At 33.3% G+C, this 72089-nt stretch overlaps 2 protein-coding genes across 2 annotated transcripts; one reads left to right on the plus strand and one right to left on the minus strand.

The window, feature by feature from the left end:
- Positions 1–2561: 2561 nt before the first annotated feature.
- LOC129232127 (sulfotransferase 1C4-like) lies at positions 2562–11596 on the plus strand. The gene is made up of 2 exons (XM_054866365.1): positions 2562–2670; positions 9885–11596. The coding sequence occupies exon 2, from the start codon at positions 9893–9895 to the stop codon at positions 10850–10852; it is 960 nt and encodes a 319-aa protein (XP_054722340.1). The 5' UTR covers positions 2562–2670; positions 9885–9892; the 3' UTR covers positions 10853–11596.
- Positions 11597–19804: 8208 nt separating this feature from the next.
- LOC129232151 (UV-stimulated scaffold protein A-like) lies at positions 19805–59853 on the minus strand. Its single transcript, XM_054866392.1, has 15 exons — positions 59556–59853; positions 58974–59184; positions 54692–54811; positions 48609–48729; positions 47039–47299; positions 41300–41415; positions 36109–36232; positions 35920–36018; positions 33813–33975; positions 31028–31162; positions 28098–28170; positions 26314–26436; positions 24194–24269; positions 21298–21487; positions 19805–19889 (listed from the first exon to the last, which is right to left on the minus strand). The coding sequence occupies exons 1-15, from the start codon at positions 59666–59668 to the stop codon at positions 19805–19807; spliced, it is 2010 nt and encodes a 669-aa protein (XP_054722367.1). The 5' UTR covers positions 59669–59853.
- Positions 59854–72089: the final 12236 nt, after the last annotated feature.

The raw sequence follows: 72089 nt of genomic DNA on the forward strand, positions 1-72089 counted from the left end.
CGAAGATAGTTTAAAAATTTAAATGAAAAAGGAACATAATTTTAAATGTTGTTACTCGTAAGCATGTTCACGTGCTAGGCAGGGCCGCCGAGATGGGAGGTCACGGGAGGTCACTGTGACCTTCCAAAAAATTCCTCATTTGGCAAATTTTGTCTGACGATTCAGCAAACTTGGAGACATAGTTGCAATAATGCAATTTGTAAATGATCGAGTGTTCCTTTACAGTACATGTACTTATATGTGCATACCAGGATTTCATCATTCGGCAAATTGAGAATTTCCGCCTTCCCAAAAATTTAAGTTTGGGGATCACCTGATGCTCGACTGCAATATCTACGATAATGATCTTGGGCTGTTGCGTCACCGATTTTAGCTTTTTTTTAAATAAATATTTGGTACTAAATGTCAATTCAATACTTATGCTTTTTTCTTAATACATATTGGCGGGAGGGGGGGGGGATATTTTTCTCTTTTTCGTAGGAGGGCGTTGTGTTTTTGGAGAGTCTTCACGATATTTAGGGGGGTACGCCCTTACCCTTAGAGGGGATGGTCATCCCTGATTAATAAGGAGTAGTAGAAAGAAGCTGCCATCACGGGATTAAAATGACAGAAAAAATAAATACCTTAGTGCGAAGAAGTAAAAAAAAAAAGAAGAAGAAGAAAAAAAAAATTAATTTGAATTTTGACATCTTGAATTCAAATTATGTTTCTCGCAATCACGAGTGTGTGTGTGTAGGCGTGTGTGTTTGTGTGTGTTGGTATGTGTTTGTGTGTACGGGTTATGTGTATGTGTGTGTAGGCATGTGTGTATGTGTGGGTGTATGCGTGTGTGTATGTGTTTGTGTATGTGTGTGTAGGTGTATGTGTGTGTATGTGTTTGTGTGTGTGTGTGTGTGTAGTTGTGTATGTATGCGCGTGTGTGTAGGACATGGATGCAACCTGGAGACGGCTTTCGCTAGAGGTGCAGCATCGTGAGGAGCCCGTCGACGGTGATGGTGCGGAGGGTGGCGGTGGGAAAAATCAAAGGAACGTCAAAAACAGTCAAGTGAGAACAATAAGCAATCGTGATTGCTCAAAAAAGAAAAAAAAAAAACATTTTACGACACGACAACAAGTTTTGTGCAGTAAAACGTTGTTGTTTTAATTTTATTGTTCACAACTTTCGTCTTAAAACAAGATTTAAAAGGAAAATACATTTGAATTCAACTTTGGTACAATGTCCAACTACTTTTTTGTATTTATTTGTTATTTTAAGTAAAGGAAAGAATGCAGTTTCACACGTGGAAGTGTTTACAATTAACGACATTAAAAATTATGCGCCCTTTTCGTTTACATTTTTGTATTCCCTTCAACAATGTAACTAAACATTAACTGAATATATGGATTAAAATTTTTAGTAAGAACAATTATGAGTGACAGTTCAATTAGAAGTCATTTTTTCTTTCTTTTTCTCTCTTAGAACTATTTGATATGAATGGTAAAAATCACGCTGCTAATATTTTCCTTCAGGGGACTGCCTCTTTTCTCAGCAAACCAGCAAAGATTCACAGCCCACATTAAAAAAAAAAAAAAATGTTAAGATAATAAAGCTAAATTTATCACTTCTGAATATTAATTGTTTACTTATTTTTACTTTAGGTACATCGTACTAAATGCCACAATTTTTTCTTTATTTAGTCTACATTTTGCAGAGTCTCTGACATTTATTTTTGGAAATTTAGTTGACAGACGATATTTTCGATACATAAACTGTGTTATTTTATTTGAAAAATTTCTGCAGACGATTTTTTTTCTTCCCTCTTTTTTCGAGTAATAAATATTTTTGATGGAAGCTTTCATATTTCATTTTCTACTCCCCCTGTCATTCCATCCTATATTTTGCTGTGGAATTTCTGTCTTTCTTTGATAATTATTTTTGAAATTTAGTTGACAAACGATTTTTTTCGGTACATAAACTGTGTTATTTGATTTAAAAAAAAATTCTGCAGACGATTTTTTTTCTTCCCTTTTTTTCCGTATAATAAATATATTTGATGGAGCTTTCATATTTCATTTTCTACTCCCCTGTCATTCCATCAGGGGCGTAAACAATACTTAAGTTGTATATAAAAAAAAACCTGATAAGTACCTCTTCGTTTACGAGCTTTCCTACTTGACTCGGGCCTTCTCTCCCGCAGAGCCGAGAGGCCGGCATTATTGGCTGGACTGAAGTTCATCTTGGACTGAAGTTCAGCTCCTTCAAAGCGCTGGACTGAAGTTCACTAATCACCCTATTCATTCAAGCTGGACTGAAGTTCGCGCGATTTATCCGCGCTGGACTGAAGTTCAGGTAGAGGGGTAAAAAACAAATCTTTCACAATGGCCCCGTAAACAAGGCGGCTTATCACGGAGGGCTCCACAAATTGCGTTTCGTTTCTTTATTATTTTTATTTATTTTATTTTTTCTATCGGAATGGTCTAGAAAACGTAGTTATTTCAAAAGTATTTATCTGCCCTCCTTCAGAGAATTGACGCGAGCAATAAGTAATGAGTGCAATTGGTGCACGTGATATTCGCAGAATAAAAGGGGGTTCTATCGCCAGGGAAAGGCATAACCTGTTTCATAGTTCTAGAGAACTGCCATCCCTATTGCATCGAGAAATTTGTTCTTCAAGCCTTTGCTTAACTTGAGTAAGTATTTCCAGTTTTTATTACCAACTTCAAATCAACATTCTTAATTATTATGAGAAAAGGATAATTTGGGCAGGTATTAGTCTTTGATTCTGCAAGTGTGGTGGACTCATAAAAATTTGATTGACCCTTAATCTTATTAACCCTAATTCTTATTAACTAGAAAGTCGCCCGTCAAGGTATGACGGGCGAAAATCTTCTCTTCTTCTACATTTGAACGAAGCCATTGCCTGTTTGATGATATTTTGATAGTTGAAATTTTTACCCTAACTCCAGTGGATTAACCCAGTAGATAGCGTCCATAGTTGACTGCTTTTTCGTTTCTTCATTCCCCTGAAATGACACAGTCTCACCAGTAAAACAGTTAAAGTTACCGCATCGAGTTCAGCCATGTCACAATAAAGCCTTTCCCTGCGTGTTAAACATTACCAAACCATATTATCAAATGATCATGCTGTAGCGCGAGTTTCATTGTTGAAACTCGCGGGTTACTCGATCACTGGCTATTATATATATGAGGATTAACCAACTTCTTGTCTATTCTCGAAAGGCATAAGAATTCTGTAAATACGTGCTTTTCTGCATACATGACTACAATTGAATAAAATTTAATTGTAGTTCTTCTGTATCAAGGGATCGAATTGTAAAAAAAGAGAGAGAGAGAGAGATTTGATCGAGCACTGTTTTTAAGAATACGTAGCGATCCCACCACCTTTTTTCTTTTTAAACATTGCATCAATGTCAAAATACGGGATCCCCTTAGTGATAAGTAAGGTTTTCCATAGAGTAACGATAAAGCTAAAATTCGCTTCAAGGTTATTTTTTGGCATTCCACATAACTGTGGCTTTGACTTCTACGGCTTGGCGAGAGGAAGGATCTAACTTACTGCCAAGTACGCAAACAGTTAAACCCGTTAATTTCAACATGTGGTGCAAGCGAATATAGACACACTCTCTTCTTTACTCGCTACTTTTCTCCTCAAATTGACAGCTGGTTTCTGCCTTGCAGATAAAGCAGCACGCACTCTAATGTTTATATTTACTCTATGGGTTTACCCAAGGTGTCTAGAACTTGGAATCAAATTAGGGCATCGTTCCAACTACGTTGCGTGAAAGTTACGATGATATGTGTGTGTGTGTGTCAGGTATATGCAAGATACTTTTAGAAAATGATAGGAATTAAGTAGCAAAATTGTATCAAAATTAAAACAGTGTTAACAACTGAACCAATAGAACTTAATCAATGTGCTTACTACATGCGTAATTGCTGAATGTCACTTAAATACTATATAGTGAAAAAAAAAATCATTATAAGGGCCGACAAACTTTGAAATTCCCTAGTGGTACATGACACATGAAAAAAAAAAATGTGTAAATAAATAATTCAAATAATTACATTCAAAAAAGTGCGTTTGTTTCTGACAGGTTAAAGTTCTTATAATCATGGATCGCCGCGAGTTCAATTTTTTTTTCTTTTCTTGCATGAAGAAGTAATAAGAAACAACTTTTAAACATAGTTCAGTTTTACTTTGGCTAAAATTTGTAATTTTGGGTGAAGTTTAAGTCCGTCTTTTCAGATAATTTTATTCATACTAAATAACACACAACAAGATCTCCCATCGTAATGTATTTTAAAAGGTATACCAGAACATATAAAGCAATCTTGAAAAATAACTTATCTATACAGTAAGTATTAATGTGCAATTGTAAAATTATATAAGAGATACAGTTAAAAAAGATGTAACATCAAAAAAAAAAAAAAAATCTATTACTTTTGAAGCAGACAAAATTAAAATTAAAATCATACTCTAAAGGAATTTATACAAACATCTTTGACATAAGAAATTCCTGAGTTAGGTATGGTTTTAAGAAAAATTATTCCTAATTAGGGCACCAAAATTTTAAAATTTAATAGCATTCCAAAAATAAGCAGAAATAATAAGTACGGAGAGTACCCAATCAAAAATAAAAAAGGTAGAAAGAAATGAATAAAAGCAAACGATTTGTTTTTACTGGCGAAAAAAAGCTGATCATAATTAATATTTATAGCTAGAGACTCAATTTTTCCCATTCAATAATTTAACTAGGAAATGGATAATGTGACTCGCTACCTACCAACCATAAAGCGGCTAAAAAGAGCAAACACGAGCCAGTTATAGTAAAAGCATTGATCAATCTTGATTTCTTAATAAAATAAATAAATGCATAAAGAGATCCTTACCAGAGAGATCCGCCTCTAGCTCGTTTCGCTCACCAAACTTCGTGCTCGCTACTCTCACCCAGCGAACTACGGCTGCTTGACACAGCGATTTTTACTCAACAAAATAATTTGTGGGAGAGCCGGGTGAACCACAAACCAGCAGAAGGAAAGAGAGCACAAATGAAAAAAAAAAAAAAAAAAAAAAGAAGTTTATTGTGTGTGTGTTTTCTTTTTTTCTTTTATCTGTAGTAAAAGTTACTGTTTAAGCCTTAAAAATATTACCAAGGTTTTTTTTTTTTTTTTAATTTATTTATTTCTTACTCAATTAGGCTTCAAAGAAAAATTATTTCGTACGTTTTTGCGACTAAAACAGTAAGTTTTAATTTTTAGTTGAAAACAGTAAGATAAAACACCCATACAACCATTTTGTATCAATAGTTTTTCACAAAAAAAAAAAACGTTGCATTTGTGCATTTTCACGACAGCTATTTCTATTTATTTTTTAGAATTTGAGTTTTATTACCACCATTGTTTTTTAAAGTCTGGCACTAGTGCTTTTGGATAAATTTTTATGTCATTCAATCTTTCTAATGCAACCTTGATTGAATGATAATATTGGCAGGGCCCGATTAAGATAGCAGGGGGCCCTCGGCCAAATGGTTTTTCAGGTCCCCTCTTTAGTCAATCCTCACCAAGTAATAGGAACAGGGGGTCCTGGTGGGTTATGTTATGCAGTCAATCCTTACAATTTTAACCATTGGCTAAAACAGTTTAGGTCATTTGAGGGCCCCTAAAAATCGGGGGCCCTAGGCCATGGCCTAGTTGGCCTATTCAATAATAATGCCCTGAATTTCGGTGTTTCAGTAAAAAGTTTCTCTCTTTTCTTTTCTTTCTTTCTTTCAACTCATAACAAACGATTTTCCGTCAAAAAAAAGATAAGCAATTGGATTAAATGTGTTAAAATCGTTTCTTTCAGCTGTTATCACCACTGCGTCTGTAGTAGGAGTACTTTTTTTTATTATTTTGATTTACAACTTATCCTTCTTTCATGGTGTCTATCTTTGATTTTTCATTGATAGGGATGTCTCTTTAATTAAACTAACCTCAAAATCTGTCTTAGTTATGTTCTTGTTTTCTCTTGCATTTGTTTATTTTTCGTTACACCATTTTTTTTAATTAGAAATTCTTATGAAAAAGAGTTAGTAAAAATACTTTAGATACAAAATTTATTTTAAATTTTACCCTTTATATCCAAAATAGGAAAGGTTATATACAGCACTGTATTGAAGAAGTTACGGTGTATACACATTTTTTTCTTTAAAAAAATAGCGCATAGTCTCTTACTTTTAAATAAATTTGATGTTTTATATTTGATTTAAATGAATTAAAAAAAAATGTAACGTAAAAAAATATCGCACAGAAATATCTGGTGGACATAAATGTCTATTTTTCTAAATTAATTCGCATCATTTGTCTTTCATTACGTATGGTAAGTTGATCAGAGTTTATAGATAAATATGAATTTTGCCCTGCCCTATAGGATGTATTTTCAGAAGAATGATAATTTTAATTACCTATTACTTAAATTTTAGTCTAAGTCACCCATCCTCTTTCCTAAGTTTCAGCGCATACCCTCCTATTTTCCAGTTTATGTACAGTATACTTTCCAGAGCCTTATTACTGAATAGGCCAACTAGGCCATGGCCTAGGGCCCCCGCTCTTTAGGGGTCCCCAAATGGCCATTTTTTATGCAATGGCTAAAATTGTAAGGTTTAACTACTTAGGGGCCCTCAAAAAAATGTTTGGCCTAGGGCCCCGATACATTAATCGGGCCCTGATACTTTCTGTTACTTTTTGGACTGCACCCAGCGGTTATAAATAACTAGTTTCAACTTGTTACCCGGCTTTGCCATTGTATTTGTTAATGCCACATTTCTCTAAGACAATTGGAAGAATTTTAACACATTAAAAAAATCAATTATAATAAGCTTAATAATTTTAAAATCAATTAAAATATAAGTTGATGTACGACTATGATTACATCATAATTCATAGGTTTTATTAGTATTGTTGCAAGCTGGGCCTAAAAGCTGAATAGGCCAACTAGGCCGTGGCCTAGGGTCCCAGATTTTTAGGGGCTCCCAAAATGGCAAAAATTACAAGACATGAATACAGGGGACCCCGAAAATGGCCCAGGGCCTCCCGAGCCCTGGTTGCACGCGTAGTTTCGATTGTAAATGCTATGAGGTGATTTGAGCTGCGCCTTTCTAATTTGTTTTAGTTAGAAACACGTACTCTATATGTTCTAATTATCATGCAGATTTCGGAAAAAAGTCAACTGCTTTTCGTTTTTATGGAATTTAACGTGGTGTAAAATTCCAAACAATGCGTCAATTCTTCAGCGAAAAAGAGCAATTTTAAGTGACGGGGTTGAATTGCTCCTCCAGTTAAAAGCATTACTTTTAGTCACTGAATTTGATAGAATAAGCAAAAAAAAAAAAAAAAAACTTTCATTTTTCAAACGTTTAAATTTCAAATAATTTTTAAAATGTCCGATTTTGAAAATAAGACGTGGTCTTTATGACGTCACAAATGACGTACTTTGGCGCAACTGTCCACCGCTTTTCCACGTTATGATGATCAAGAAGCGAATTAAATATTGTGCTCTACGCTTGCTATCACCCATATCGTTGCCAACACATGCCATGTGAGTAAAGAAGCGAACTAAATATTGTGCTCTATGAATGGCATTTCATCATTTATGATGTCATCGGCAGAAGCGTAAACAATGAAAGCGCGCCGATCAAAGCAATTTTTTAAAAATATTGAACTTAGTCAAATTATTTAAAAAATGGTCAGATCCTATGTTTTTAAGCAAGCTCTTTTCAGAAAAAATACATTTAAAACTTCGGAAACGACCCCACATGCTAAATATAAATTTAAATAATTTTAACTTTTTTTTTAGTTCGAAAACTTTCTATAGGAATTCCTCAAAGTATCTAAAAGCCGTGTTTGTCTAAGATCCGTCGTGAATTATTTTTTAAAAGGAATACAAACACAAAACATCCATTTTAAGTCTGTAGAATTGAATAAAACATATTCAAATAAAGTGTTCAATTTACAAAGTAACAGTTGTGTTAGTTTTCTTTTATGTAAAATTGTAGGTTAAACCAGAGCCTGACTACCACACAAGCCAACTAGGTCTGGGACTGGGGCTCCATCTTCCCAAGGAGCCTCAAATTTCTAAAAGAAATACGCATAACATGACAACTGTATGGAAAATACATGCATTTAAAAAATAAAAATTAAAAAATATTGACTTGTTTATTCATTGACTTGTTAATCGGAAAACAACTTCCTTAAAGGAGAATTTTTTATTCAATTTGCTAGTAGGGAATTTACTATCTCACAATGGGGTCGTTTTCAAAATTTTAAAAGTATTTTTTTCTGAACGAGCATGCTTAAAAACATAGGATCTGACCATTTTTCGATAAATTTGTTTACGTTTAATATTTTTAAAAAATTACTTAAATCGGAGCGCTTTCATTGTTTACGGCTTCTGCCGATGACATCAAAAATGATGAAATGCCATTCAGTGTTGCCATTCACAGTGCAAAAAATTTAATTCGCATCTTTACTCACGTGTATTGGCAACGATACAGTTGGTAGCAAGCGTAGAGCGCAATTTTAATTCGCTGCTTGATTATCATAACGTGGAAACGTAGTAGAAAGATGCGGCAAAGTGCATCATTTGTGACGTCATCAAGACCACGCCTCGTTTGAAAAATCGGACATTTTAAAAAATTACTTAAAAACTAACTGTTGGGAAAATAAAAGTATTTTCTGGGTCCATGTTATTTTATTTTATTTTATTTTATTTTTTGCGCATTCTATCCATTTCAATGACTAAAAGTAGCACTTTTGACTGAAGGAAACCACCCCATTATAAGGGGCCCATAAATGCACGCACATGTTTTAATGATTTACATAGTTCTGTGATACACAAAGAGGCCCCCAAAAATGCATTCGGACAGGCTCCAAACCAGTAAATCAACCACTGCATTCCACTATAGTCTTCAAGGGGGCCTCCAAATTATTCTGGGCCTAGGACCTCACTTTTATATAGTCGGGCCCTGTGTTAAACCATTATTTTATGTATTTTATTTCGGTTTGTCCACTTGTCATCAAACGAAAAATGCCGAAGATAGATCGTGGTATATTTGTTAACGTCAAGCTAGTCATTTAAGGGGTTAGTGTGCAAGCCCCCTAGCTTTGATGAATTATTGCATTTACAGTACGTGGGCGTGGTTTGCACTAAAGTTTCACCTTTTGCACCCTCTGGAAAAATTCGAAATGACGATCCTGGTCCAAAACGTACTGAGTCGACTTTGATGACAGAAAAGTTAACTGTCCCTACTCTAAGTTAATGTCCTCAACTTTTCTTCACTCATGGAATCCTCTGAACCAAGAGCGTGGCGAGGATGGGGTTTGAGAGAGGGGTAGCTCGGGGGTTAACTCCCTAGATCCCTAAGGTTTTAAGTCACTGTCTATGGTGTTAATATAAATACAAGTAATGAACTTACTATTTAACCATCCCCCCCAATAGAAAATTCTGACCTGTCCAATTAAACATTCCCAACGGAAAACAAAAACTTGATTTCCGCTATGATTCACCCCCTAAAAAAAGTTTTTGTTGCGCTAGCTTTGAAATTTTGAAGTTTTTTTTTCCTAAATTCGTGGTTTTTAAACCAAAGATTGCGTACTTTTACGTGTAAAAATGAAGTCCTACGTCAAAAAGTCAATAATTAATGAAGTGTGAATCCAGAGAGAAGACTTACCCTCCTTTTAAGCGACCAAAGATAGCCTACATTTAGGTTTTGGAAGCTAATATTTCGAAATATTTACTTTGGGCCCTAATAAAACATTCGTAAAGCAAAAATGAAACATTAGATAATCTTCTACCCATTTTATAGAAACACTTGGATGCTTAGAAACACTTCTTTTTTCCTTTCAGGATAGAAAATGCCTCAATCCGAAGAAGAAATGCAAAAGGAATCCTGCGTCCTCTTGCTGTTCGTGAGAGGCGCTCCTTTCCCTGGGAGCAGATGGTTCTACAAAGAGATAATCGAAGAGGCCCTGGACTTTAAGCCTCGAGACACGGACATCTTGATCAGCACTTTTCCAAAGTGCGGAACAAACTGGATGAAATACATCGTCCACACGATCATCACCCGTGGTCAGAAACCTCTGGAGTCCTCCCACCAGCTGACTTACGAAGCGGTTCCTTTTGTAGACATCAGTGGAATATCGGCTGTGGAAGCCTTGCCTGACCCAAGACCGATCCATTACCACTTACCTTACAACCTCATACCGAAGAACCCAAATTCAAAGTACATTTACATTTTCCGAAACCCCAAGGACACCGTCGTCTCATTCTACCACTTTACCATGCAGACTGATGAGCTGAACGTTACATTTGACGAGTATTTTGAATCCTTTATGAAGGGACTAGTGGCGTATGGTGATTATTTCGATCACGTCCTCTCCTGGTATGAACACAGGAACGATCCCAACATCCTGTTCCTGTCTTACGAACAGCTGCATGCTAACAGAAAAGAGCAGTACCTGAGGATCGCCAAATTCTTGGGCGAACAGTACCATGAAGAGTTGGTGAAGGACAGTGATCTGTTAGAACATGAGCTGCACCTGATCAGTTTTGAGAACATGAAAAAGAGTCTGATGAAAGAGGCTTCTGGAAAACATGAATATGAACTGAAATCGGATGTTATCGACACGCCGCTTCAAGCCCCTGGCCCCAGATTCGAAGTCAAGTACTTGAAATATTTCCGGAAAGGTATCGTCGGCGATTGGAAAAACCATCTCTCCCCAGAACAAAACCGACGAATGGATAATCGCATTCAGGAAAAATTCGGTGGTACCGAAATAATTGACATGTTCAATGCAAAGAAAACCTGGCTTTGAACAACATAACAAATTTATCCAGATAGTAGCATTGTAATGAGAATATAAGGTGGTGAAAAGCTGCACCATTTCGTGCGTTCTTGATGTCTTAATAACGAACAAAAAGTAAGAAAAACCTGCGTCAGTTCCAAGTGACTCTAGTGTTTCACTTTCTCAAACATTTCTGCAAGTAAGCACTAAAAAAAAAAAAAAAAAAGACATACTTTCGCAAAGCGAGAGTGATTCATCAAGTCCAGGGTGACTTTCTCAAAATTGTGAAGTTTACTGTGAGAAGGAACTCCGCATTTTTTATTGTGACCGAAATTTATATACCTTGCTAAATACTTTCTGGTCCTAAAGTTTATTTCATTCTTAAGATATTTTCTATCACCTTCACATGCATAATCATTCCATAATGTCATAACGATGTTAAAATTTATGCCAAACCTGTGATTTGAACCTGTGAGCCCTAAATATGTTTAAGTGAAGCTTTAAAATAGAATAAAAATGGATATTGGGTGGTAGAAACGAAAGTACTTGCCAAGCATGCCATAAAGGCTCATCAATTAAGTCCATGGCCAAAAATGATCAAAAACTTGTAAATGGATATCGTAACAAATAAAAAACCTAACATTTCTAATTAACTTTTCCATGAAGGAAATATTTCTATTTGCGTAAATAACTGTATGATAAATATATGTAACTGAAAAGCCCAAAGTGGAGATAACAAGATGACTTTGCTCTGTTAAAGGTTTTGGTGTTGCATAAAACGAGTGGGGGGGGGGGGGGGGGGGAATACAAGAACAAGAGTTGCATTTTTTAAAGAACTTTTTGAAGTCTAATTGTTAAGATTATTGTGCTTTTGAAGCAATGAAACTTATTTATTGAAATGTGTAGTAGTACAAGCGATGTTCTAGAAATGTCAATCAATCCAAATTTGAATGAACAAGAAAAGATGTTTTGAAATTCCCAGAAAACTCAAAAACCGATTTTCAAAGCATTGGCTAAATGTGATGATATTATTCTCAAATTTGTGATAGTTGTCAGTTACTGATAAGTTTGTACAAAATGATGTTCTGTTTTAAAACCAAGTATTGTTCTATATAATAAAAATTGTATTTTATTTTTAAAAAAGTGAAATGTCATTTATTGTTTATTCTTTAGGATGTAGTATAAAAAGATAAGTATACTTGAGAATGAAAAAACAAAATGATTCCTCTTTTGAATTTTCCTGATTTAGACGTAATAATCCTATAAGCACTAAGTTACTGCCCTTAAACCAGGGCTAAGGCCAAACTACATGCAATATACATAGCTGTCAACATGTCAGCTTAAAAAATCTTATAATGTGCGAGGTGGCTATATTTCTACCCTTTTTTGATCATTATAAAGCAAAGTATTAAAACTTAAAGTATTATAATATTTTCAAATCCTTACCTTGACTTGATCCGTGCTTTGCGTGTGTAAGCACAAAAAAAAAAAATAAAAATAAAAAATAAAAAATAAAAAAAATAAAATAAAATAAAAAAATAAATAAATAAAACAAATAAAATAAAATAAATGTAAACATAAGTAAATAAATAAAATTTTATTTCTTTGAACTTAACTTTGAAAAGTTGCTGACTTCAAAGCTTTCAAAAATTATCTATCAAAAACTTGTTAAAAACAATAGTTTTTCTGCTCTCAAAAGTGCTGGAAGAAAAAGAAAACTTCAACCGTTCGCAATTTATCGTAAAATTAAAACCAAAAACTTAAAAATTGTACAAATCTGCCATAAGACCTACAATCGTACAAAACTTCCGAAAATCTTATAATGTACGGCTAAATCGTATAAGTTGGCAGCTATGAATATATCAACAGACAGATATGCATAATCAGACTGTCAGTATATTGCATGTAATAATCCTACATTATATTTACTAAAATTTAAAAATATCCATGGAATTGCTTTCTCCTAATGCAAGACAACTTTGGTCAGTATATATAACTTTCTTAAGAAAAGTATCCCACCTCCCTTTTCATTAAATCCAACATACTCATGGGTTAAGTCTTATCTACTAAAATAGACTTCTTCAGTTTAAAAAAAAAATCCTTTCAATATTTTTTTTTTAAATTGAACATAAACAGTTTTCATTATTCCACACAATAAATATTAACTATAATTAAATACAAAACATTTGTAGTGAGAAAACTTAAGGTTAATTAAACTTCAAAGACTGACTAGTTTTTTTCCTCCAAATTTAATTCCAAAAAAGAAGAAAAAGTGAGAGATATCAAGAAAATGAAGTCCATTTTTTCAAATAATACTAGAGGAACAAAAGTGTCTTTAAAATCTTTTCTAAAATAATAAGTTACAATTGTAAACAGATACAGGGTATCCTGAAAAAGACTGACTGTTTTCAAAAAATTATAACAATAAAATGGTTAAAGATAAAAAAATAATTTTTTGTAGAAAATTCATGTGGTGGGCTGTAAGTTTCGTACCCCAAAGTTCCAACATTTAATTCAAGAATTTTCCAATAGATGGCGCTGCAGATTGTAGGACCGAAAATCAAAGAAAGACAGAAAATTACATCATAGTTTTTTGAAAAATGTTTTTAATAAACATATTTACTCAACAATATTTTCAAAATGCCTGCCGCCGGCTGCAACCACATGTCGCAATCGGAGGAAGAATCGGTGAATTCCAATAATTATTTTTTGACTTAGAGTCTTACTATCTACAGCGCCATCTATTGAAAGAATTTTGACCTAAAATTTTGAACTCTGTGGGGACGTAACTTACGGCCCACCACATTAATTTTCTGAAAAAATTATTTTTTCATCATTAACCATTTTCCTGCTATAAATTTTTGAAAACAGTCAGTCTTTTTCAGGACACCCTGTAAAACATCCTGTAAACCCCATGACAAATTAAAAAAGAAATAAAGTTAAAAAAAAACAAAACAAGTTTTAAAATACCAAAACGAAAACTTTACAATGATAAAACATTATTTTGCACAAAAAGCACTTTTATTCATCTAATTTTATGTAAAAATGAAGAATTAACAAATAAGAAAATAATCTTTTAATAATGAATTTCAATGACATGAGGTATTTCAATATATCAATGAAATGATAGATAAAACTATTTTTTTTTTTTAACCAATAAATACAATCAAAACTTTTAGGTTTGCACAAAGCATAATGCTAGTATGCAAAAATCAAATTAAAGTCAGTAAAAAATTGTTGGACATAAGTATTAACATATCATTTTACAATAATTTCGATTTGAATGCAAAAATCAAATTAAAGTCAGTAAAAAATTGTTGGACATAAGTATTAACATATCATTTTACAATAATTTCGATTTGAACTACTTAACACAAAAGGCATTAGAAATTCATCAATAGCTAAACAAACAGTCTAAAAATTTCAAAGTAAAAACCATGAAAATCTTCCAGTTAATGTATGATGTTTCTTAGAAATCAACAATAATTCTTTTTGGACATTAAGAGGATACACAGCCAGAATTTTTCTAGAGGTGGAGAGTTTCATGGTTTTCATGTATCACAGATAATGTACATGTCATTGGTTTTGGAGTAAATGATTGTTATTTTTATTTAGTCTTATATTTAGTTTGGAATGAAATATAAGTTAAAAATTACTTACTATGGAGAAAGGCCTGTATACATCAGTTCCTACTATAAGCATTTTTCTTTCATTAGATACACTATAGACAATCGCATGAAATAACAAGCACATGTGTGCGAATTTTTGAAAATTAATTGTAGTTTCTGGTAGTGTCACAAAATATTTTTATTCACTTTATTTGCCTTGAGAGAGAAATAACAAATCATTAATAAATGCACAGAAAGATTTTCAAAACATTATTTGCATCTGTTTCAAATCTCACAAGAAAATATGCGCCGGCATAAGCAGTGACGAGGGCAGTCAACTCTTACAAAAAATAACCAACTTTGATTGTTAGTTTATTGAAAATGTTTATGTACTATACATACACTAATTTTCATCAAGATCACACACAATGGGTATAATTGCAAAAAAAAAAAAAAAAAAAAAAAAAAAACAGGTTCAAGCAAAGAATATACATAAAATTTATGATTTTGTTCATACAAGCTGTTATTTGTATCAATTGTGAATAAGTGATACTGTGAATAATTAAGAAATGCTTAGCTTTGTTCAAAAATAATTATTACCATTTATTATTGCTAATATACACAGCCTGATCCAATTGATAGTACTTTCAGAAAAATAGACTTATAGACAGTTTTATCTCCAAGCAAATTCAAATGTCTTGAGGTAAATTAGTGTATGGGCTTCACTGTATGATCAAAAAATTTAGCTTTTTCCTCGCAATACACAGTGCACTTTCTAAAACCTCTCCAGAGTTGCCACTCAGTTTTGGAAAAAAAAAATTCCCTGTGTTTTCCCTGTATGAAAATGAAACATTACAAATGAGCAAACACTGATATTTGAAAAAGAACATTAATATAGTGATAATTTCACACAGGTTAAAAAAAATGGAACGCAAATTTCTAAATAAATACGGAAAAATAAATAAGAATTCATAATAACTGAAATAACAGCATTATGGTTCAAAAAAAAAAAAAAAAAAAAATTTCCCTTGAAAATTCATTACATGGACCTAAAAGTGTATAAGTGATCCAGAATAATGATTACTGACGACTAATTTCATACACTCTAAATTATCATGAAATTCAAGATTCTATTTTTAGGATAAATATTTTAATATTTACTTTAAAAAAACTTTAAAGCAAAATTACCATTTTTTTTTTATTTTACTTCATTTCTGAATTTAATTAATATTATCATTATAATTATCACAATTTATTTATTAAACAGCAAACAAAACTGAACGGACATGATGCTCGTTTTAGCAGTCATTTCATATTAAACATGGTTATTAAGAGAGTTCAATTGTATATTATCTTTACTAATAATAAAGCTGAAAGTCTCTCTGTCTGTAGGATGTCTGGATCTCTGTGACGCGCATAGCGCTTAGACCGTTCAGCTGATTTTCATGAAATTTGGCACAAAGTTAGTTTGTAGCATGGGGGGGGGCGGGTGTACCTCGAAGCGATTTTTTGAAAATTCGATTTTGTTCTTTTTTTATTCCAATTTTAAGAACATTTTCCTGAGCAAAACTATAATAAGATGGACGAGTAAATTACCAAGTTATCATAACGTGGAACCGTAAGATGGGCAAGCATAGCAAATTGGCGAGATTATAGCAAATTCGCAAGAAATTCATCATCCATTATTTTTAAATATACAGGCGAACCAAATGACCTTTTATTTTCTACTACGGGCAAAGCCGTGCGGGCACCACTAGTATTTTATATAAACAGGTAGCTAATTAATAGCCATGATTTTTAACTTAAAACTAGCATACAGTCATTTCCATAAATGTCTTTTCATTTAATTTGAGACGAAAGTTTAAGCTAAAATGTAAGAATTATACTCTGCAAAGGAAACACATCTTTTAAAACAAATGAGGTGGAAATTTAAATATGTATAATTTTAATGAACACCAAGTTTGTGTTCGATGAGCGACCGGTATCTAACCGGTTAAAATAATGACGTCACCTCCAATGCTTTAGCATTAGCTGACGTCACTAGCTGTCACGTGATCAATCGACCGGTCGCTAGCGGTTCAGCTCATCGAACGCAAGCCAAGAAACAGGACATAATTGAACAAGATTGAAACAAAGCACATGAAACATAAAAATGAATAAATTAGCATATATTTTAAACAAAAAAAAGTATGCCTGATGAATAAGCTCTTTACTGTGCACAAGGATCTCACCATTGTATTTACATGTTAAAATTTCATTAATAAATAAATAAAATTAAAAAAAAAAAACATGTAAAAATAAAAGTCTCTCACCCCTTCCAAACACATAAAACATATATGTTCATTAAAACACAAAAACATGACAAACAATAATTTCGGTTAAAAACTTTCACCACAATGATTTAAAACTATGCTACAATGAAAGACTGGCCATAGATTTTTGCTTGTATTAATTACAAATTTAATAACAAATAAAATGAAAAAAAAAAAAGCTTTGTTCTCAAAAACATAATCTAAAGACAAAAAATAAACAATCGAAAACTTCACAAAAGAGAAAATATAATGCACATTTGGAAACTGAACAAACAGTTCACAATACAATTATTTGAATTAGATTCTGATGTAGTTTTTGCTCACATTAGAAAATGGATTGCAATAATAAATAGAGTTATAATTGTAAATAATGTATTAAAATACTTGCAGACGCAGATGATTACTCTGAAAATAATTATAATTCACTTTGTAGTTAATAATAAACCTTAGTGGATAAAAATTTTAGATAAATGTTCCTTAAAAGAAAGCAGTCTGTCAGTTTAGTTAGTCTTCATCAACATAAAAAGCAGCATATTAGTTATTGTACATCTGTAATCCACAAGTTTGAACCAATAAAAACAAGCCAAAGATACAAAATTATATACGTATTTATAAAACAGGTTTTTCCACTGTAGACCAAACTAGAAAGTTTCACTCATGGTCCGGAGCCATGCAGTAACTCATTTAGCTTCAAGCCAAGTGGTTGTCATGACCTTATCAAGTAACCTGACAGCAGTTTCCCTGAACTTCTATCATTCAATACGCAAACCGGGGCGCATATAAACAACCTTTACTCAGATAGAGACCTTATAATAGTTTCGGGACTCCTGATTGGGCAGTCGACGCAAATGTGCCTGCAATGTCTTTTCGCCATCTAACATATTGAACAAATTTCGTTCCTTGGAAGTTCTAAATTCATGTTTGAACGTTTTAAATTCTCCCCCTCTGCTCAAATAAGGTCTAAAAAACATGTTTTGTTACGGAATGAAACAATAATTAGAGCATGCAAAACAAGCTATACAGAAGACGGAAGATGCTTTCAAACGGTAGCCAATCAGCAGTCTCCAAATTTTTACATGGTTTCTAGCAGAGTAAAGGTTGTTTATAAGCAACCAGGGCATCTGTAGAAGATCCCTTTGACAGGCATTTTAACCTTGTGAACTTGGCACCAGAAATGACAAAAAGTTTTATCTGGCTCAGTGCAGCCCATTAAAGTTCTTTAGATATTAAACACGAACTAGACATGCAATGTACCAAGCAGCCCAGTTATCACATCCAGAGACTGCAGTTTGGTTCTTGTTAGAACTCATCAGTCTGGAATAGAGAATAACCGAGCTGGACGCAGATGTCATCTCATTGAAGCTGAGAGAGCCAACAAACTGGTAGATAAAGTAAATTTATCTCAGCAGCGAGTGTCCACAGCATGGTGCGGTTCGACTCGTGAATTGAAGGCAAAGCTTGGGCATCAAGCAGTAGGTATATTGCATGTAGTTCTTCCTTAGGCCTGGCTTAGGGGTGGTAACTTAATGCTAAAGAAAATAGGTGCTCTTCTTTCTCTGTTTGTGTGTTTCAGTTTCATAAAAAACATATTTGATTTGAAAAATATGTACCATTTCATATGGATACTTTTTCCAACCAACTAACTGTCCAAAAAAAAAAGTCGCGGTCGAATTTTAAACGTTCCAATTTTGGAAGAAGGTGATTCGATGAGTATTACAGATGTTTGCATAAATCTTTGTTAAGTGCAAGCGTAAAATGCTGGCGTTGCACTAGAAGGCTGTTTAATTTGAAGTAAGCTTGGCTGGAATCAGTAATTGTGCTCGAGGAAATGATGCAAAAGAGTTCAAAACGGGGCAAATTGTTGGCCTGTACCAAAGTGGGACAAAATGCAAAGACTAAGTTGAAATAAGTGGTATAAGATTGCGAACTGTTCAACGCATTATTAAAAGGTGGAAAGACCGCAGATAAGCTACCTGTTCGCGACATCTTTGTGGTCGGAAATCCATTCTGAACGAACGTGACCGGCGTTCTCTGAAGCGATTAGTGAAGAAAAATCGCAAGAAATCGACCATTCCACTCACAGCACTCTTCAACGAGGGAAGTAAAACAATTTCCAAGCGCACAATGCGACAAGAACTTCAAAAATCGGGACTAAGAAACTGTGTTGCAATAAGGAAGCTACTTGTGAGTGCCATTAATCGAAGAAAGAGACTGCAATTTGCAAAGATCATAAAAATTGGACTGTTAATGATTGGGGAAAGGTCATGTGGTCTGATGGGTCAAGATTTAAGCTCCTTCAAAATGACGGACGCATCAGGGTTCGAAGAGAGCCCCATGAAGCAATGGATCCTACATGTCTCTTTCCCACTCTGCACTTTTTCGGAGGCAGTGTAATGATCTGGGGTTGTTTCTGTTCATCTGAACTAGGTTCGGCTGCATTGTGCACCAACCAAACGAAGTCTGCACAGTCAGTACCTTAACATCTTGGATGATCACGTTGTGCCATCTATGGACTTTTATTTTCCTGGCGGTAGTGGTGTATTCCAAGACGATAACGCCAGAGTACACCAGGCTACAATTGTTAAATCTTGGCTCGATGAACATGATGCATCCTTTCAACACATGATTTGGCCAACACAAAGTCCAAACCTCAATCCAATCGAGAATCTGTGGGATGTACTCAAAAAAGATTTAAGATCACACACCACACTTCCTTCATCTATCGAACGTTTAGGAGATCTCTTGATGGAATCGTGAGTGAAAATAAAAACGGATACTCTACAAAAGCTCATTGAAGCAATGCCACGGCGTATGAAAGCTGTAATACGCGCAAAAGGTGGTACAACCAAATATTAAGGCATGTGACTTTATTTTTGGACACATAGTGTATTTTAGCATGATGCCTTAGGATTTCAGCATAGAACGGGATAAGTGGTAGGTTCTTCCCATGACCTTATCCTATCACCAATAAGCTGTCATGAAAAATGGGATCATAGAGACCTTGTATAAGATAATTTGCATCTCTCATAACTTTTTAGCAACAGCACAACTTGATTATTTCATTAATAATAATTCCACTGATCACCAAACTTATCATTAAATCTTTTTCGCTCCATTTCATCCAGTTTAGGCGCATAGTGTTGATACCTGAAAGAAAAATGTTAAAAATACAATGTAGAAATACATTAGAAAACTTTTGCCAGAAAAAGAGAGTAAACTCATGAGATTATTAAAAAGAAAGATCACTCGTTTAAAAGTACTATATGTTTAGTCTTAAATGTTAATATAAACCTCATCTAATGCAAAACCACATCAGACGTTTGCAATATCAGAAAGATAAAAATCATAAACATGAGGTTCTTAAAGCAATACTGAAATGTAGGGGAACATGGGGCAAAGTGAAATAGCGGGGCAAAGTGAAAAGGTGAAATATTTTGTCTGCTTTTAGCTCCACCTATCTGGTATTATTTTAACTGCATAATACCATATGTGGTCAATTCCAGTCAGGGAAAAAATGCCGCTGAAGATTAAAGCATTTGGTGATACAGGTAATTTCTAAAAAATGATACTCATATTGTAATATTTTGTTGTAAGTCACAAATTATTTTTGTTACTATGAAATGATAAAGTTATCGTTATTAAAATTTTAAACATGAATGTAGACCTCCTAATATTCAACGCAGTATTAACTCAATTCATATTAAGCTTGTTTGTATTTTAAATAAATTGTACAATTAGTCAAGTACATAGGAGGCAAAATGAAATTGTTTGTTTCATTTAATCGCTCAATCATTTAATCTAAATCACTTACGTTTTCATTTATTAATTAGTTCATTTACATTCCTTCGTTTAGTAATTCACTTATTTATTCATTCATTCAGTTATTTTCTTCTTCATACATTCTTTTACTCGTTCATTTATTTTTCTTCATATATTAACTGATTTATTTATATTATTATTCATTTATGCATTTAATCTTTTATTTACTAATTCTTTCGATCAAAAATATGTTTTATAATCGAATAGAAAATATTTCATTAGAAAAATATTCTATTTTTCACTTTGCCCCATGAAAAAAAAAAGTGAAAAATTTCCACTTTTTTTTAAAGACTCAAATTTACTGCCAAAAATTAAAAATAGTGTTTCGACACAAGTTTTATTATAAAACAGAATGTTCTTTCTTTATGTGCTGTAATTTACAAAACAAATTTCCGATTCGTTCATTTTGAAAACGATCAGTCATCTTAACCATTTCACTTCACCCCACATTCCCCTACTTACGGAATAATCTATACAGAATGATATGTTAGTATAAAGATCAATATATGATATGTCAGTGCATAAGAACAACTACATATTAAATAAACAGTTGTGATACACTTCAATCACACTTTAAAATCATTTAAACGTGTGCTGTAGCTTTAAAATAATGATTGCTAAAAACTGAAAGACAAAAAAAAAAAAAGTTTATGTTTTCATATGCTCACTATAAAAATCAATAAATAAAACAAGTTAAAAAATAAATTAATGAACAGTTCAGACTTCTACAGTTTACCTTTTCAGAATTTTCTTCTCTATTCTTTGCCTTGCAGAAATGGGAATGTTTTTGATTTTAGTCAAGCCACAGCCCTTCTTATTTCTCTGTTGCTTTTTCCCTTTTCCTCTCTTTTCGGGAATTTTTAAGTTTATGCCGGTAGCTGCTTCAATATCGTTAAGGAGCGCAGGATCCTGCCAATCAGGGACAGCTGAAAAAAAAATAAATAAATAAATAAATAAAGGTTTATTTTTATGAATAAACATATGTATTTACAGTAGCAATATTAATTTAAAAAAAAACAATTTGATGTGTGCATCACATGACTTCCTTTTACTCCAATTTAATGTCATTTCCCCATTACTGACAATTTCAATGTGATTCAATAGTTTACTCTCTAAATATCACCAACAGAAAAATGAAATTACGAAAAAGCAAGTATTGTATTCGTGAAAAAATTTTCACTCAAAAATCGACCTTAATTTCCATTTTGCTCACCCATGAATGAATGATGAGTTTTTTTTTTCGACTCGACCACAGGTGGATAAGGCCTAAGAACGTATAGACACGGGAAGTAACCATTTTGACGATTCCCGAGAAAAACGAGTTTTCTCGTGACGTCTGTATGTACGTATGTATGTCGCATAACTCAAGAACGGAATTTCCTAGAAAGTTGAAATTCTGTACGTAGACTTCTAGTGGGGTCTAGTTGTGCACCTCCCATTTTGGTTGCATTCGGATGCTCCAAAGGGGGCCTTTTGCCCCTTTTTGGGGGGAAATCATTGTTAATTTCGATGTAAACTCAATTGGTGTTATAATTTGGCAGACACTTGGCGCCAACTTGATGACAAATTTTGCATTTTTTTTTACTTAAATTTTTTTTTTTTTTAAATCTGGTTTTAATTTGGCCACTTTTGGTGATATTTAGAGAGTAAACTGTTGAATCATGTTAAAACTGCCAATAATGAGAAAATGACATTAAATTGGAGTAAAAGGAAGTCATGAGATGCACACATCAGCTCGTTTTTTATCACATCCGGTGATATTTAATTCAGTTATGTGAAGAGATAGTGAAAATCTAAATATCACCAACAGTGGCCAAATTGAAACTAGATTTAAAAAAATAATAATAAAAAAATCGCCAAATTTGTCGCCAAGTTGGTGACAAAACTTGGCGACCAAAAGACTGGCGATATATTTCCAAGTGTCTGCCAAAATATAACACCACTTGATTTTACATTGAAATTAACAACGATTTCACACCAAAAAAGGGGCAAAAGACCCCTTTAGAAACACCCGAATGCAACCAAAAGGGGAGGTGCACAACTAGACCCCACTAGGAGTCTACGTACCAAATTTCAACTTTCTAGGACTAACCCTTCTTGAGTTATGCGACACACATACGTACGTACGGATGTCACGAGAAAACTCGTTGTAATTAACTCGGGGATCGTCAAAATGGATATTTCGCGTGTCTATACGTTCTTAGGCACTTATCCACGTGTGGTCGAGTCAAAAAAAAACTCAACATTCATTCAGGGGTGAGCAAAATGGAAATTAAGGCCGATTTTTGAGTGAAATTTTTTTTTGCGAATACAATACTTCCTTTTTTGTTAAAGGAAGTAAAAAAGTGATAGCAAGAGGTTTCAACAACAAAGAATCAAATATTTGGTGAGATCGCAAAACAGCGAGGAGTCATGGGCAGCATTAAAATGTGAACTGCTGGATAGGACAATTAGCTGCCGCTTTTTGTAAGACACAGTCAAAGAATAATCGAAGGATTATAAAAGTAAAAGTACTATCACCAACATAACAACACTCGACAACAGTAACTGATTTATTTTCTTCCATTAATTGTTTGCAAAATACAATTTGTAATGAAAAATCATGTGTGGTGTAGGATGCTGAAGTTAGGTTACAGTACAAAAAACAAATTCAAAACGAATACTTGGGTGGGTAAGATTGCTTATTTATCATGTTACCTGACATGTTTTTGTGAATACCTCTACCTATTTAAGTAAAACTCTACACACCAACATTTATGCAGAAAAAGATTTTCAAGCTAAATAATTTTTCAAACAAAATCAAAAGCAAACAACTTCTGGTTTTGTTAAAAACAGCCAAACATTAAGTTTAAGAACTAATTGTAAGATCCCTTACAATAATAGATATGATTTTCTTTGACAGTAGCAACATCATAGAATATTTAAGGCATCTATCATTGGAAAATAATCATTGACAAATATTCCATCAGAATCAAATAGCCGAGTGCTTTCCAACTACGGAACCAACTGGGAGGGAGACAGGTGGACAGCATGTTCCGAACAGGTTGTTTAGGGTGTGGGAAGTGAAAAAATACTGGTGCTACCAATTTAATCTGTTTGTTCATGTTTTTAAAGTATTTTTCTCTCGTAATGTGCATTTTTAGATGTTCGTCGTCATACCCCATAGGTCGGGTAATATGAAAAAAAAAACTTTTTTGTTTTTGATGACAGATATTTCATATTTCAAAAGGAGACAGCCAAAAATTCAATTTTTTAAAATTAAACTCAACAGTTTAAAAAAGTCACACACAACTATAAGCTCCAAAATTTTTAATTCACATCTTAAAGTGAGAAAATTGTTTTGAAGCTTAACATTGTCATCTTACCCTACTTTCCCCCCAAAGCAGCTAACATATTGAATGTTAGATAAACTATGTTAGATAAAATAAAATTTCCCAAATAAACATAAGTTCATATGCCGAAAACAAAAGCGACTTTATATTTGATCCAAAACAATTTTAAATTAATCCAACAAGATACTATAATTTAAAGCTCATAGCCTTCTTTTTTTCCATTTTGTTCACATGTTCGCTTTTAAGGAGAAATAAGACTTTCAACTGCATAAGTAATACCTGGAGTATCTGGCTGAGAACTAGTTTGAGGCTTTGCTTCCTCTTCTATGGGATTGCCAACATTATCTCTCTTAATGATCTTACCATGAAAAGGGCACTGAAAGGAAAGCAATAATTATTTTAAAAGGCTTAAAGGAAAATACAATTGGGTTGCTTCCAAAATTTCAAAAGTATTTTTTTCTGAAAGAGCTTGCTTAAAAACATAGAATCTGATCATTTTTTAAAAATTTGCTTGAGTTTAATATTTTTAAAAAAATTACTTAAATCGGTGTGCTTTCGTATTTTACACTTCCGCCGATGACATCACAAATGATGAAATGCCATTCAATGAGCAAAATATTCAATTCGCATCTTTACTCATGTGTATTGGCAACGATAGGGTTGATAGCAAGCGTAGAGCGCAATTTTAATTCGCTTCTTGATTATCATAACGTGGAAATGCGAAGGAAAGATGCACCAAAAGTACATCATTTGTGACGTCATAAAGACCAAGCCTTGTTTCAAAAATTGGACATTTAAAAAAATTAATTCAAAAATAACTGTTGGAAAAATAAAAGTATTTTCTGGGTCAATGTTTTTTTTTTTGCTTATTCTATCAATTTCAGTGACTAAAAGTACTACTTTTGACTGAAGGAAACAACCTCATTAACTCTAAATGAAAGGAGAAAATTACAAACGAATGCTACAAAAACATTTTAAAAAAATACAGTCAAACTAAAAGATTACCAAAGAAATACACTTATCCCCCTACTCATTTGCTTTACAGCCAGAGTTTATCATATTTTTTTGAGCAATCACGTTGCTTATTGGTCTCATTTGACTGTTTTGATGTTCCTATGATTTTATTTCCCCTCGCCTCCCTCTGCAGAACCACTGTGCACCGGCCCTTCCCAATGCTGCTCCTCTAGCAAAAACCGTCCGCAGGTTGCGTACGTATCCTACATACACACACGCATACACACATACACACATACACGTGCTTGCACTCAGACCATGCATGCATGACACAAACACACGCACGTACATACACACACTCATGAATGCACAGATGCAAACACACACACATACCCACTAATTCATGCCTGCACACGAACACAAACACACACATACCCACACACTCATGCCTGGGCACAAACACACACGTCTACACACAAATACACACACACACACTCATGATTGCAAAAAACATAATTTGAATTCAAAATGTTAAAATTCAAATTAATATTTAAATATTAAAGTTAACAATAAAAGCTGCTGTTTTTAACCTTCGTATAGGTGCGGACATCTTAGTTCCACAATATTGTGTGAAATTACCTATTTCTAAAGTTATGGGGGATTCAGTAAAAACTAGTTCATCATAAACATTTTGAATCACAAGCTTAAACTGGAAAGAATTCACTTAAAAATTCTTACTGGTGGTGGGTGCTATGATTAAAAATAAGTACAAACAGAGAGATCATAACAAGTGATATTTTTCTTCTTGCTAACTTTGATTAAGTTCAATGCATCAAGTAAAAGGTTATGAAAAAAGAAACTTATATGAAATGAGAACTTAAGCATTTTTTAAAGCTGGAATTTTTTAAATTTACCAATGATTAATTTACTCTCTCCATTGCAAAACTTATTTATAAGTTTCATGTCTTTTGAATTACAGAAAGAAAAGAGCATTTAAGAGGAAATTAATTTAATTCATGTACACAGGTAATTTAATTTAAGTTCTTCAGCTCTATGTCATCCAAATTTAAGAAGGAAGTCCAACTTAAACAATGTTGATAGAAAGGAAAAAAAAACAATCATGAATTTTAGAAAGGCGTAATATAAACACATTAAAAAACTAATCAAACGAAATGCATTACATAAATATGGTAATTGGCAAAATTTAAATTACAGTCCAATTCCATTTGAACTAAGTCCATGGGACCAGTGAACTGGTTTGGCTGTCATAAAGAAATTTCATCATACAGGTATTATGAATTTTAACATTGTTCCTATACATTTTGAGTTGAGAATCACCAAAATCTTAGCAAAAATAATTTTCACTGCAACAGATTTTGCTAAAAGGGGATTTGACCGTGTTCCAAATGTGAAAAAGGTTTTTAAAATCATCTTCAAGTCAGTTTCAGTCATCTACAAATATTTACCTTGTATCTATCTTTACGGGGACACAGTTTTCCACTGGGTAGTGGTGCTCGGCAAGACCATTTCACAGGCTCAAACTTTCCACTAAAGTCAATTTTTCGAGTTCTTAAGCTAGCCAATTGAGCCTGAAAAATATTTATGACAAATGTACTTAGCAGTTTAAAGTTTAAAATAATCACGATGACACAATGGAAAAATAATGGCATTTATAAAAGTATCATACTTGGAATTTGAAAACAATATTACTATTATAATGGTATTTTTCCTCTAATTCCGTTTAACCTTTGATTTAAATTAATATCTTGAACCATGGCCCCCACTAGATGGCGCTGATGCTTGACAATTTATGACTTTTCTGTGTTAAAACGATGCAGCTCATGTATCCACCAATCAATGTCAGTGTTTCAAAGTTTGTTTCTTTTTGATTGGCTGTCGGCTGTTTTGACCACAAGAGGCGCTGAACGGAACCCCTACATCCACCAATTAATGGCAATGTAATGGAAACAGGGGTTCCCTGTAGCACTCTCTTTGTTCCATGAGTTTGAGTGCTTGTCATGGCCTATTAGAATTAAGTGGGGCCATGCTTGAACAGATGAAAAGTAAAATGATTCTAGAATGTTCTTTTCTTACTGAAGCAAAGCTGATAAACCAAACACATGAATTTAACGATATGACACCTGCCGATATGACACCTGATCATATCTCTCATTCGTATTTAATCTGTTCTAACTTAATCTGTTGACTTGTCCCCAGCAAGTTAATGTTCCATAGCTTCAGTTAGGCAAACTGTCAAAACACGGGAGGTTCTTTGGAGCTTCTCAAACACCTAGCTTTCTTTTCTATTCTGTGCTCATGGCTTTGACAGTCAAGTGGAAATAAGGGCCCCCAGATAAGGGCTCAGAGGAAGTCACTGTGACCTCCCAAAATTTCCCCTAGTTCTGCAAATCTTATCTGACGATTGGGCAAACTCAGGGGGACATAATTACAATTTTCTTTTGTGTCCGAATATCCCTTTTCATTAGATGCACTTATGTGCGCATACCCTCTTTTATCATTCGACAAAATTTCGAGTTCCATTCCGCAAATTAAGATATCTTCCCAAAAATTTTGCCTCGGAGTACCTTTAAGTGGAAACTGAAAGACATCGGTAAACGATATTTAACTGCATTCTCATTCCTAATGTAAAAAAAAAAAAATGTAATGTAAAATCGACATTATTCAAATTAGATTAACTTCTCAACTCTTTCAGCACGTGTAAAGTTTCAGTTTTAGGTTGGCATCCTTTGATGCCCAATCATATGAAAACAAGGCAAGTCTAAATAGTGAACGATTCTAATCGCTCTCTCTCTTTCGTGTTCGTCAGCCTCTTGTGTGTTAGGTCCGGTAGGTTTTGGGGAGTTGCAAACTATTCCTCCGCTTTTGGCCAGGGTTTATTTTTATGAACTTATTTTGTTAGTTTATTTATTTTAGTTTCTATGGGCCAATAAATTTTCTGCAAGATTTTAAATAAGTTTCCAATGTTCATTTCTTCACATTGACATCAATTCTGCATCTTCCACTGTGGGGTATTATCTCTGCTTGTATAAGCAAGTAATACTGTTGACTGACTTACGGAACTTAGCCTTTCGGCTTTTCGTTTAAACATCGTAAGTTATCAGAAACAAGGATTGAACTTAGAGGCAATTTCACAAGTTTGGATTGCGTCTGTAGCAAGTGTGGACAGTTTTTCTTCTCATCATACATTCCCCGTTCTTTGTTAACATGGAAAAAAATGTTTTACATTTACCTCTTTAAGGGCTTCTGACGCCTCCTCATTTTCATCATCTTTAGATTCCCAAAACTTGTGCAAGGAGTCAAACCTTAAGAACAAGTAAAAGTTTTATCATTCATACCATTCATTGCATGATAAATTATTTCCCTATTGTTACAAATTCTGTAAATAGTAATTATTTTTGTGATTAATTTGTTTAAACTAGCTAAATTTGGCATTTATTCCATAATCTTTCATCTAAAATTATCATAGTAACGCAACCTGTAAATAGTTTCTTGTAATAAATATACAACCCCTTACATTCGAATGAAGTGTATGGTCTCTCCATTTCTGAAAGATAAGATTTGCGAATGGAATAAAAAGAAACTATGAGAAATTTGTAGAACTTTGTAGGATTTTCTAAATATTTCTTCACTCTGTATAAAACGCCGGGGCGTCCTGTGAATGGGGGAGTCAGTTTGTTTGTTTTCTAACTGTGGGGTCTCGTTTTCAGCGTTCTGCTGGAAGTGTGTACTAGCCTTTGCGTTGTGTTTTTGTATATTTTGATGTGAATACGTGTGTGATCGTTGAGTTAACAGTGTTAATTGATATTTTCCTAATTGCTATGGTAAATTTAGCAGTTGCTAAGGATATTTCTTGTACATAGAGCTGTGTTGTCATTTAAAGAAAGTTTGAAGTTGTATCATGAACTCTCAACACTACTTTATTCACCAACTCACAGAGACAGAATGAGAAATACTACGTTAAACTAATCCAAGCATCGTTGATTGAAGTTTTTAAACTTTTGATTGATGTGTGTATTATTTCATTAGAACTAAAAAATGTCTTGTTGTCAAATAAACTAATAATATTTTAGAGTATTTTATGACAGCATTGAAAATTTTAAAAAGGAATTGGTAAAGTAGTAACATAAATAAGGTAAACACACCAGTATTGGTCACTTCAAGGTTTATGATTGCATAAACCTCGTGCATCAAACATGCACGAGGTATACCTCCTTGCAGGTTTGAATCCATTGGAAACCTGGAATCCTATTTTTTCAAACATAAACCTTGAAGTGACCACTATTGAAGCACTGACTACTACTGGTGTGTTTACCTTGATTGAATTAAAATATTTAAAATGGTATTTTAACTATGTGCCGATTAATCGGCCATAATCGGCCGAAGTTTGCCGATTAATTGGCAGGAAAAACATTTTCCAACATCATTTTCTTTTAAAGTACACCTTCAACAAAAAACTATGATGAATGCATTTATTAACAACAAATAAATGTAATTTTCTGCAAACATTACTATAACATGTAGTATAAAAGTGTACAGAGCAAAAACAAAACAAAAAGCGTAGAAAGGTTTTAATTCGGAACCAAATATTAAAGAATAACCCTCACAGCTGATACTCACATGACACTATTATGAATAATTAAATTCCGGGCTTTTTGAATTGCAATGCAAAAAACATGAGTAAGGACCTCCCCCCCCCTCCGACCACATATTTGCAATAAATCAAAATCTCAATCCATAAGATATGAAATCAATCTTGATCGCATCCTAGTCCCCTCTTAACCTATGAAATCAATATTTTTTGCATGCTAGTCCCCCCTCTCCCACTCTTTTCACTCACCTGCCTTTTGTTCTTATGTTTTTAAAGTTATTTCCATTTATTTTTTGAAGGACACCAACTGTAACATAAATAAACAAATGTGAATATGATCATCATGCACCCCCCCCCCCCAAACTCTCTCTAATAAAAAAGAAGAAGTTGCCTAATGCTTTTGCTTTATTTCTCAAAGAAAATCAGGATCATTTCCTATGTTTATATTATAATATCCTCAGCCCAGCTTTTGATGACAAAACTTTTTTTTAAAGCTATTTTGTTCCTTGTAACAGTACACATGATTACATCATACATTTTACAACTTACTCTTCAGATTATTAATTTTTCATTCAACAAAAAATTAATTGCAATTAAATATCATTTGATTAAAAAAATATGTATGTATACTTTATCATTCTTTTTCTTATTTTTTTTTTTACTAACTCATGGTTTAAGTAATGGTATTTTGAAATTTATTAGTCATATTTTAAATAAATATGCACATGCATACAACGTTGCAATATTTTTCATGTGTCAATGATTCCCCCCTCTAGCATAGTGCTTTTAGATAACCTTAATAATTTTTATTGAGAATAAAATTCTTGGATTAATTAGCTACTCATAATTTAAAAAATAAGTTAAACTAAAAATGCTTCTAAATTAGCCCGCTGACGACAGGTCTAACATTTTAAAATTTTCATGTCTAGTTTGCATAATGTAATTTTGTTAACAACAGTATGAAAATTGGCTCAAAGATATTGGATGAAATTGCGAAATCATTTTGGGAAAATTTGGAAAGTTGAGAAAAATAAATCGTTTCTCAGAAGTAATCTCTATTAACTACTTCAAAAATCGAAATTATAGGAGATTGAAAAAATTATGGAGACATTTTTAGCCCCCATGAATAATAATCATTTTGATCTTAAATCGGCGGATTATTTGATAATTGGTCAATTTGCTTATTGGCGCATCTCTAATTTGAATCACAGTAGACTTAACAATAAAATGAAATTGAGCAGCCCTGGCACTCTTTTTCAATAAAAAAAAAAAAAAGGCAGACAAAAAATATCTTTTTTTTGGTAATATTTAGTGACTATATTCTTTTTATTGCGGAAAAAGATTTGCTTAAGATTCAATCTATGCTGGTACACTTTTTGCTGCATTTGAAAATTCTTGTGTCACATTAATACTATATTTTTGGCAGAAAAGTGGAACAAATACGAAAAAAAAAAAAAAGAAGTAAACTTGGGGGAAGGGGAGGAGGCAGATAATCACGGTTATGCAGGAGAATCTCACAGTCACACCTGACTCATTGTTATTTTTGAAACTTGAAAAATACAAACTCTCACCTTATTTTTTCTGGAATTTCAGGATTTTCATCCTCCCAGTGATATAAATCAATATCATATGGCAAAATAGGTGCTTTCTCCAATACATCAGGTTTTGCTTCTTTAGGTTCATCTTTAGAACTCTTAGATTTGTCACTGTAATATTAAATTGAGATCAGTGAAGAAAATAGATACCGCAAAATCTTAGTGTAATTTAAAGCAAAAAATGGAGATAAAGGAGAGGAAAAAAGAATTGAGAATATACTTAATTATCATTAATTATCACATTTTGCTCTTAATACGAATGATAGTATACAGATTTTAAACATTCTATATTTAAGCGATTGCAATAAGTTAATATGCATTTTATATAAATGTATGTATATGTTACCGTTAAAGTATATAATGCAGTTATTTTATAGAATATCTAGTTATTCCATGAAATAACTGATTGTGTCCGTTATTCTATGAAATAACTAGGTATTCTATAAATTAACTAATGAGAGACAGTTAAAGTGTAAAATAAACAATTTATCTAAAATGAAATAACTATATATATATAAGTATTCTATAAATAAACTAATGATAGATAATTAAAATGAAAAAGAAGCAATTTATCTAATTTATGCAGCGTATAAATGGTATTTATGGAAACGTACCGTAAAATCATTTGTTACAACAAGGATTACTAAAATGACACTTGGAATTACAAAGAACATTATTTCTAAAACAAAAGCATTTTTTGTTGACACACTGGGTTTTACATGGATATTTTGGGGGTAACACAGGGGTGGAAGGTAAATGTATTTGCCATGCAAGATATATGATATATATTTTACACTTTAACGGACACGATCGGTTATTCCATTAAAAAACTAGGTATTCTATAAAATAACGGTTTTAATACTTTAACGGTAACATATATATATATATATATATATATATATATATATATATATATATATATAAAATAAGCAAGCCAAATTCCAAATATTAAACAAATTATATAAAAATAATGATGATAAAAAGGAAAATTGCAAATAGCTATTAAATAGGAAAAGATAAAGTATGAATCCAGAGCTCATCAGCCGTGGAGGATTCATTAAATATGGTCAGAAAGATGGTAAAGAAAAAGGTTGGCTAATGTAGATCTAAAATGTTAGCTCTACATTAGCCAACCTTTTTCTTTTACATTATGAGAGAAAATATTTAATTGACGATCCTTCTTCTGCACCTCTTTGTTGCAGGTACATCGATGACTTATTGTGTATAAATTTTCCTAATTTTTCTGAACTTAGCAAAACTATTTATCATAGTTCATTAACGCTCAAAAAGACTAGTTTTAGTCAAAATAATTTAATTTTCCTGGATATCAACATACAAATTGATTCAAATTGTTACACTACAATCTATGATAAAAGGCGCGAATTTAATTTCCCAGTTAACAGCTTACAAGATTTTTCCTCCTGCCTAAGTATAAAGGTTTTTATTGGCATCATTGTTTCGCAAGCTATCAGAATAAAAAGAATTTGCAATACGATTTCCGCATTTAATCAAAAAATTTCAGTACTCAAAAATATACTTTTTAATAATAACTTCCCTAAAAATCTGGTTGAAAACATTTGCTTAAGTATAGCCTTCGATGAGCATTTCGTTTCTTTTGAAACCGTTTAACTGTGTAAATGTATGATACAATAGTGACAAACCATTTTTTGTGGATCACTGGGGTGGATGAATTTTACACGTGGGAAACGACATGTTTCTGGACTGATCTCTTTGGATATGGACTTGTTTTTTACATTTACGTTGACAACTGGAAAGAATTCTATCATGTTAAACATCGGAATGGTTTCTTTTTATATGGATCTCAAGGTAAGATAATTTTGTTATTAGCAGGTACAGTCCCGTGGATGGCTAATTATCGGAACTTGTTTTCCTAATTAGTCGAGGCGAAACCCCCTGCTTTTAGTTTTAGGTTTGAGCTCTTGTTTATTGTTTATAGTTTAGCATGTGGTGCTTTTGCCCAATGTTACTCTATATTGCATGTACTGGAGCTCAAACATTCTCTTTTAGTTCATAGTTAAAAAAATTTTGGTCTTTTGACCATAGTTAATGAATCCTCCACGGCTGATGAGCTATGGATTCATACTTTATCTTTTCCTATTTAATAGCTGATTGCAATTTTCCTTTTTATCATCATTAATTATTTATAATTTGTTTAATATTTGGAATTCTGTTTGCTTAATTTTATATTTACTTGGCTTTTTAGTTTTGCTGCGTTGCGCATCTATGGGCTTTTGGTGTGGTCTTTTCAATATTTTTCACTTTTATTATATATATATATATATATATATATATATATATGGGCAATTCCACGGGTAACTAACTGATATTTTTAGAGCAAAACAGTGCGTATTTTGTTAACATTCAAAGCAAAACATAGATTGTGCAAACAATCTTTTCTCAAGGATTATTGTATTTTTTAAGCTGAATTTAATGATATAGTTGAATTTTTGAAATATATCTTGGATGATTTTAAAAAATATCAAAGGCACGGTAACTGACCAACATGGAACATTTTAAAATGTCAGTCAGTTACCCTGTTTTTAACAAATTATTAAAAATCAACCAAAATATATTTCGAGAATTCAATTAGACCATTAAATTCAGCTTAAAAAATAAAATAATCCAGGAGAAAAGATCGTTTGCACAACATATTATCTTGTGTTGTACATTACAAAATGCTTACTGCTTTGCTCTAAAAATGTCAGTCACTTACCCTTGGAATAACCCATATATATCTTACTTTAAATCGGTAGCATTCCTTTTCAGATTGTAATTCCTTTTCTTTAGGGTCGAAGATGCTGCTGTAGGGTCTTTTGCATCATCTTCAACATGCTTCAGTTTCCAATAAAATGTGGGATCAGACTCCGAAATATTTTTAGAGCAACCTGGTTCCATAAAAGAATCTGAAAGGAGGAGACTCAGATAAGTTTTGCTTTTGGCAATTCAGATTTTTTTTTTTTTTTTTTTTTTAAATTTCAACTAACAAACATGAAAAAAGAGCAAAATGGGATTGGAATTTTTTGCATAAGAAAAAGTTTGTTTGAAGTTTCTACAAGCATTAGGAGGGCTGTAGGAATCGTTTAAGGAAAGTCAAAATCCAAGGCTTACCTTAGGCAAGCCAAACGATTCTAAAAATGATTAAGCACGAGAATGAAATCAAAAATCAAAGATAAATGGAATTTATTTTCGAAATAGAAATTAACTTTTGTAGGTTACCATGGTTGTCTCTTTTACTCCCTTTGATTGTTTCAATGCTATTTTTTCTTTTAGAAATTTTGCTTACATTTTTTAAAAAATGTCTTTTTTTTTGCGAACCAAATCATTAAATTAGTAAAATATTGTGATTATAACCTTCTTTCTATAGTGTCTTACTTTGTGTTTTAAGCAAGGAAGGCACACTCTTTTAAAATATTTCTAAGGTTTTGCTGGTTTCTGTTAAGCTACACACTAAGTTTTCAAATCTGCCAAAAATATGAATAGATCTTGAAAAAAAAAAAAAAAAAAAGCTGTGAGGGTACCGCTAGTTTAAAATAAATATTTAATCTGATGTAAAATTATCTTGTTACTTAGGGTAACTTTGAACAATGTCAGAAATGGGAATGGGATGAAAAATAAATTATTTAAATAAAAGCCTGAATGTTCAAACATTCGCCATTTTCATTTCATAGGGTCACAGAAATTCTTTGATGGAACATTACAGTCACTTTGTAGTCCACTGAATGATATGAGTGTAGTGATGAAGGAAGCATTTCAGTCCTCGGAAATTTGTAGCAGAGTAGTAGTTTAAATAAGCACATGACGAACAAGTCCAGAAGAAAAAAAAAATCCCTTTATTTTAGCAGAGCTAATTCTTAGACAATGTATTTTACTTACATTGAATCCAATTCAACAGGAACATTAAACATTATACTGAAACGAACAACATCTCGTCAAAAATGGTTAAAAACTTATTTCGAATTACTTTAGAATAGATGCATCTACACGAAATAACATTCCAATATAATTAAGCCATTTTCATCTGAACTGGATAGGACAACACGAACATGCACACAACACACACAAGAAAAATATAGGAGAGAGAGAGAGAGCTCTCAAACCTGCAGCATTAAATACCGTGAAACCACATGGTGAAACAACCAACATTCGAAATTTCAATCGCTTATGCAAAATAACAAGCACTGTTGCCACTCACGAAAACTTAAGAAAAACATCACGGTTATCACATGCAGTAACTAACCAAAACCCAATCCAGTTCAGATGAGTGAATCGCCCGAATGACGTCACTACCGATTCGATGTTGTTTGCATGGGAGCACTTTGTCCGAACAACGATCTGCGATCTCTGCATGGGGCAAAAACGTATTTTAGAAAAAATAACAATGGGTTATTTCTTTTCTTTTTTATTTATCTAAATGAAAATTTGACTAAAATACTAACAATGAGAGGCATGGAGCGCTGCCAAATTATTTTGTAAAAAAGAAGTAGAAATCTGATGTCACATAATCTTGTCAACAGAGTGCAGCATTTGGCTTTCTAGTTTCTTTTCAAAATACACTAAAAAATGGTGTGGAATTAACCATCTCATTAACACTAAAAAATAAGAAATCATGTGAAGCTAACCCATTTGGTCAACACTAAAAAATGTGAAGTGGTGTAGAAATGACCCCATTTGGTTCAAAATTACCCTATGTGACTTTACCTCTATTGTTCCATGCAACAATGAATGGTAATCACATGGCTTTCTGCTTACAGATAGTTGGGAAGACAGATATATGTAACTATTAATTTAAAAGAGTGACAAATAAAATCTAGTCAGTGAAAAAGTTGAGGGAGAAGAAACTTTTTTACTATGTGATATGACAGGTGCAACTTTGACTTTATCTTCGTATCCTTCTTTTTCTTTCACTTCTTCAAAGTCATCATCATCATCGTCGTCGTCATCATCGTCTAAAATATTAACAAATCATTTGGATTATGAATCCATTCAAAAACCAAAAAAATTACGCAACAGTTTGATATTTTAAAAAAGTTTCTTACCAGTTTTGGGAAAGCAAGGCTTTATTTTAAGTTCTTTATATTTTACAAGACTTGACTCTAATAATTGCTTTAAATCGATGGCTTTTTTCAATGTATCAGAGCAATTGCTTCCTTTAGCTAGAATCTAAGAATATGAACGAAGAACATTCAATAAACATTTTCAAAAAATATCTTGAACAGATTTTAAGTGTCATACACTGAAGGGGGGGGGGGGGGGGGAATTCACACAAATAGACATAAATTACAGTAAAAAATGAACCATAGAATAGGGTGGAACAGTAAACGGCAATAAGCAAATTTGTCGGATAATCAGCAAAATAGGAATAAAAACTAACTATGCAATGGCTAAAAAAATCAATAACGCTCATTTTAAGCTCTAGTTTAAAACGACAACAGTGAATGAAAAAGTTAAAAAAGTACTACAAATTTCACACATATGCTGCAAATTATAAATAGACCGAATTAGGTTACACTAAACAGTTGTAGTGGAAGGGGCAGGGGAACTTTTTCGAACAAAACTGATTGGTCACTCGTTTATACATATAAACAGTGTAGATGTAAAAATAGGGTTTCAAACAGGGTTCGAAAATATCACGATATTTTCGAAAATATTGAAAATATCCGATATTTTGATATATATCGGATATTTTGATATGTATCCGATATTTTCAATCAGCAAACTAACCTTCAAAATAGTAAATACATCCTCAAATCTTACTCTTTATTTTCTTACATTATTACAGTATATGGACTTAAAATAAAAGTTTCTTTTGTTATTTACCATCTAATGTTTCATTTTACATTTTAATCAATTTTAATGGAGTTAATTTAGCATTAGCTGTTTTACTCATTTTTCTTCTGTTAGTTACCTTTACACAGGGCCGATCCTAGGGTGTCGGCCGCCTGTGTGCAAAGACCTAATGTGCCGCCCCTCAAGAGTAATTTGCATATTTTGACTAATCTTTAACGTCTATATAAATCTTTCTTTAAATTTCTATGCCAAGTTCGAATTTTTTTAAAAAAAGGGGGGGGGGGGGGGCAGAAGAATGATCTTATAAAAAGGAAGTGATTTTTTATAGTAAGAAACTCCTTAGGTACAATTTATATCTTTGAAGAAAGTAATAGATACCAAAATTTACTAGTCGTAAAAACGAATTTTATAGTCTTTCTTCTGTGACATCAGAGAAGGGACGGAGGAAGGGGAAGCGTGGGGGGAGGTGTCAGGGGTTCAGGGAAGAAGGATTGCTCCAAGAAAATTATCGAAATTGGCGTATGAAAAATATTTTTAGTTTATCTTTAGTTGTGTTTGGTTGCAAGGACAAAAGAGTCAAGTATATTCAAGGTGCATGGAGAAGGTTTCGAAATTGACGTCAAATATCGCAATTTTAGGAACTTTTTCGAGATTTTAGGTGAAAGTAATGTTGCAGTTCTTTCCTAAAATTCTTTCAAAATTGAAATCAATTTGAAGCTATTTTTTAAGACCGTAGCTTACGAAGGATCGGCGTTCTTCACGAAAAATCTCCGAAACTGAAATTTTAAACCCGCAATTTTGAGTTACCTTTGTTGACGTTGCAAGAGGGGGGGAGATTCAATCTAAAGCCCTGCTTTAATTCAATCGTCTCCCATCGAAATATTTCGAAATATAAGTGTAAAACACAAATTTAGGCCGTCTTTGGTGACGGTAGGGGATCTGGCGGCTATCCTCCGGTAATTTCTCGGCACTATTTTTTCGAAAACCCGTTTTTGGCTAGATTTGAAAACAATAGGGGAAACGTGAAAATATTCCGAACCAAAATATTTTTCGGAACTGAAATCCATTATAGGCTATTTTTGGGAAGGAAGGATTTTGGGGGTCTTAAGCGGATATTTCTAAAATCGCAATTTTATATTATCTTTGGTGACGTTGACAAAACTGGGAAGCTTCGACAGATTTTTCGGATATTTTTCAACATTAATATCTGAAAAATATAACTATAGACTTTTGTTCACCTCACCTCGACGATTGATGGATATGCCCTAGCGCCGTAAAAAGTTACATAAGCCTGGCAGTTCTCCTCCGGAATTCTTTAGAAATATAAGTTCCAAAATCGTATTTTAAGCATTGTTTGATAACGATGGGACTAAAGGCGGACGGGAGTTCAGTGTGCCCACACGAACTGTGTTTTTGAAACTGAAGTCGATTTCAGACTAGTTTAGGCAGGAATTTTGATTATATTGGGTATAGTCATTGCGTTGGAGAAAAGGGGGATCCGGGGTCTTTCCCCAAAAGTTCTTGAAACTAATGTTTGAAAAACGCAATTTTAGTTTGTTTTTCAATACGTTAAGTGAGAGGGGGTGGAATTAAGGGCTTCTCTAAAGACGCTAATTGAGACTGTCTTTGGTAGTAATGTTTGCGAATGGATTTCGGGGTTCTCCACTGCAAAAAATTCGAAAAATGCCAAAGCAATTTTATATGACGTTTGATGATAGGAAGGGCTGTCGTCTGAAAACACGTTTTGGATTTTGGAGCCAACATTTTTAGGCTATGCTTGATTAAGTTAAGGTGGAAGAGGTGAATCAGAGCCTTATTGGGTCTTTAAGATCGATGGTTCAACCAGTGAAATTGTCCGAAAAAAAGTCCTAGAAACGCAATTTTAAGCCTTCTTTAGTTTCGTCAAGGAGGTTATGGCATTCTTTTGGATCTTCGTTTTGGAGCTACATTTAAATTTTCTTCACGGGGCAAGCGCCCTGTCCTCCTACCTGATCTGAAACCGGGCAGTTCATTCAAGATTTTAATCAGAAAAATTGTCGTAAAGGGGGAAAAGTACAACATTTTAGTTCGTCATTAATATATGTTACTCTCAAGGGAGTCGCAATTTTCCACTTTCTCTCCCCGCATCCACGATTGTTAAACATAGAGTTTGTTAAATAGTTCGTTGTTTGAAATGCTTGCGAGAGTATCTCATCAGTATAGCTTTTTTTTAATAAATAAAATATGTCTTCATTGTTTAGGTCTATAAAAGCTTGGGGGGTAAACATTAGTGGCCGCCCTCGGAGCTCCTTTTAGACTGCACCATTTCATGCTTCAGAAGGGGGCCTTTCCCCTCCCCTGTATCCATGCCTGATTACCGGTTCTGTCACAAACTTTGCAACCAAATGAAGCATGTATGTTAAGAGTAGATATTAATGAACAATAAACCAACACAATGTTCCCTAACATTCTATCTTTCTTAAACTATGCTATGCTGTCGGGAAATCGACACATACTTTGACAATTGAACATTTAAAAATCAGCATATTTATTCTACTTATTATAAGTTATCTTCTGAGAAATTCTTGAGGAATTTTGCTTGATTATAAAAACTATATGATGCAGCCTGCGGCCGCCCCTTGTTTTGGCCGCCCTTGTGCGGCGCACACTCTGCACACCTGCTAGGATCGGCCCTGCCTTTACAGTTATAGGATTCAGAAATAAAACATATGCATTAGTTGGAGCAAAGTCATAAAACATTTTCTTTAGATCTGACTCACATTTAATATTTAATTAAGCACTTTTAATGTGAATTAAAACTGTTACATTACTTATAATTTCATGAATATAAAATGCAAGTAAAAAAGGAATATTATATTACTTTGTTATGTTAATGATGTCATAAAAAAATAGTACATAACTCTTTGGTTATTTTTAATAAATGAATAATATTACTATGATTAATATGCTTTTGTAATGAAAATACCATAGTTAAAAAAATAAATATCAAAATATCATGATATTTTCGAAATAAATATCGGATATGTAACATGATATATACTGACTGATATATATCGGCGAATCCTGGTTTCAACTAGCCAGGTTTCAGTGACCTCGGGAAGTTTGATGTAATTGAAAGGGAGGGGTCAGAGAGCAATAGGAACGTAAAATAGGTTTCGAATGTGTTACGATAAAATGGGTGCTTTTTTCTACATTCAGTAAATTGCCTTTTCTCTTTGAAAGATTGAGACTGAGGATAAAACTCTTAACAGATAATCTGCCTGTGAATACTTGGCAGTTTACTTTAGTACAGGAAAACATTTTATCCAGAAACAATATTTTATATAATGATCAAGATACTTCGACCCAGTGTCTAAAAACAAACATTAACACACTGCTAACAAGTAAGGAGCAATGAATGCAAAAGAGTAAATAGCATTTCCATGACTTACATTTTTGTTTATAAGTACTTTCAGCAGTGTTAGAAAATATCATGATATTTTCGAAAATATCAAAAATTTCCGATATTTTGATATCTGACATTTTCAATCAGCACAAATTGAAGTCCTCAAAATAATAAATGCATCCTCAAATCACTCTTTATTTCCTTATGTTGTTATTACAATATGTAGACTTAAAATTAAGGTTTCTTTCATTATTTATATCTAATATTCCATTTAACATTTTTATCAATTTTAATGGAGTTAATTTAGCATTAGCTGTTTTACTCATTTCTCTTCTGTTAGCTACTTTTACTCCGTTATATGATTCAGAAATAAAGAATATGGATTAGTCGGTCATAAAACATTTTCCTTTTTCGGACCAACATTTAATATTTAATTAGGCATTTTTAGTATGCATTAAACTTGTTACATTACTAATAATTTAATGAATATAAAATAAAGAGGGAAAATTATATTATTCTGTTATATTAATTATGTATTAATACATCAAACCAATATAGTACGGAACTTTTTGATTACTTTAATAATAAATGAACAATATTGCTATGATTAATATAATTTGTGTATTGAAAATACTGTAGTTGAAAAAATAAATATCGAAAATATAAAATATCATGATATTTTCAAAATAAATATCAAATATATATTGTGATATATATCAGGATATATATCGACTGATATATATCGGCGAACCCTGACTTTCAGTTTAGCATTCGTTTCTTGACATAAAGGAAAAAAATATTCAGAATTTACAACCGATAACTGAACTATATCAATGACATGATGTAAGCTTTTCCCGTAACAGACAAGATTTGAAATTAAATCGAGCTTCAACTCAAAGAATTGCAAAATGGTTGACTTTTTATCACTTTTTGCAAAATAATTCTCAAATCAGTTCGAAAAACCTATAGATTGGTAAAAATCCACGAAACTCAAAAGCGGACTAAATTTTATGAGATAGTATTTGAAGTTTTTACAAAATAGTTGAGAAGCATACCTTCAACCACTTTGCAATTGTAGGCAAATAAGTTGCAGTGACCTGTCTATACAAATCATGTAAATTTTCAATCACTGGCAAATTGTCTTCACTTGCACTCACAGCAACTTCAGAACCTAAAACAGGAATCATTCATGGACATGAATAAATTTATTTTCCACAATTTACAGAAAACCACAGAAAAAAACAACTTTACAGAACTACTCTTAGTGCAAATGCATTGTTAAGAGTTCCAGTGCCACTTCAAACTTTCTTTAAATGACAACACAGTTCTTGAGAAAACACAGGAGATTTATTTACAATTATGTAGAAGAAATATTGTTAACAACTGCTTAATTAGGCAGATTAATACTGTAAGCTCAACGGTAAAACACGTATTTACATCAAAATACGCAATAACACAGCGCGAAGCTCAACGAGAAATGAAACTCACAGTTAGAAAGCAAACCAACTAACTCCCCCATTCTCGCGTTTTATACCAAGCGAAGAAATCTTTAGAAAATCCTGCAAAGTTCTACAAATTTCTCATATCTTCTTTATATTCCATTCACAAACCTTATCCTGGAGAAATGGAGGGACCGCATACTTCATTCGAATGTAAGGGGGGTTGTATATTCATTACAAGAAACTATTTACAGGTTAAGTTACTACAATAAATTTCAGATGAAGAATAATGGAATAAAAAACCAAATTTAGCTAGATTACAATAAATTAATCACAAAAATAATTACTATTTACAGAATTTGTAACAGTATGGTTGATAGACTATGACTTTCTAAATTCTTATACATGAAATTTGAGATAATTGCATTAAAAATGAAAACTTAAGAATAAAAACTAATAAAACAAAGGCCCAAAAGCCTTAAACCCGGAGCTTTGGAGTCGGACTGATTTTGTGGTAAAGGAGTCGGAGTTGGGGGTCCAAGGGTTAAAACTTCAAGAGTGGGAGTCAGTTATTTTCCATCAAAGTCCACAACTTTGACAGTGTAAAAGCCATTTAAACGATTCAGGTATACAGTGAACTCGTGCTGCAATAGGATTCGACTTGCCTGAAATGGCTCTAACGTGAATGGGGTTGTTTCCTTTAGTCAAAAGTACTACTTTTAGTGACTGAAATTGATAGAAAGAGTAAAAAAAATTAAAATGGACCCAGAAAATACTTTTATTTTCCCAACAGTTATTTTTTAATTAATTTTTTTAAATGTCCGAGTTTGAAAACAAGGCGTGATCTTTATGACGTCACAAATGATGCAATTTGGTGCATCATTTCTACCATGTTTCCACGTTATGGTAATCAAGAAGCGAATAAAATATTGCGCTCTACACTTACTATTAACCATATTGTTGCCAGTACATGTGAGTAAAGATGCCAATAAAATATTTTTCTCCGTGAATGGCAACACTGAATGGTATTTCATCGTTTGTGATGTCTCATGACAAAAACGTAAACAATGAAAGCACACTGATTTAAGTAATTTTTTTTAAATGTTAAACTTGAACAAATTATTTAAAAAATGGTCAGATCCTATATTTTTAAGCATGCTCTTTCAGAAAAAATACTTTTAAAATTCTGGAAACGACCCCATTTTCCCGTTTAAAAATTTTTAGAGCTATTTCGAATTCTAACCGCAATACAAAAATTTTCCTAAGGGAATTGTGGGGCGTAAGTATCCACTCTATTATTGGCTACAAAATATTGTTTCATTGTTTATTCATTTATTTGCTTATTTATTCATTCATTTGGAGAAACATATTTTTATTAATCAAATAAAAAGTATTCAATCAGAAAAATATTCTATTTTTCATATTGCTCCAAGCAAAGAAAAAAAGTGAAAATCTTCCACTTTTTCTTTTTTGAACAGATAAATGTATTCCCAAAAATAGAAAATAAAAATTTGTTGCATGTTTTACAAAAAATACATTTGGTCTTTTTGTTTGCGTACTGGCATTTTTGAAACAAATTTTTTCTTTGCTCATTTTGGAAAGGTAAGTAATCTTAAAAATTTCACCTTTTCCCACTTTCCCCAACATAGATTATCCTTTTAATTTTGAAAACATGAAAAACTAGTTACTTAACAAGATGTAAGGAGCAGTGGCGTACCAAGACAGATGGGGGCCTGGGGCGCTACTCGAAATGGGGGCCTACCTGGTATTAAAACTGAAGTTTCTCAAACTATGTGTACGTACCGTATATTACAGTAATTATTTTAAGTGGTACATTTTTACATATTTCAGTAGTGTTGGTTTGATTTCGGACACTATTGTAAATACCACAGTAAAACATATGGTTTTAAGTAAAATTTAGTAAATACTATATTTTTAATAAAATTGTGCTTTGTCAGAAAACATTAAAAACGGAAAAAAGTCCTAAAAGTATATTGTATCTTAAAAATTTATTGCATCTGAACATCCAAGTACAGTGAACAGAAACGTTTAGGCACTCCAGATTTAATTAATTTTAGGATAAAAATTGGCTTTTACAGAAAAAGACCCCTTTACTATTCCTTTGAGTAAGACACACCAGGGAACTATTTACCTGATAACATCACCTAATTTCAGAGAAAAATATTTTTAAAACATGCTTACCTAAATAAGGATGAAATTCACATGTTCACAGTCTAAATAAAACTTTTCTGCTAGGTCTCACTCACAAAAAAAAAAAAAAAAAAAAGAAAAACTCTTTTTTCTTCAGACAAAAAACTCGGGTGTGACCCTATATTTGCCTGGCGCGTTTGATTGAAGTGGAGAAAACGCTCCGCGCGGCTTCACTGGTAGAATCAAAAATATTTAATGTTTGACAGAAATTAAGACAAAAAAATTTTGCGTATGCGTGGGTTTTACTAATCCGATTTCTAAAGCGAAGAGCGTAATTTCTCCCGATTATCGGACAAAGCGCTAGCAACTATTTCTTTTGCTTGGCCGCAGCTCATTTCTCCATAGTCATGTAAGCTTGCAATCGAGTGTAGAATGGATGGGAGGAGGTATTATGCAGTCAAGGTCAAAAGTCCCGAAGGATTGACCAATTAAACAGTTTTACGCTGTCGAAAGGGGCATAGCAAAAAGGAAGTCCCCTTTGCTTGAGTCAGAAGGGGTCCGATTTGTTCTTAGAAGTTACACACACACACAGCTTCGGGCAGGAGACGAAACTTAAAACCGCAGAAGTGCAGCTGGTAAAAAGAAAAATTTATTTGACTGATTTTTCCAACGCCACAAAGGATAGACAACTTCTCATTTAGGAATGGATTTTCTTGGTTATATGTTTGAATTTGGTTTCAAAAATAGTGTATGAATTAAGACTAGACCATCGTAGTCTTAATACACAAAACAAAACATAAAACAGATATTTTAGCTGTATACTGTAATGATCAAAAATTATAAACGTGCATCTGTTATGCATTAGTTTTTTTTTATAAATTGTTTGAAAAAAAAAATGCATAAAACTTTGCTGAAAGCACTTAACAAAATAAAAGCAAATGATTTTTATAGGTTTAGTTAATTTAAAAATTCGGGGCCCCCATTAATTTCGTGGCCCAAGCGCTCATGTGCCTTTGTACACAAGGACGGGTCACTATGAAAAAAAGTCATATTTAACAAAATTTATGATATATACTCGCATATATAGGTAACTGATTAATATTTCTAATCATAATGTATATGACAGATCTACTGGATAAAATAAGATACAATTTCGGGGCTTATGTCAAAGCGGGGCCTGTGGGACATAATTTGCCCTCTCTTTGTTTAGGCAGGAGTCACTGAGAAAATATTCATTCTACATAAAAAGTCAACTTTTTATTTATCTAAACCATGACATAAGGCACGTCTGGCGAAAAAGAAAACGAATTAAAATTTTGGGGCCTATGTCAAAGCGGGGCCTGGGTATCATAAACCCTCCATTGATCCCGAAGAGGTATTGATTGTATCCCTGAACAAATATTTGTTCTTTAAAAAAATTATGATTTATTAAGCCAACTTGTTTAAGCATTCAAACCAAGATATGCGACAATATTGGTGAAAACCAAAAATTGAAATTTGGGGGCCTGTGTCAAAGCGGGGCCTGGGGCGGACCGCCCCCTCCGCCCCCCCTTTGGTACGCCACTGGTAAGGAGTAACTACACAGCATAAGCTAAAATTAAATTCGGGAAATTCATAGCTGCTTCATTAAATGACATACAGTACAACCTCGATGTCTCAAATCTCTCGGGATGGGAAAAAATTTCGAGATATCGAGTTATCAAGGTTTTTAAAAAATTACACTAGTAACTCTCACATTTACACACACGTATGCTATATGCATTTATATATGTACTATGGGACCACTTCGAATTACGATCAATAAAGTAGTCTTCAATATTTCACTAGATTTGAAATTTCCTAACTGTCGAAAGTGCACAAGATGAGAGTTTGAAATGAACAACAATTTCAACTTGGTTTTTTTCACCTAAAAATTTAAAAAATCTAACTTTATCTTTAACCAGTAACCTCACATTCAAAAAGTTCTCAGCAGCCATTTTGTAGGAGTTAAAAAAGCTAAATGATGAAAATGAGGAACACATTTTCCGTTTTCGTTTGAAAACTGACGGACGAAAAATTGAACCCCTTTCCTCAAAGTGGACAACATGTTCGAGAGAAATGCACAAAGATTTTAAACTCTGGGGAAAACACAGCACCCCCTTCATACCAACACTCCCCTATTATCTTGACCCCAATCCCCTATTCACAAAATTTCCAAGAAAAGGGATGAGAAACGTTAAGCAATTGTCCCTGGAACTGGTTTCACTACAAAAATTGCCAAAGCAAAACGACAACTGAAACTTGCTTCTGTGCAAAAATTTCGACATATCAAGGGTTTCGAAAAATAAATTTCGAGATAACTATGGAAAATACATAGGGGTTTTTATAGAAAATCCTGGAGAAACTTTCTGTTTCGAGACATCAAGGGTTTCGAGATATCAAGGTTTGACTGTACAGTCATCCCTCGCTACTTCACGCTTCGACTTTCGCAGCTTCACTACATCTCGTTTTTTTCTAGTTTTTTTTTTTTTCAAATATAATAAATTTTTATGCGCTCGTGTAAATTTTTTTCTACAAAAGAATAACAAAGTATATGTCTTTTAAGTAAGGTCTGAGGGGCTAGTAGTACTAGTTGAGGGAGTGGAGGTATAAAATCGCGAAAGAAAGTGTAGGGAATCGCTATCCCATTTTAACTGTTAAGCACTAACTTCAAAGTATAAATCACTGTATTATTACTAGGGGATAAATACATCTGTAAATGGTGTTCAACAATGTACTTTTTAAGTTGTACACGTAAATGTAGAGCAAGACGGGGGCACCTATGGTCACTAATGGGCAATTGATTCTTCATCGAACAAGTTGAGGTTTTTTCATAGATTAGTAGTAGTGTATAAGAACTGCGTGCGTGTGTGTGTAGTTTATTTCCCAACAATTAACAATGTGATATCTATTACGTCTAACATATCTAACTTCCTCATATTTTGTGCAATATATTAAGTAATACAAATATAATGGTGGCTAAGGGTGCTGTTTCATGTCAAGGGGGCTCTAACTATGATAAAAACCTATTTAAATTGCCGTAAGTAAGTTTTATGCCCTCTAATTAGAAAAATATATACCGAATCCTACTTCGCGGAAATTCAGTTATCGCGGTCAAGTCTGGAACGAATTAACCGCGATAAACGAGGGTTGACTGTATATATTGATCAAATAAATAACACTCACTATTTTTCATCTCTACAGTAATGGATTTCTTCATGTTATACAAGCCATGTGGTCGCAGATCACTTTCGGCTGGCTCATATTCATTCACATCGGTCTCGGATCCATCTTTTGTTGAAGGCTCTTCATCTTCTTGGGAAGAAGCTTTTTCGCCAGAAGTCGGGACAAAATCCAGATTTGAGAAAAAATCGTCAGGATGAGGTATCAAAAGACGAAAGCAATTCTCCATTTGTGTAGTAACGCTTACCATGTCATTGGTAAGCTCTAAGAACAAAATTAAATAACAAATCTGTAGATAGAGAGCATAATACAACATGATTATGATCAATTGCCTTAGTATATAAGACATTCAGATGCCCAGTAGCGTAACTATGGGGTGTAGCACCCCTGGCAAACTAAAAAAATGCCCCCCCCCCAGGGTCCCCCTTATGGGAAGTCATCTGAGGTCATTGCGACCTCCAGAATTTTCTTTTTTTTTTTGGAACATTTTGATTAGTTGATTCGACAAATAGCAGGCAGCATTATAATTTTTTTTCTTATTTTCTTTTTTAGAATTGTTTTCAATGATGCCCAATGTTCCTCCTCCGTAGATGTTATGTCTCTAGCTCTTTTCTTTAGAGTTTTTTTTTCTTTTTTTTTTAATAGCATTTTTCAAATTCTATGATTAAAAAAAAAAAACCTCTTAATTTTTTTTTAAATCAGTTGAAATGCCGCACCCTTGGCTGCTGCATCCCTGGCGAGAGCCCCTCCTGCCAACCCATAGTTACGCTACTGCAGATGCCATAGTGGTTAAGTCGATATTCTGTTGCTTTTTGTGTATCTCAATGGAATAAATAACATTCTAAGTTCTTAAAAGGTAACACAAAACTATAAGATATAATATTATATGCTTTTCTGATCAAATGAATGAACCACTATTACTGTACAAAAATCAGTAATTTTCTTTTTTTTCTGGACTTAATGAATTTTTTTTTAAATCAGTGTTTTCTAACCTGTATTGACCATAGATCTTGGAAAAGTATTATGGACAGTGAAGTTTTTAAAGCATTTATTTAAAACAAAAAACAAACAAACAAACAACAAAAACTGTATTTGGTATTAAAGAATTGATACCACCTATATTGAGCATAAGATTTCTATTATGAGATACAAAAATATTTGGATGCAAGGACAAGTAATTTTGTCACTGCTGTTCATAAATACAGAATTTTTATTACTTATGGGCAATACTCTTGGGGGGTGGGGGGAAAGCCTTTGAAAACTAAAAACTTTTTCAACATAGACAAAAAGTTTTTAAAATATGAAAAAAAAAATTATTGGGAAACATATAAAGAAATTTGTGTTTCAATTTAAACAATTTAAAAATTGTAAATAGAAATATTTGTTAGCTTATTTTGATTTTTTGACAAAAAATTTTAGGACTTTTAAATTACAAGATTTAAGTTACCACTATTTTCTGGGAAGGAAGGTGTAGATAATGTAGATTTAAAACTTTAATGAGAAAAAAACAAAAATCTAAGTTTTGAATTTATTTTGCAGCATGAATAAATAAATGAAAACAATCTGCCATTACCTTGCATTTCAGTTTGCACTTTAAGAATTTTTTCCTGTACCACCCTTGCCATTCGTTCGTCTTCTTGCCTTTGACGTTCCCTCTCAGTAGCATTTCTTGCTTCTAGATCATTAAAGTCAACCTAAATATTTGTAAAAAATATGATAATTTTTTAGGCTTCAAATTACTTTCAAGGACCTTGGACTCATTTCACACAAAATGAACCCATGTCTTAGTTTTGTACCTCAGATCCAGAACAACATAAGTCACATAATCGCGACTTTGCAGGAGAGAGGAAAAAGGGTGTATGGCACATGCAAAAGAATGTTATAAGGAAGCACTCTTTTAACACTGGTATAAATAAAAGGATTTTTTTTTCTTTTTTTTTCTTTAGAATTACTTCACATAGCTGAATGTGGAATAGGATTCAACATGCAATGCACTAATAATCTGAAAATCGCAATTTTTGGACTGTGGACAGCAGGGAGACAGCTCAAGTAATTTTGCCGCCCTAGGGGAGGTTGACAAATGCCGCCCCACCCCTCTCCATTTCTCTTTCTAAAGTAAGCTATTCAAATACAAATCGATAATAAACAAAAAAATTAAATTCTGACTTACATATCAGCTTTAACACTGTTTTCCGGGTTCGAATATTCCAGACAGACTGGTACATTAAAAGTAATCCTTTGACTCGAAACTGAAGCCTTTCACCCATTTGTAACTTAAAACTAAATTTTTAAAAATCTATCATTTTTTAAAACAATGGCAGGACGGGTTTGGAACATCTAAACAAGTCGCAATTGTTGCAAACATCTTAGCTTATCACTTAAAGTTTGTGGTTGAGATCACAAAACAGGAACTAAACCTGCAGAAATAAGGGCTGTGTTTTATAGTTGAGATTTCGAGATGAAAATATTAAATCAATATAGCATTTAAGAAATGATGTGTATTTCTCATTCCCTATTAACAGTGCTCAAATTTTAACTTGAGTTTCAAGTTGAATTCCAAACTATTTTCTGCACATGAAAACACAGGAACACAATTTAAAGGATCTTTTTTAGCGTTACAGCAGCTAATCTTATGGCATGGCACTGAAAAACAAATTAATGTTTTCAACAATTAAAAAAAAAAAAATAAATAAATAAATAAAAATAAAAATAAATAAATAAATAAAATCTATATAAATAAAACAAAGAATAGGGGGAAAAGGAGGCACATGTGAACATTTTTTTTTTCATTTCTTAATATCTCAAAAATTGTTATCAATTTTCAGAGCAAAAGTGTCACTATGATTAAATCCTCTTTTCTTTGCACCCGGGAATTTTTGAAAAATATATTAAATTGTTCACATTTGCTCCTATACGGGGGGGGGGGGGGGTTATATGAACAATGATTGAAAAATACAGAAAATGCATCATATTTCAACGAAAAATTCTTTAATATGAAACGTATGTATATACCAATTACACTGAAGGGTTTGTAACCAAGTATCAGTTGTATGGGTCAGTAAATTGTGCAGTAACTGACAATAAAAATAAATAAATAAACAAATAAATAAATAAATAAAACATTTTTTTCCAAACTATTTAACTCTGCTTACTATCAAATTTTAAAGTTTCGTAACATGTTCTAATCATAGGATCGACAGGGAAAAACTTATCAGATTAAACAATACAAAGAATACTTTATTATGTGAAGCTCATTTTTGTTATATGGTGCGATTAAGCTTCATACAGAATATGATGATGAGATTTAAAATTATTTTACATTTCAGTTTTTAGTTAAAGGAAAATATTTTTTCTTTTTTTCTTGTAAAGATTATGTAACACTAAATTGTTGGCCAACTATTTAGGAAACAAAAGAATTAAAAGCATAAAAAAAAGTAATTAAAAAAACATTAATTTGAACTTTGACGTGTTGAATTCAAATTATGTTTTTCGCAATCATGGGTATGGTTGTGTATGTAGGCGTGTATGTTTGTGTGGGGGAGGTTGTTTGTGTGTGGGGGGATGTGTATGTGTGTGTAGGCATGTGTGTGTGAGAGTAGTTGTGTGTTTGTGTATGAAGGGTAAGTGTATGTGTGTGGGTAGTTGTGTGTTTGTGTGGGGTGGGGGCATGTGTATGTAGTTGTGTGTGTGTAGGCATGTGTATGTGTGGGTAGTTGTGTGGTGTGTGTATGTGTAGGTGTGTGTGTGTATATGTTTGTGTGTGTAGGTGTATGTGTGTGTATATGTTTGTGTGTGTAGGTGTATGTGTGTGTAAGTGTAAGTGTAGGCAAGTAAGTGACACAACCTGGAGACGGTTTTTCTAGGTTCTAGAGGAGCAGCATCGGGAGGGGACAGTCGACGGTGGTGCTGCAGAGGAAGGCGGGGGGAAAATAAAATCATAGGAATTCAAAACTGTCAAGTGAGAACCATAAGCAATCCTGATTGCTCAAAAAATAAATAAATAAATAATTTTTAATAATGTAATAATAGACAATAACTGACTGTACAAACTGACTGTAGCAAAATATAAATAATAAACCTTTGCACCATTTTTCATAGTTATAATGACCCCACACTAATTTTATATTACGGAGAGGATATGGAAACCGTTCACAAGTGCAACGTCTCATACTTTAGAACTTCTTTTTAAAAACAAAGCATTCTTAATTTAATTTGAAAATTTAAACATAGTCATAAATTTACTTGAATGTTTGTATAATGGTTTGCAATAATTAGGTTTAGCTTATTAGTTTGTTTAAAATATGTTTTCACTTGAAGAAGACAGCAATAAAATTACACAACACCAGCTAATAACAAAGAAGCTGTCACCACGAGAAACATAAACCGGCTCATTGCTCCAAAAGTTAGGGCAAGAAGTAGGACTGGTACAGTCATTACTTGAGAAATTTTGAAGATTTTTCGCTTGACTTCACCTTAGTAAAACAAACCATGTTCACATGTGCCCTCTAAACAAATTAAATTACATTTCTCACTGATTACAATAGTATCAATAACAAGAATAATAAATAAAAATTCAAGTTGCATTTGTGAAATAAGTAGGGTCTGGTGGGGTAAAGTGGTCATAAAATAGTAGGTTTTCAACTTAGGTGGATAATAAATACAATAAATTCTTTAAATACTTCAACTTTTTTTGTTATTATTTTACATTGCATTATTAAAGAACACGTACACTGAATTTCAGGGAAAAAAATATTGATTTAAGTAGTTTTATAACATTTTCATTTCCCTTTGTATTTATGACCACTTTACCCCATGGGGTGGGGGAAAGTGGTCATAGCATGGGGGAAAGTGGTCATAGCTAAAAACAGCTGCAAAACTGTTACAAATAACCCTATTATTTGTATATTTCGGTTATTTTTATAGTTACAAGTATATGTGCGAGTATATGCAGGTATGCAAGAGTATATACGTGTCGAGTAAACATGTTCATATATGAATAAATACATGTATACATCAGATACATGCATGCATGTGCCTACTCAAGTATATTTGTGTATACACGAGCATATAAGCATGTATACGTGATTGCCTACAGGAGTGTACACGTGCCTACACGAGTCACGTGTATATGCTAGTATTTATGCGCAAAACGAACAGCATTTGCGTGTTTGCACATGTATCTCGAGTGTATACGTGCATACCTGAGTTTCTGAGTATATACGTGTATAGTCGACGTATATACGCATATATAAGTGTACATAGATACACTACTGGTCATTAAAATTGCTACACCAAGAAGAAATTGCCAGAATGAAGCTAAATTTTACACACGTGATAATAAAATTGACATTAGAAGGTAATTACAAAATTAAAGCAAATTGATCATTTATAGTTGGAAAAATCTCGAATAAATGGAGGTTTAAGTACCCTGTTAAGCCACCTCTAGCGTGAATGTACGATGTACTTGAAGCGAAACAATCGGGCATTGAGACATAACAGTCTCCTACGATATCCTGCATCATCTTGTACCACAGTTGCTGTAAACGTGCCACTCATTCGATCAAACTCATACGTGTTAGCACTCACGGCGGGGCTCCTAGGAACCATTTTTTAACATGACAATGCTCGGTCAAACACAGCAAGGGTGTAAAGGAATTTCCTCTTCCGCATTATCACTTTCTCTGGTCTGCGATTTGTGACTTGTCACAAATTGAGCATATCTGGGATCACTTGAGACGGTCAATTGGACAGCCTGTAAGTTTGATCAAATTAGTGGCGCGTTTACAGCAACTGTGGTACGAGAAGACGTAAGACATCGTACGAAACTGCTGTACCTCAATGCTCAACCGTATCGGTTCTTAAATTCCAACTAGAGGTGGCGCAACAGGGTACTTGAACCTCCATTCATGTGAGATTTTCCAGTAATAAATGATCATTTTGCTTTCATTTCGTAATCGTTTTCTAGTGTAAAGGTTGTCATCACGTGTGCAAAATTTTGTTTTATTCAGACTATTCCTTCTTGGTGTAGCAATTTTAACTGCCAGTAGTGTACTTACATACATATACGGGTATACACGAGTTAATTCGTGGATATATCCAGTGCGTGTTTGGTACGTGTCTACTCACGTATATATATGTGGAAGCAAGAGTATATACGTATGCTTACGTGTAAACACGATTCTATACTTGTTAGGCGTATATACGTACATTTACGTGTAAACACCAGTACATGTATCCACGTATATCTACGAGTATATCCGCTAATATACATGTATGCTTACATAGTGAATCCAAGATCTTGGAAAAAATCTAAGTGGTGTGAAAGGGGAGGATAAGAAGCAAAGAATCATAAGGAACTTATGGTCGTTGACGCGCTACATGCACACAAAGCCAGAAATCGATGGAATGAAAACAGGTCACAAATTTTTTACACAAAGATGATTTTACCCGACATTTTAGTTCTTAAGAAATATTTAGACAGTTGTTAAAAAGTAAGGCCTGTAGTAGCTCTAATACACGCATTGCAACAAAGGCACAACGACTGATGAAAGTTTTTCAAGAGTCTCGTAATTGCAACAGAGTGATTGCGACGCATGTATTACAGATGCCGGTCGCAAATTTCATCAATCACTTTTCTCTTCAATTCACTTCACAAACTTTCTTAAGTCGTTGTGTAAAATTGTCTTTTTTGTAATAAATTTGTGACCTGTTTTGCATTCATTAGTTTCTGACTTTGCGTGCATGTAGCGCGTCAGCGTTGAGTTTGTGGCCATATGTTTCTTGCTTCTTATCCTCCTCTCTAACACCTTTTAAAAATTTGCCAAAGAGTTTAAACTCACCCTGCATACATGTATATCATATGCTAGTATGTAAGTGTCAGCTCGAGTACGTACGCGTATATACGTCGTGTCTACCTGAGTATATAAGTGTTCGTATATGTACGAGTATAAGAGGATATATACGTGAATAGTCGAATGTACATCTGTATAGATAAAAAATACTACGAGATACCCAAATACGTGTTTATTGGTGCATTTATGTGAATACGTATATATACGTGCCTACACGAGTATATGCGTATGCATGCGCATTATCAATATTATTTAACCTTGTTTACTGTAAAAACAATACATATTAAGTGAAATTAATATTTAATTTATATCTGCCTTATGCTTAAAGATTAAGTGATTTTAAAAGAACGATATTCGTTAAGCCTAATATTATGACCACTTTACCCCATCTTACTAAAATTGTTCTAAAAAATTATTCAAAATAGATTCAGCTAATTGCTAATGAGTATGAGTTCTTGAGACATGTAGGAAGCTTCCTGCGCAGTCAATCTGTTCATAATTCTAACAAACAAAATTTCCCAAGGAAGTTGAAAAAGGTGTTTATATTTTATAAAAATTCATAATCACACAAAATATTTTTTTTACCAAATAAAATTTTGCCAGTTGTAAAATTTTGTGTTCAAAATGTAGTTTCTAACTGCATTACTCTAAAATAAAATTTTCACATTCATTCGAACATTTATTTCTAAGGTATAGCCATTTATTTGAATTATGACCACTTTACCCCATTGACCACTTTCCCCCACCAGACCCTATATAATAAACACAGGAAAAATACTGTGTTACTAAGTAAAAACATAAATACCTTTTTGCATTTCTTCAGATAGTTAAAACCTAGCTGCAGACGAGTATATTTGTCGCCAAACTTTGTACACCAATTCTGTATAAATTCCAAAGCTTTCCTTTTTAGTTCTTTAGCAGCTGGCTAAAAAAAAAACTTTAATCAGAACAGTTTATAAACGAGCTGATGTGTGCATCACATGACTTCCTTTTACTCCAATTTAATGTGATTTTCTCATTATTGGCAGTTTTAATGTGATTCAATAGTTTACTCTCTAAATATCACCAACAGTTAAATGAAAAATTATCATATAAGCTTTGTGCTACAATATGATTAAGATGAAAAGACAACGTAAATAAAGCACAAATATTCGAGAAAATACAGCATATAGCTATTTCAAGGCTACAATGGAGCCTCTTCATCAGTGCAAAAGCTCACCATCACAACCAGAAGTTGCGAGAGAACTGACAAAAAAAAAAAAAACCAGGTGGACACCGGTATTTATACCAAAGAGAGCCAACCAATAAGAATACAGGAACATGACAACAAACAACCAATCAACGAACAGCATGTACGCTCCGGGCTCAAAGCAAGGCAAGAGACATCCAATCGGAAGCCAGGAGACAAAAAGAGCTTCGCTGGACTTTCTGGTCACTGTTTTGTTTTTTCATCTGCAAAGATTATTTGTAAATGTTCTTCGGTTTATGACCTCGATTTCTGGGAAGCTTACCATATTTGGAAAAATTCTCATTCTCTTGTCAATGATTTTTCCAGCACTCCATTTTTTCATGATATTTGGAAGCAATTTCTATAATTGCCTTTCCTGTTTCTTTGGTGTCTCGCACTCTTTTTGTCTCCTGGCTTCTGATTGGATGTCTCTTGCCTTGCTTTGAGCCCGGAGCGTACATGCTGTTCGCTGATTGGTTGTTTGTTGTCATGTTCCTGTATTCTTATTGGTTGGCTCTCTTTGGTATAAATACCGGTGTCCACCTGGTTTTTTTTTTTTTTTTTTTTTTTTTTTGTCAGTTCTCTCGCAACTTCTGGTTGTGTTGGTGAGCTTTTGCACTGATGAAGAGGCTCCATTGTAGCCTTGAAATAGCTATATGCTGTATTTTCTCGAATATTTGTGCTTTATTTACGTTGTTTTTTCATCTTAATCATATCACCAACAGTGTCCAAATTAAAACCAGATTTTTAAAAAAAATTTTAAAAAAAATTGCTAAATTTGTCGCCAAGTTGACGACAAAACTTGCCGACCAAAAGACTGGCGATATATCGCCAAATGTCCACCAAATTATAACACCACTTGAGTTTACATCGAAATTAATAATGATTTCCCCAAAAAAAAGGGCAAAAGACCCCCTTTGGAGCATCCAAATGCAACCAAAAAGGGAGGTGCACAACTAGACCCCACTAGGAGTCTAAGTACCAAATTTCAACTTTCTAGGATATTCTGTTTTTGAGTTATGCAACACATACGCACATACATATGTATATACAGACGTCACTAGAAAACTTGTTGTAATTAATTCGGGGATCGTCAAAACAGATATTTCGGGTGTCTGTACATTCATAAGCTTATATCCACGTTGTGGTCGGGTGGAAAAAGAAACTCAACATTCATTCGGGGGTGAGCAAAATGGAAATTAAGGCCGATTTTTGAGTGAACATTTTTTCGCGAATACACGACTTCCTTTTTTGTAAAAGGAAGTAAAAATGATCATGCAGCATGAAAAACAAAATTGTACAACTTGCTTGAGAAAAAAGGAGAAACAGTCAGAAATAATATTATTACATGCAACATACCGACAGACTGGTTAGTGGTTATCCCATCCATAGGGGGGATAGTTCATCCTTGTTTTGAACTCATCAGTCTGGAATAGGGAATAACCAAGCTGGAGGCAGACGCCATCTTATTGAAGCTGAGAGTGGCAACAAACTAGTAGATAAAGTAAAGTTATCCACCAGTTATCACCAATGACACTCCAGCTTTGCCTTGAATTGAAGAGTTGAACCGCTCAGTGACTGCAAACCTTCGCCTTAGCCCTGGCTTAGGGGCAGGGGAGCAGGGGCGTAGCTAAGGGGGGGGTTTTGGGGACAAAACCCCCCCCGAAAAGTTAGTCTCAAAAAAAAAAAAAAAAAAAAAAAGAAAAAGAAGAGAGAAGAGAAAGAAAAAAAAAGAAGAAAAGGGAAAAATTCCAAGCGATTATACATATATATATATATATATATATATATATATATATATATATATATATATATATATATATATATTATATATGTATATATTATATATATATATATTATATATGTATATATTACATATGTATATATATATATATATATATATATATATATATATATATATATATATATATATATGTATATATATATATATATATATATATATATATGTATATATATATATATATATATATATATATAAGAAGTAACCCCCCCCCCCCCCGAAAGTCGGGTCTAGCTACGCCACTGCAGGGGAGTGCACAGAAATTTTGGCGCCCATCACAAATGAATTTTATCGGCCTCGATATTGTTCACCTTGCTATATTTCACCCCTCATTTCAAAAATCTCGCCCTCCCCCCCTTCAGGCTTGGGCCAACAAGTGATCCCCCCCCATGCACGTCTCTGCTTAGGTGCGATAACTCACTGCTAAACACCCAAGATTTGCCTTCAATTCACAACTGGAACCATGCTGCGGACACTCGCTGCTGAGATAAATTTACTTTTATCTACAAGTTTGTTGCCGCTCTCAGCTTCAATGAGATGAGATCTGCCTCTAGCTTGGTTATTCACTATTCTAGACTGAAGAGTCTACAACAAGGGCAAAACTGCAGTCTGTGGATGGGATAAATGGGCTGTCGGTAGTAATTATGCCTTAACCATAGCTTAAAGGTGGTAACTTACTGTTTAATAAAACAATTAGTTCATATTCCGTGCTGGATTGACAAATTTTCCAAACCGAGGAGAAATGATTTTCCTCTTCTAAAATAGCGCAGGTAAGTGCATTTTTGAGCAAAATTGCAATTTCAAAGCGTATGTACGTAATCTTCAGTAAAAGATTTGTGACAAAAAACTTTGCTTTTTTAGTACTGCAACCCCCCCCCCCTTTTGACACAAGTGTTTAACAAAAAAGAAAGGCTAAACTACTCAAAGGCTAAAAATAAACATTTTGATACAATCCTAGGAACATTATCGTCGAAATCTCATAATACAATTTTTAAAAAACTTGAATTTACCAATCACAGTAAATAGGATACTTGCTATATGAAATATATTTACTTTTCCCCTTAATTATAGGCAGGGTTCGAAAATATTATGATTTTTTCTAAAATATCCGATATTTTGATATATATTGGATATTTCGATATATATACCCGATATTTTCAAGCAGCACAAACTAAAGTCTTCAAAATAGTAATTGCATCCTCAAATCATTCTTTATTTTCTTATATTTTTACTACACTATGTAGACTTAAAATTAAGGTTTCTTTCATTATTTATATAATATTTCATTTAACATTTTTATCAATTTTAATATTGCTAATTTAACATTAACTGTTTTACTCATTTTTTCTTCTGTTAGCTACTTTTACAGTTATATGATTCAGAAATAAAAAATATGCATTTGTCGGTGCACAGTCATAAGACTTTTTTTCTGATCAATGTTTAATATTTGATCAGGGACTTTTAACATCAATTAAAACTGTTAAATTATTAATAATTTTATGAATATAAAACAAAAAAGGAATATATTACTTTGTTATATTAATGATGTATTAATCCATCTTAAAAATATAGTACATAACTATTTGGTTGTTTTTAATTATAAATGAACAATATTACTAAGATTAATATAAATTTTACACAAAATGCCGTATTTTAAAAAGTAAATATCAAAAATATGAAAATATCATGATATTTTCAAAATAAATATCGGATATATATCGGCGAACCCTGATTGTAGGGGAAAAAAAGAAAGAAAAATAGACAAAAATTAACTTTGCTATTATTTAAAACCACATTAATAACTTATTAATCATATTAAATGTTTTTTCACTAAATAAAAAATTTAACAAAACTATGGTTATTTTGTAACATTACTTTTATCTTTGTAATTTAAAACTCAGTTCTTGTTTGAAAGGTTTTCTACGCAAGAAGTTATTTTTGATTTCTGAATTTTTTTACGATTTATTTACTTATTTATTTATTTTTATTATTATTGTCACTCATTGAGAAAACTTTTTAGCAAGTTCCAGTGCATAATTAGAAATGATTTTCTATTACCAAAGGCAAGGGAAGAGGACTATCTGGATTTGTCTCAACAACTAATTCAAAAAATTCTTCAAGGCTGACTTCCAACAGCTTCCTGAAGACAGACGATCTGCAAAACAATTCATTTATGATCTGCAAAGCACTGAAACGGATTTCTGAATGCTCCTTCCTCAATTGCGTCATCACAGCATAGTATGCATAATTCACATGACTATCTGATGATCTGAAAGCAAATTATACGTAAAAATATTAATACATTAGTTTCGAATAAAATAAACTTATCAAACTTTTTGAGCAATGTTAAAAACCCATAGTTTATGGCAGATATTGAAATTTGTTGTTTTGTGGGTCTATGAATAAAAAACTAAACATAATAAATTTGTAACCACTCGGCAACAAATGTGATAAATTTGATGCTAGAAATGAGACGATTAAATCAAGCCTTGGCTTGATACTGTCAATATTAAGTCAATTACTCAAAGTCACATACAAATTTAAGTGAGTTTAAAGTAATATAATGAAAAGTTTAAAAAGTTAAGATAATTGAAAGTGCAATGAGAATAACATTGAATTTAAATGTAAAAAAAAACGTACTTGCAAATGTTTTTCAACTTCTTCATTAATGCTTCATCAAGAGTACGTTTACCAGTCGTAGTTAAAGTTTCGATAATTTTTAAAATCTCAGATTCCTTATCACTTGAAGACATGATTGCAAGCCAGATTGAGAAATGCGTAGCGCTCCAAATTTAAGAGATAGCGGCAATAAAATTCATCTTGAACACTTAGAAATATAAAATGGGTTAGAAGACACATAAAAAATAGATCTTATAGATTAAACAGTGTGAATTCTCTCCAGAAATTTCTAAAATTTCGATGATTAAAGAACCACCTTGTTTACAAAACAAAATGAAATCTGCATCTATTCAATCAATCAATCTTTAGAATAATGATTCGTGTAAAAATTATCGGCTTGGCCTCCATTATATCTGTTGAGAGGAGGAACCTGGAGCGTATTTTTTTTCGTCTTATGGGATAAAAGTACTGTAGTGTAATTGTAAATGGAATGACGTATATCAAATCATAAATTTGATGTGTGTAATGCAACCGATTAATAAGAACAGAAAATTTCTAACAGCTTGTGATAAACTTAACTTTTACCAACTCTTGCAAAGCGGTGGACGATACATCACCATCGGCTGAAGGATCGAAGGAAGTGACGTAACGAGCTTTCCACCAGAGAAGTATCCGGAAGTATCCCTACGCGAGCGGGAAATCGGGCTGTCACAATGAATGTGTCAAAAATGGACGATAATGTTCAATGTTGGGCGAAATTGTTTCTCAAATGCGAATCTCCTTATTTCTGATATGTTTCATCTTATGACAACTAAATGGCGAGCGGGGCACGAAATGAGGGGGCGACGCGATGTAAGGCGTAGAACCTTTGTGTCTTTTGAAGTACTCGTAGATAAAAATTCTGAGAACATATACCTGTTTAGAATCTAACAAAGGGCACTTCTCCTTTGTTTAGTTCCCTCTAAATTTCTTGGAATATAGTCCCTGCGTGGGCTTCCTGGGGAAGTGGGGAATCTAGCATTAAATTTTGCTGCTTATTTTAAATTCAAATGCATTCAAAATTATTACTTGTCACTAATTACAGTTAAATAAATTTTTCATCTCTAAATTCTATTTTATTTTTTAGATCATCTGCATATTAATTTGTCAAATTTCCTTAGACGCTCCCCCGAAATGAAAATCTCGCTACTCCACTGATTGGACCCCCTCCGAAATAAAATCCTGGCTACGACCCAGGGCGAGATTTATTACTATGCACTTCTTTCTGAATACTTAGTTGCGAGTTTTAAAGGTAGTAAAGTGTAACATCTATTTTTATGCTGTGCACATTGAGGGGAGGGAGTCTTGACAAGCCTATGCTTTACACATTTTTTAAAAAACAATGGTTAAACTTTTTAATTGCAAGTTGATTTTTTTTACATTATGCAATGAATTTTTGAAATAAACAAAAATCAATTTTTGCTATGGTTGGGGCAAACCTAACCTGGTTAGTTTTTAATGGTTTGATCTGCTTGATAGCTCTGCAATGCCAATCTCTTCTTCAAAACATAGGAAAAATGTAAAGTTACCTTCATGGAGATATAAGAAGGAGAGAAATCTCCTACGAATGGCAACACCTGAAAACGGCTCAAAAATTTCACTTTCTCACCATGAGCGCTGTCGTCGATTTATAAAGAGATCGGGTTTCCGGCTTTAATGGCAACATTTCCGGTTTCCATATTACAGTGTAAACAAATCTGATATCAGACCTTCTTCATGCCAAAGATTAATGGTTCTTTTATCGATTGTATTCAGGACTTAGGAACATTTTTTTACCTTCGTGATGAAAAGAAATTTAGTTTTTTCACTGCATCTGTTTCTAGTTGCATTCCGATTGCATTTCATTTTATAATATGGTTCATGATTATTGCTTCGTGTCGGATTGCACTATGAGAAATTAAGCTGAAAGTAGCTCAAATTAAAAGGGAAAATTTACCCATATTTATTGAGACCCAGAGTGAGTAATTAAAAAAGCATATAAAACATCTGACCTAAATGCTACTATTTTCTTTTTTTTTAATTGTAAAATCAAAGAAAATAATTTAACTTACCCTGTTATAAAAATTCTGAAGCAATTTGTCCAACTCCTAAGTGAATCGCCACAAACTTTTGCTTAGGATTTTTTTAAATAAACTGAAATTTCATATGCAAACCTTTAATATGTTCTTTCTATATTTTCTTTTTATCTCAACAAAAGAAAAATCAGTTAACACGTAAATCTGGTACACTATGTATATGCTTATGTTCCATTTATTTATTAAAATATACATATAAAAATAGACACATGTATAATAAACCTGCTGTTTATACCGGTATCCATTGGTCCCTAATTTTATCAAATTCCTCTTTTAACCACACAAAGGGCCAAAATTAGGGCATCATATGGTTATATTCAATGTGAACTTACAGCACATTGGTCCTGTATTCACCACTTCAATAGAAATCATTATGTCTGGTGCTCTTCAAGTAAATTTGTTTTTCATAAAAATTCATTACGACAAGTTCTTATGAGGTGGAGCATGCAAGCAAATGACCAATTTACTGTAGGGGGGAAGGGGGAGAGACAATCTGAAAAAAATGGCAACTGAGACAGTGTTTTAATGTGTTGAAAAATATAATTACATTAACTATAAGAAACTAACAGCACTTTCAATTAATTAACGTTATTGGTCGTAAGTTCCTGTCAAAGGCAGTGGCGCAGCCACGGGAGGGGTTTTGGGGTTAAAACCCCTCCCAGAACACAAGCACATTCATTTCTTCCATTAAGATCAAGGGAAAAAGCAGAGTATTTGAGCTTTTCCAAGCGGAATAGGTTTCAACAAAATATTTTACTGTTTTTAATAATCGGGAAGCAGTCAGAAATTGCTTTTCAATTCTTAAATATAAAAGTTGTATTTCATGATAAGCACCCCACGTCCCCCTTGGTATAAGATAGCTAAAATGCTGTCAATAAAGCTCTACAGGGTATCATGGTCCCTCAGCACTTCCATCTCTGCACAACTCCTTTTTAGGGACATCTAGTGAGAGGAAGCCTACCGCACCCGATTTTCTGAGGCTCTTAACCAATTCTCATCGAAAGATAGAAACCGTTATTAGCTAGCATTTGACATTCAAAAATACATGAATGTATTTTAGGAGGAGCTTTTAAGTGATCTCGCGGAAAACACGCAAAAAATGAATATAAGATTAAAGTAAAACTAATAATAAATATTCTGTGCTTTTCCCACTTTCTTCGTTTCATAGTGACATCAATACGAATTATTAATTGTTTTTAAGAAGTTACTTAGAATGAATAATTACTAATCTGTAGAAATTCTTTGATATTGAATAATTACGCACAAGGGCACCCATATGCAAAATTTTAAGGGGGGGCTCAAAAATTTTCCCCATGATTTAGCAGAATATTTTCCCCATGGAAACTGATTTTAGTACAGATTAAAGATGTTAAAATTTGACATTTTTTTATAACTTATTCATGATTGGCTCATATTAGTCATTAATGGCTGGAAAAGAAATTTTTATATATTTTTGCAAAGAAAAAAGCACTAAAAGCAAGGAAGTTCTCATTTCTAGGGGGGGGGCTTGAGCCCCCCCTACCCTCCTATATGGGCGCCCTTGATTACGCATTGTAAATGAATGATAAAGAAAGCAACAATTTTTGATTTTGAAAACCCCTCCCAGAAAAATTTTCTTGCTGCGCCACTGGTCAAAGGTTGTATAATATTGCTCACTTAAAAGATCGCAAGTATTGTAAGACTCTACGGATTATCCGGCATGCAAGAAAATCTGAAATTCCTTGCATGTTTGACAACCACACTTTATTTTTCCAGCATGCCTGCTAATGCAAGGTAATACGGTAATTTGAATTTTGACATTTTGAATTTAAATTATGTTTTACATTGACGAGCAGAGCCAATCCTAGCAGATGCACAGCTCATGCACTGCACGCAGGCCGGCCGAGAGCAAGGGGCGGCCACACACAGACCACACATAGCTCTATGAGTTAAGCAAAATTCCTCAAGAATTCTTAACGATATAATTTTTTAGAAGTCGAATAAGTATGCTGATTTTTAAATGTTTTGTCCAAGCAAAGTAATTCCCGAATTTCCAATAGCATAGCATTGTTTGAGAAAAATAGAAAGTGAGTGCACAAGTTTGCTTGAATATTCCCCACTCTTTTCTCCTTGCAACCTAGCACAACCGAAGATTAATTAAAATCCTTTATCATGCGTCAACTTACTTCTAAATTTTTTTGAGGAAAACAGCCTCCTCTCCTCTTGTTTTTCCTCTCATGTCACCGAAGACAGATTAAAATGCCTTTTTACAGCTAGTAATAATTTTTGAATGTATCAAATGTAAAACCTCATTATCGCGACACCCGGATTTCACATCACTTTTTCAAAGTTTCAAACTTATGCCATATAATTTCAATGTTAAGTGACTCCAGATTTTACGACAGTTTTTTTCGTGCAACTCTGATTATGACGACTCTTCGAGCTGCGCAGACTGGATCAAATATTTCTTTGCAATTGAAAAATGTTCAATAAAATAATGAAGACATCTGGAAATGTTTGTCATAGGAACTTCGAACTCTGAGTAGAGATTTGACCAGGCATGACACCTCGGGAATGGAGGGGGCGAGTAGATAAGTTCTGAAAAGTACGCATTTCAGACTTTGACAAGAGAGACAGTAAGAAGGAATTCAAAGCAGGTGGATTGCAATACTGAATGAGGAAAACAGCACGAAAAGAGAAAGACCATAGCTACATTTAGTTGTAGGTGGTCACAACAAGTTTCTCCCATGTGAGAATATTTCGTATATTTTTCATTCTAAATATGACGTTGATGAAATATAATTTCACATAAGTGGACTGTTTATCTTAAGTTTGAAAATGAAAGGAAAAATAGAATGTTTCTGACAACTATAGAAATTTAAAGATTTTTGAAATGCTTGAACAACTAAAAATGCATCGAATATAATTACTGCATTTTATCTAATTTCATCTAATAATTACTGCATCTATTGTACAGTACTATTGTAATGCTGCACTTAATTATTGCTACATACTATACGCAGTCTTGCATAATATAGACGAACGCGCGAACGGCGTTCGCAGAAAATTTTTGGCTCTGCAGAAATTTATTTTTTACTACTAACGTTAATTTAAAAAAAAAATTGAATTTTTTTTTTAAAAACCCCACATTTTATTTCTGTTTGCTCTAAATCTTATGCAAAATTAATCTAAAAAATAATTATTTCTTCTTGAAATCGCGATTATAGTACGCTAATTACTTAAAAGACAAAGGAGTCAACAGTTGCAAATCAAGTCGAGACCGCTCCTACTATGACTGTATAGTTTTTTATTTTACACAGCCTGGATCGCGTAAGGGGAAAATTCAAGTACATAAAATAAAGAACTTTACAGACTACGGAACGATCACTCCCGCTGTAAATTGAGTTCAAATGCGTTGGCGTAGAAAGAGGGGGGGGGGAGCACTAATTTAAAACTTTTTTTAACAGATAACATGCAGAAAATACAGTATTTCTTTTTGCAGAAATACTTAATTTCAAACAAATAAGTAGTTTTGTTGATTTGTGCACAAAATCAAATATCTTCATAAAATTTTCAAGTAAAAAGCAGGTAGCTCATGTTTTATCAGATCTACATGAACTTTTTCACTGTAAAATGAAAGTAATAATAATGATCATGTGATTGACAGTGAGCAAAAAATAATAGTTTAAGCAGTTTTCTTCAGTTAGTGAAAAGTAAGCATGAACTATATGCTGTTTTAAAATAAATAAATAAATAAAAATAAAGTTCCCTCCCCCCCTTTTTTTTTATTTTTGTATAAAAGCGTGAATAAGGCAAAATAGTTATTTGCAGAAAATTTTCCAGTTAGGATTTGTGTTCGCAGAAAGCTTTTCATTTTATCTAAGTCTGACTATACGTACGGTATTATTTTATTTTATACCTTCGCATAAGTTGATATTTGACTGTATATAGGGATGACATTGATACCGAAAGCTTTTTGCTTCACTGGCAAAATATGCATGAAACGGGAAAAAATCCATTATCATACATTTCTATAAGACTAATATTTATTGCTAACCGGTCAGGGCCTAAAACATTTTAAAATGTTCATCCACGGGACATTTTCTGCTGCCAGAAAGCACAAACACTGTACTAAATTGGCAATTATCGCTTATTCTTTTCTTTCTATGAATGCTCTATTCAAGGCGAATAGTGAGAAAATGGGAACATTTCAATGCCAAACAATTTAATGGCGTCAAACAGAAAAAACTTACAGCGTCAAAATAATATGTCTGAGGTCAGCTCGTATTTTTCAGAGTGTTACGAATCTGATTGGTGCAACTTTTACTCGCTTAAGACTTGCATCAGTCTGATTTGTTTGAAACCTCATTTTTTTTTCGAAACTTATTTAAAAGTAGTTTCTTGAAATCGCTACAAACTCCTTTTTTTTGTATCGAACTACTCGCTACTATACTTTTTTTCAAAAGTAGTGCGCTACACTACAAACTACTAAAAAATGTAGCTACTACAGTAGCGTCGCTACTTGTAGCGCACTACTTCCAACCACTGGGCTTGACTATACCAAAAGAGTACCTTGTTAGAATTAACTTTTCTTACTTCTCATAAATTCATCCTTTTTCTGGTATTTTCCTTTAAACTCGACACAAAAACTTGAAGGAAGATGGATAAGCATGTTAAAACTAGTCAAAAATTGCAAGATGCTCTAGATGGGTGACACATTTGATCTTTGCACACGGGTGGCCGACACCCAAGGATCGGCCCTGTTCACGAGTTAAGTGAATAACAATAAAATTATAATTTGTCTTCTGACATCTGGAATTCAAATCATGTTTTTTGCAATCATGAGTTGCAATAGTACCCTACTCGTAGGGTTTCTTGTTTCTACAGATAGCTCTTGTCCCTGCAGTGGGCCCCATAGCACTGAAGGGCCCGCGGCCCAATCCAGTGGGTGGTAAGAATCTTTGGTAATTTTTTGCAGGAGGTCCAAAATTTGAATATCCGGGTTCGCCCTGTGTGATTCGACTTTCTTCATAGCGGACATTCTCGCCTTTTCTCTACCTTTTTAAGACGCAAGTGGCATCCAGCACAGATCAAAACTCTGCCGTTCCTCTTTTTGAACGGCGGCATCAATATCCTATGGTTCAGGGGCCTCGAGCAGGTCCCTCCTCCTGGGCAGTGGTGTGTGTGTGTATTTTTAAGACGGGGATATGCTTGTAGTCACCAAGTCCTCCGAGCGAAATGATAACTCTGGGGGATCTGGATCTGAAAATCAGAGCCGTCTTCAGGGTCCCACCCAACTGGTTAAGCCACAAATAGTGTTCGGTATGGGGGACCCTGGAATGAAAATTAGGGCTCACAGAGACCGGGATCCACATTCCTAATAATGGTGATGCTGCATCTCCCTCAAATGTTACCGAGCATCATCCCCCATTCCAAAACGAGAGTCCCCCCCCCCAAAAAAAAGAGATCAGAAACCCACTCTAAATACTTCAATGGCAGCGCCCCCCCCCCCCCCGCCCCTTGTGACCACCTCTCCCTTTTTCACCGACTTCACACAAGAAAAATATTTCTTTCGCATAAGTTTGGTATTACACAGAACCCCGTCTACCAAACATAATTAGAAGATTGAAATTTAGAAAAATGCCTCCTTTAGGCCAGTCTTACAGAATACTTCAAAGGGGGGGGGGGGGACTATCATAGAGAATAACAGCAAAATTCATACACAAATGCATAATTAAATTGTTTCCAATTTCTGGGAAAGAGGGACAATCAAAATGCCCCCTGATTGCGTAAATGAAAGACATGACCCCCTTCCATATGTTACCCTGGGATAGCCCTTGGTCAAAGGTGTCAATTTTGAGAACTAGGAGGTGTAGAAAAAATATTTCAAAACATAACTCCCTTTATTAGGTTAACATTAGTCACTTAAAGGATAATGCATCCCCCCCCCCCCGGATTCGCAACTGACGTGAAATGAAATTGAATCAAAACTAGAGGATTGGAAACTAGAAATATTAATTTTATTTTAGTAGCCAGATTATTATTTTTCAAACAATTTTAAAACTGCAGAAAGCTATACTTAAAAACATTAGGAGGGGGGGGGGGGAGCTCGATCCTTATTATTCAATAAGTATAAATTATGCATTTACTTTGTTAGATTTTATCATGGTTTTTATGTGTGATATTAATATCACAGCCTTTATTTCATTAAAATGAAACAAAAAAAAAAAAAAAAAGATTGAACGGAAAATAGAGTTAAAATATAAATTAATAGATTAAAATCTCGGCGACGTCATTCATAAATGAAAGGGGGTAAAACATATCAGCAAGTTTTGCTTAGTTTTGCGAGGAATCAACTGTCCACTTTAATCGCTGCTCATTGCTTATTTTTCTCGGTTTTCCTCTTAAAATTCATAACAGCCCCAGAAGACGATTATGTTTTAATTCCTGCAAATAAACAAGCAGTAGTTTTTTTTTTTCTTCTAGTGTCTCAACAAAAAAAGAAATCACGCGAAAGGTTCTTTTAAAGGTGCTATGACGAAGCCGTACGATATGCAAATGCGTAGCAGACGACACAGGTCCGTTGATGCATTAAAGAAACATTTCTCTCTAAATATATAAGCTTTTAACGGGCTTTCTCAGGCATGATATATTAATCTTCAGTATGCATAGTTATCATATGCCAAAGCTTAATTTTTATTTTTACCGTTTTCAATTTTTCCTGGCGGAAATTAAATTTTCAAATTTACACTAAAATCACCTACGTTCTCTTGGAAATAGTCTAAAATGTGGCAGCAGCGCCCTCTAGAAAAGTGAAATTTTGTTGCCACAATTCGGAAGCGGAGATTTATCTCCTTAGCGTATAGTCTCCATGGTTACCTTGTCACCTTGTCTAAAAATCGCATAAATTCTAAATTTGAAGTAAAGCACAGTGTTTTACTGTTAGGCACAAACTTGCTATGAAAATATAGTAGGCATGTGTTGAAATTTTCGGAAAACACTTGTCAATCAATGCCAGGAAATAAAAAACTACCCGAAAATAAAATATTTTGGAGTTAAATGCAATGCCTTCAGTGCAAAGAAATTAATAAGTTACTCCCCAGAAATGGCTATTTTGGCCGATTAAATGAAACTAATTATATGATCCCATAAAAAAAAGAAGTGATAAATTTCCACCTTTTTTATGGAGATACACAAATTTACTATCAAAAATAAATGTTGCATTGCAAGTCATATATTATTCTTTCTTTATGAACCATAATTTTCAGAACAAATTTTAAATTTGTTCATTTTTTAAAAGGTATAAGTTATGTTAACCATTTCACTTTGCCCCACATTCCCCCCATATAGCGAAATAACACTTCCTCATTCTTCAGGAGTTAATACTTTAAAAAATAAAATATTGGTTCTTTAAAAATTCCAAATAAAAACTAATGAAAATACATTTAAAAATTAAGAACGGTAATTTTTATTATTGTTATTTTATTTATTTATTTTTTGTTCATTACAAATAAAAATTAAGATATTATTTTATATCATTAAAAATAAAGTATGTTCTTTTATCCCAATCAAAAAATGACTGAAAATACTTTTGGAAAATGCAGAACAGTAAATATATTTTTTACACTTGTATGTTAATCGCGCCCATCATTTCTAATACTCCCATAAATTTTCTCGGATCAGGCGGGGAAGGGATAATAAAATAGTTCAATAATCATGCCCTTTTCCGTTTGTTATACTCATAAGGTCTTCCTGTTGTTAAGGCAGCGAAATACGGAATTACTGCTGCCGCAAACATGGGGGAAAAAAGGCGGAGCTAAAATGACGTCACTTCCTTGGATCCTTCAGCCGAAGGAGACGTACCGTCCACCTTGCAAAGTAAGTCCTCTTTTCAGAAGAACGTGTGAGACATTCGTAATTTATTCAATTTAAGGTATCTTTGAGTAAATTTAAAAACTCTAAACAAAGCAATCTTTTAAAAAGTCGCCGGAACAAATGTTTCGTTTTGATGAAAGCAATTTACCTCATCTTTTGACTCTGTATTATAAATATGCTTTCGTAAGTTAGGGAAGATTTCCATAATTGGGAATCTGGCGATCGTTCTTCATTGGCGTAAATATTTGGCTCCAGCGCCTGCGCGAGAGGTATTTTTCTTTGCAAATCTGAACAAAGAGACCAGAAACATATAGTCACATAGGTTTACAAATATCGGCACAGTTGCCAAAATAAAATTATTTGAGCCAACAATGAGACGACCATGCCAGATCCCCACTTATCGAAATTACTAGGGCGTTCAAAAAGTAAGTTACACTCGAACAATTTAGGTCAAAAAACACTTTATTGAGAAGTGTGCTACAATACAATATGACACAGATACATCACTTTATTTTACTGCAAAATCTCCCAGTCACTCCAAATATTCGTTGGACCGTAGCACTAATCCTTCGATGCCCTGACGATAGAAATCCGCTCCCTGGTCCTTGAGCCAGCTTAGAACAGCTGTCTGAACCTGGTGATCGCTGGTAAATTCTCTTCCACCCAAATGCTCTTTGAATTTGCCGAACACGTGGAAGTCGCAGGGCGCCAGATAGGTGGCCCTGTAGGTGGATGCTGCCAGACCTCTCATCCAAAACTGGGAAGCAAATCCTGTGTTGTGTGCGCCTTGTGAGGTCTTGCATTGTCGTGCAAGAAAACAACACGATGAATCTCTGTACTTGTTAAATGTTTTGCCCACAAAAAACTTATTGTTCCGCAGATTTCAACGTTAGAGTATGTTTCCAGTTGCCGCGCCATTTTTTTCTCGTACTACGCAACAACGATTCAAACTATCGGAATGAAATTGCTGCAACAAGTGTAACTTACTTTTTGAATGCTCTAAATATATCCCCAAAAGATATTACGACTTGAACAATTAACTTTTTCGTTAAAAAATTTCCATAATTGGTAAATTGGTATGAATAATTTTATTTCGATAAACCTGTTGCTTTTCTTGTTACCTTACGTCTGGAAAGGAAAATTATTCCTTGGTTGTGCATTGGTGCTTAAAATTTGACATCAATGATTAAGATCGCTAAGTTCCAATCATCAAAATTTTTCTGAGCCAAATGATATTATGCTAATTATATTTCGGATGTTTCCATAACTGATATGTTGCCACACTTGCCGAATTTTCTTCAATAAGTATTTCATTCAGGCCAAAAAATTTGCTAACTATTGTAGGAAAAAAAAAAGCCAAGAGTTTCTCGACTGAAAACTTCCTAAAATATTGTGATTAACGCCACTTGATATGATTTTTCCTAAAAATTTATAACTAATCTACATAATCATTTCATATCTTACTATTAATTCAAAAGTTGTAAAAATGGAAGGGCATGATACAAATCTGATTGTTAAACGAGTTTATTAAGTGCAATAATAACTTGAATTCTGAGAAACTTTTCCAATATATCTTAACTTATACTTAATCTATCAAATTTCAACATAAATGGAGACAGTATTGCGGAGATAGGACGGTGTTTTTTATGTAAATTTTGCATAAAATGCATTCATAATTTATACTTGCATTTTTTCTAAAACTTTCATTGAAACACCATATAACTGAAAATGAATTAGTTCTTAAAATCGCATGAACTTCTTGTTTGCATAACATCTTTATTTTATTAATCTTTTTTTTTTTTTTTTTTTTTGAGGGAAGGGGTGTCAATGCAAATTATTGCTTCGGGTGATACTTGTGACAGGAATGCCCCAGTAAATAAAAGTTGTGCTAAAACACAAACAGGCAGATTTTTTTTTTTTTTGGGGGGGGGGGGGGAGGTGAGCCCTTGCCGTTGAAACACAGAATGCCACAGGGGTTAATTGGTTGCTAGGGGCTACTTCATCAAGTTGAGACAATTTTATTTTCACTAAAAATCCTATTCCAGCTTATTATAGGACGAAGTTTGTTATCATCTGCTGAAGGGGAAAAAAACCGCTGCACATTCTTAGATTTAAATGCACTGTAGCTAATATTTTTATTATACAGTCAAGGTTTTATAAAATGACCTCCCAGTATTGTGACCCCTTCATTATAACGACCTATGGATAAAATCCCATTTCCTTTTCCATAGAGGGAGTGCTATTGAAACATTGTTAGAGCATCTAAAGTGAACCGAATTAATATAATCAAAATTATTATTATTATTATTTTTTTTTTTGGAGTTCTTAAGACTATCTATTTGAAAACTAGTGTTCAAAAATTTTATGCATGTTGTCATGTTTAAGATAAAGCATTCCATTAAAGGATTTTTTGATAGTGAACAGGTCAACCGTGAAAGCTACGAGGAGAACCGCACCATATTGAACGGTTTGAATTACATTTTTTGAAGAAGTAAAAAAAAAAAAAAAAAAAAAAACGAACAGCCCTCAAAGCAAAATACTACTAAATTTGCGACGTACATCGCAGCACAGATGCCTGAGCTGCAGA

Source organism: Uloborus diversus, unplaced genomic scaffold (genome assembly GCF_026930045.1).
Source record: "Uloborus diversus isolate 005 unplaced genomic scaffold, Udiv.v.3.1 scaffold_11, whole genome shotgun sequence".
NCBI lineage: Eukaryota > Metazoa > Arthropoda > Arachnida > Araneae > Uloboridae > Uloborus > Uloborus diversus.

Bases quoted from the DNA above. Each gene is read 5' to 3' on its own strand.
- LOC129232127 (XM_054866365.1), top strand. From the start codon at position 9,893: ATGCCTCAATCCGAAGAAGAAATGCAAAAGGAATCCTGCGTCCTCTTG.
- LOC129232151 (XM_054866392.1), bottom strand. From the start codon at position 59,668: ATGTCTTCAAGTGATAAGGAATCTGAGATTTTAAAAATTATCGAAACT. The intron at 33,976-35,919 runs GTAAAAAAGTTT...TCCTCCTTTCAG, and splicing joins TGCACCTGTCATATCACATA to ATTCTTTTATGGAACCAGGT. The intron at 28,171-31,027 runs GTGAGAGTTTGT...CTTGTTCTTAAG, and splicing joins GAAATTCCAGAAAAAATAAG to GTTTGACTCCTTGCACAAGT.